This window comes from Mustela lutreola, chromosome 7, assembly GCF_030435805.1.
Source record: "Mustela lutreola isolate mMusLut2 chromosome 7, mMusLut2.pri, whole genome shotgun sequence".
In the NCBI taxonomy this organism is placed as follows: domain Eukaryota; kingdom Metazoa; phylum Chordata; class Mammalia; order Carnivora; family Mustelidae; genus Mustela; species Mustela lutreola.
In genome coordinates, this window is record NC_081296.1 from 153,138,358 (window position 1) to 153,210,446 (window position 72,089).

General features: G+C 41.5%; 2 gene segments (V, D, J or C); both read right to left on the reverse strand.

Annotated features, from left to right (window-relative positions):
- Window positions 1–21,274: 21,274 nt before the first annotated feature.
- Window positions 21,275–56,535, reverse strand: LOC131835184 (immunoglobulin heavy variable 3-74-like). The segment is given in 2 exon segments: window positions 21,275–21,593; window positions 56,393–56,535. Coding segments are annotated over 2 exon segments (360 nt in total).
- On the reverse strand, window positions 25,690–41,553 carry LOC131835176 (immunoglobulin heavy variable 3-11-like). The segment is given in 2 exon segments: window positions 25,690–26,111; window positions 41,427–41,553. Coding segments are annotated over 2 exon segments (453 nt in total).
- Window positions 56,536–72,089: the final 15,554 nt, after the last annotated feature.

Below are 72,089 nucleotides of genomic sequence, written 5' to 3' on the forward strand. Positions count from 1 at the left end.
CTACACCAGGACCACAGACGAAGGGGTTTTTGCGGAATGTGTTTGCCCAAATGAGTCAGTTAGTAAACCCAGGTTGCTGGGCCATCTCTAGCAAAGGGGACTCTGACTTTATTTCTCTCTGTTTCTCCTAATAGATGTGGGGGCTTCTCCCTCACTCACTTCCCGTGTTAATGGCTATAACTGGAGCCAACTGGGGTTAGTCTAACTCGAGACAGAGACCGTAAGGAATATTCCCGAGCAGCTGCCGAAACTCTCTTTGTTTCGGGGAAGTTTCCCTGTGTTCTCTGGCCTGGCTTGGACTGCTTAACCCCTCCCCCCTTGCTGGAGGGAAAGCATGGTGTCTGCTCCTCTGTTGGGGCTTATCAGCTCCAAAACCAGGAATCCTTTCTCTGCCTCCTGGCAGCACTTTGTTTCTTCTGTTTCCCCTTCTGTTTCTGCACCAAGGTGCATGCAGACTGCACGACTAGCCTCTAGATCATGCACTATGGCTCCTTCTCTCTTCACTGTCAAGGAGCAAGAAGATCAGCCCCTGGACCTAACACCCCCCACTCCAGATCTTCCCACCCATGTCTCAGGTAAACATTCAAAGTGGAGTGGGCCCAGGTGGAACGTAAATCAGTATTGGAACTAAGTTAAATTTGTCAGTTTAATTAAGATAGACATGTCTTTCAAGTTGTCAGCAGTAAATGTGAAACTTCGAAGTTTACTAAAGGTCAAATAAGCTCTTGTTATTTGTTAAAATTTGTTAGCAAAGAAATGACTAAACTGATGGTTAATTGTCTGTCTCAAAGTTTTAATGGTTAATTGCTGAAGTAACTTTCAAAGTCTTTGGTAACCTGAAAATTTAAAGTTTTGGTTATATGACAAATGGAATTAAATGATGGACATCTAGGTCTTACCCAAACAGGATAAAATGCTAAGTTGTTAATTACTGGATGTAGGTTTGTGCTTTTGACTTCTTAACTGCAAAGAAACTAAGAGTATTTAAATCTGTTGGTAAACATGTTTTGCACTTAACTGTTTCATAAATTTGTCATCTAAAGAATTCTGTTGTAACAGTTCACAATTGGTTAATACTTAGTCTTCACTAGAGATTAAGGTGTTCCTAAGAGTACAAAATTCTGCTTAGTGTAACTAAGACTGATGGAAATAAAGGAAGCAACTCTGTGGAAAAGTAGATGATATGTAAGAAAGATTTAAGGAATGGCAATACATTTTGTTGAGGGTAAGAGAAGGTAATTTTGTCCTAAATGAGATGGTTGTTTGGAAGGAAATGACTTGGGACAAAACCTGAATGCAAAGGAAAGTTGTAGAAGGTTTGTGAAGGGAAATCTTCAGAAAAGGAATTTTAGCTATGGTCAAGATGGACTAAGATTGAAATTAATGGGTTTTGGTATAAGACTGAAATTGTCTCTGTCAGAAAGGATCAAGCCTAAGTATATTTAGGCATGTGCTTCAAAACTTTAAGATTTTAGTAAATGTTGACAAGATTTAAGTTGTAAATCTCTTTAACTCAGGCTTTTCCTTGGTTTGCGAAGTTGCTCATGAAATACTACTGAACCAATGATAAACCTTGGGTTACATTTGGGAAAATGCTATAACTATTCTAGGGATTATGCATTTCTTAAGGATTTAATGTTTTGAGAGATCATTGCTTGATATTGTATTATGGAAATGTTATGTATCACAGAAATAACCTGATATCCTTGCCAGCTAAATTATAAACCATTATCCATTCTGAGTTTTTGTCATTTATAATTGTTTTAATTTTCTTGTAAAATGAGTTTTATCTTAAAGGAGATTTATATAAGGACTTTCAGGACAAATACAGATATTTGATATACTTGAAAATCCTAAAACTGAAATGGGTAAGAATTTCCAAAACTAACTAAAGCTGTATTCACCAGATTTAGTAACATGGGACTAAATGAACTAAAAGATTATAGTGTTGTGTCTCTTAATGTTTTGTCTTATTTTAGACATTGCTGTTTCTTTAATGTTTGCTCTTCCAGACTAGGGATACTTTTTCTTAAGTTATATGTAACTTACAGAGAGGTAAAAGTATTGATTTGTAAACAAATCAAGACATTCAACTTTTCTTTCTATCTGAACCTTCTGAAACCAAAAGGTCTCAGTAAGCATTCTTTCTTCCTTGGCAATCAGTCATTTGCATAAGTTCAATAAGAATCTGTTCTCCTTGTAACAGGACAGCATTGGAAACTGGTTATTTTACCAAGGCTTTGACTGGAATGTCATATTTGAGAAAGACATGCATAGACTCAGATATGACCAGACAGCTTTAAGGAACTAAGGTTGACTTTATGAAACCTGGAGCCATAAAGCCCCTTGGGACTATTGGCCTGATACCTTGCTTACAGAGTTCCCAGCAGCCTCACCAGGTGAGTAAAGAATGTCACTTCCTGACAGGATACTTTGGGAACCTCAGAGAGAAGAACTCGCCCAAATTGACAGGTATTTCAGGCATGCCTGATGGCAAATACGTGGCTTGGCTTCTGTCTCAGAGAGGCTACTGAAAGTTCAACCTAGAGATTCCTTATAAGAAGTTCCAGCAAAGCAGATTCTAAAAGATCTATAGGATCACACTCACTGTTCTTGCTGAGCTTATGTAAATAATAGGCCAAGTTTCTTAAAACTGGACTTGTTTCTCAAGTGAATTAGTCCTGGTTTGGCTACCTCTGGAAATGAGGGTTATTTTAGAGAGAAAAATTATGTTTTAATAACACACCTTTATGGATGTTAAATTCTAGATTTGATGGCCTTTAAATGTTTGTTTACCTAAGCTAAACAATTTGAGGTAAAATTCAGAGAAGTTGCACAATAGCTTCTCTAGTCAATCTTATTATTTTGTTAGGAATATTAGTAGAACTCTATGGCACATGGTTAAACAACTAGAAAATGGGATTTATTCCCCTACAATTGTATAACTTAACTATCACCTTGTGTGTGGCTGGAATAATGAAACTGCCTAAAAGCCAGCATACTGCACTCCATAGGATTCACTATGGACTTGTGGAAATAATGGATGACCCCACTTTCTTTATGATTGGATTGGATGATGCATGGGGAACTCCCCTTATCTCTTGACAAGTTTTCTCTCACTTGCCAGTGATCCTCCGTAATCAGGATATTGTTAAGGCTGGACCACTCAAAGGGCTTCTTAATGGTTTCATCCCTTAGTCATACTTATCCTAGAATCCAACTCTGTTGAGGTCCAATTGCAAACAGATGCTTTAGCTAAGCATAAAACAGTCCTCATAAAAGAGCCTCAAAGCTCACTATGGGACAGTCCCTGACTGTAATGACTTCATATCAAGTCCAGATTTGTCTTAGAAGCCAAAGGCCACCAATGGATGATGGAGGCCGACTTATTAAATACTGGGCCATACTTACAGATATGCCAGAAATAATACTTGAAACTTGTCAAACTTTAAACCTAGTTACCTGTATGCCTGAACCTGATCACTGTACTTTCTCTGTAGAGCAAAAGTGTTCAGAGGTTATTGATCTTGCCTACTCATTTGGCCAGATTTAAGATGCCCCTGTTAAGGGGAGCCTGGGTGGCTCAGTGAGTTAAAGCCTCTGCCTTTGGCTCAGGTCATGGTCCCAGGGTCCTGGGATCCAGCCACGGATCGGGCTCTCTGCTCTGCAGGGATCCTGCTTCCTCCCCCCCCCTCTCTCTCTGCTGCCTCTCTGCCTACTTGTGATTTCTCTCTCTCTGTCAAATAAATAAAATCTTAAAAAAAAAGATGCCCCTGTTAAAAATACAAATGACAGTTGGTTTACTGATAACCATGGTTTTCATAGAAAGAATAAGAAAAGCTAGGTATGACATAGTGCTCACTAGCACTTTGCAATTGCCAAAGCCTAAACATAAACATTAACACTGACTCCAAATATGCCTTCCTGGTACTACATGCCCATGGAGCTATTTGGAAGGAAAGGGGATTGCTGTCAAGCCATAACTCCGCAATCAAATATGGGCCTAAGTTACAAAACCCTCTTTAAAGGATGGTATATATCAAATCTGGGATACATATCTGTGGCTCACACCCACTATTGGACAACTCAGTCAAAAGGAAGTTTTATGCTGGGAACAAAAGAATCATACGTATGATACTTAGGAAAATAACACAGGAAATCTAGGATGGCTATCATTAGAAATGTGTTCCCAAGTAATAGTACTCCAGGCTACTGACTGGTTTGCTACTGACTGGGCAAGGCGACCTGGCATTAAATGGTTAGCTCCAAATGGAACCCACTGGATATGTGGAACTAACCTGTGGCCCTGTCTTCCACCAGGGTGGATAGGTCACTGTACTTCAGGATTTGCCTGGATTCATGGGCGCATTACTAAAACCATCACCACCCCAACTAATCTCCCCAATTTAAAGCAAAGATGGACACGATCTGTTTTTAAATGGTATGATCACTTAACATCCATTTTTGTTCCATCTGCGGGACTAGAGGATGTCATGTGGCATGTAGAAGCCCTTAATAAATATACTACAAAGGCACTCAATGATTCACTAAATAGCGTCTCCCAACTTAATACCGAAGTCTCACAGATACACAAGGCAGTCCTACAAAATAGGATGGCCTTAGATGTCCTGACAGCAGCACAGGGTGGCACATGCGCAATTATCAAAGCAGAATGTTGTGTGTACATCCCAGGCTATCACAAGAATGTCACAGAACTAATGTTCTACAATATCCTTCTCTCTCTCTCAGTTAATGGTTAAGTTCCTGGTTTGAAGGAGGACTATGGCCAACAATTGGAAATATCCTTTTTGGGCTTCTCATTTTTATTGCCTTATTAATCTTAATATGTTGCTTTGTTCAATGTTTCTTTACTTGGTGCCGAGACTCCATTGCTGCAATGACTTCACAGTGACAAATGATCCTGACCAAGCACAGAGACACTTCTTCACTGTCAGCGCTGGATTCAGCTGCCTCCACCTTTAGTAACTCCCCTATATGTTCCTCTACTGATCAATGTTGACTCAAGTAGGTAGAGACAGCTCTATGCCCCAATTCAGCAGGAAGAAGTTACTGAAGATGAGACCTTCCACTTTCAACCACCTTAAATATTTAAGGGTCAAAATTTTTCAGGGGGGAATGATGAGGGAGCAGGAGGCTGGCTGAGGACAAAACAAAAGCTGGCACCTTGCACCCCTACTCCATCAGCTCCCCTAGGTAATATGTGTAAAATTCCTCAGGCACCCCTGACTGCCATAAATGAGAAACAAATAGTTAACTTGCAGAGATCACAATTCTGCAAGACAGGAATCTCCCAACTATCTTGATGTTAATGGCTTGCTAAAAGACAACTTAGGTCACCCAGAACCTCCTAGGCCCACTTTAGCATATGAAACTCCCTTGAAACTTGAAAGCTTCCTTTCCCTCACCTTCCCCCAATCTCAGGGTACATAACCTGCCATCCCTCACAACCCAGAACAGTAGCTCTTCCTGCCCACAGGGCCTGCCCCCTTGCTTTAATAAACCACCATTATGCACAAAAAACAAACAAACAAACAAACAAAAAAAAAACACCTCCCCAAAAACAAGAGCCCAGAACCTGATGGATTCCCTGGGGAATTCTACCAAACTTTCAAAGAAGAAATAACACCTATTCTCCTGAAGCTGTTTCAAAAAATTGAAGCAGAAGGAAAACTTCCTGACTCTTTTTATAAAGCCAGCATTACCCTGATCCCCAAACCAGGCAAAGACCACACCAAAAAGGAGAATTTCAGACGAATATCCTTGATGAATATGGATGCTAAGATTCTCAACAAGATCCTAGCAAACAGGATCCAACAGCACATTAAAAAGATTATCCACCATGATCAGGTGGGATTCATCCCTGGGCTACAAGGATGGTTCAACATTTGCAAATCAATCAATCAAAGTGATACAACAAATTAATATAAGAAGAGAGAAGAACCACATGGTCCTCTCAATTAATGCAGAAAAAGCATTTGACAAAATCAAGCATCCGTTCCTGATTAAAAGGCTTCAAAGTATAAGGATAGAGGGAACATTCCTGAACTTCATTAAATCTATCTATGAAAGACACACAGCAAATATCATCCTCAATGGGAAAAAGCTTGCAGCCTTCCCGTTGAGATCAGAAACACAACAAGGATGCCCACTCTCACCTCTCTTGTTCAACATAGTATTAGAAGTCCTAGCAACAATGGATAAGGAAAATGTGGTCCATATACACTATGGAGTATTATGCCCCCATCAGAAAGGATAAATATGCAACTTTTGTAGCAACATGGAAGGGGCTGGAAGAGATTATGCTGAGTGAAATAAGTCAAGCAGAGAAAGTCAATTATCATATAGTTTCACTTATTTGTGGAGCATAACAAATAGCATGGAGGACATGGGGAGTTAGAGAGGAGAAGGGAGTTGAGGGAAATTGGAAGGGGAGGTGAACCATGAGAGACTATGGACTCTGAACAACAATCTAAGGGGTTTGAAGTGGCGGGGGGGTGGGAGGTTGGGGTACCAGGTGGTGGTTATTATAGAAGGCACGGATGGCATGGAGCACTGGGTGTGGTGCAAAAATAATGAATACTGTTTATCTGAAAATAAATAAATTAATTTAATAAAGAAAAAAGAAGTTAGAACAGTGTCTGGCACATACTCAACACCCAATGAATAAAAAAAAAAAAAAAAAAAAAAAAAAAAGGACTCCTAGCAACAGCAATCAGACAACAAAGAGAAATAAAAGGTATCCAAATTGGTAATAAAGAAGTCAAACTCTCTCTCTTCACAGATGACATGATCCTTTATATGGAAAACTTAAAAGACTCCACACCCAAACTACTAGAACTCATACAACAATTCAACAACGTGGCAGGATATAAAGTCAATATACAGAAATCAGTTTCTTTTTTATACACTAATAAGGAAAATACAGAAAAAGAAATTAGAGAATCGATTCCATTTACTATAGCACCAAGAACCATAAGATACCGGGGAATAAACCTAACCAAAGAGGTAAAGGGTCTGTACTCAAGGAACTACAGAACACTCATGAAAGAAATTGAAGAAGACACAAAAAGGTGGAAGACATTCCATGCTCTTGGATCAGAAGAATAAACATTGTTAAAATGACTATATTGCCTAGAGCAATCTATACTTTTAATGCCATTCCGATAAAAATTCCACTGTTATTCTTCAGAGAGCTGAGCAAATAATCCAAAAATTTGTATGGAATTAGAAGAGACCCCAAATCGCTAAGGAAATGTTGAAAAATAAAAATAAAGCTGGGGGCATCACGTTACCTGATTTCAAGCTTTACTACAAAGCTGTGATCACCAAGACAGCATGGTACTGGCATAAAAACAGACACATAGACCAGTGGAACAGAGTAGAGACCCAAGATATGGACCCTCAACTCTATGGTCAATTAATCTTTGACAAAACAGGAAAAAAATATACAGTGGAAAAACGACAGTCTCTTCAATAAATGGTGCTGGGAAAACTGGGCCGCTATACATAGAAGAAGGAAACTCGACCATTCTCTTACACTGTACAAAAAGATCAACTGAAAATGGATAAAAGACCTCAGTGTGAGACAGGAATCCATCAGAATCCTACAGGAGAACATAGGCAGTAATCTCTTCAATATCAGTCATAGCAACTTCTTTCAAGATATGTCTCCAAAGACAAAGGAAACAAAAGCAAAAATAAACTTTTGGGACTTCATCAAAATCAAAAGTTTCTGCACAGCCAAGGAAACAGTCAAGAAAACAAAGAGCAACCCACAGAATGGGAGAAGATATTTTCAAATGACAGTACAGACAAAAGGTTGATATCCAGGATCTATACAGAACTCCTCAAACTCAACACACACAAAACAGACAATCCTATCAAAAATTGGGCAGAAGATATGAACAGACACGTCTTCAATGAAGACATACAAATGGCTATCAGACATATGAAAAAATGTTCATCATCACTAGCCATCAGGGAGATTCAAATTAAAAACACATTGAGATATCACCTTACACCAGTTAGAATGGCAAAAATTAGCAAGACAGGAAACAACATGTGTTGAGGGGATGTGGAGAAAGGGGAACCCTCTTCCACTGTTGGTGGGAATGAAGGTTGGTGCAGCCTCTTTGTAGAACAGTGTGGAGATTCCTCAAGAAATTAAAAATAGAACTTCCTTATGACCCTGTAATTGCACTCCTGGGTATTTACCCCAAAGATACAGATGTAGTGAAAATAAGGGCCATCTGTACCCCAATTTTTATAGCAGCAATGGCCACAGTCACCAAACTGTGGAAAGAACCAAGGTGCCCTTCAACGGACGAATGGATAAGGAAGATGTGGTCCATATACACTATGGAGTATTATGCCTCCACCAGAAAGGACGAATACCCAACTTTGTAGCAACATGGACGGGACTTGAAGAGATGATGCTGAGTGAAATAAGTCAAGCAGAGAGAGTCAATTATCATATGGTTTTACTTATTTGTGGAGCATAACAAAATAGCATGGAGGACATGGGGAGTTAGAGAGGAGAAGGGAGTTGGGGCAAATTGGAAGGGGAGGTGAACCATGAGAGACTAAGGACTCTGAAAAAGAATCTGAGGGTTTTGAAGGGGTAGGAGTTGGGAGGTCGGGGTACCAGGTTATGGGTATTATGGAGGGCACGGATTGCTTTGGGCACTGGGTGTGGTGCAAAAATAATTAATTGTTATGCTGAAAATAAATAAAAAATGAATTAAAATTTTTTTATAAATATTTCATTTTTTTTTTATTTAACAGAGAGAGTGAGAGACAGAGGAGAGAGAGAGAGATATCACAAGTAGGCAGAGAGGAAGGCAGAGAGAGAGGGGGAAGCAGGCCCCCAGCTGAGCAGAGAGTCCAATGCAGGGCCTGATCCCAGGAACCCCATGACCATGACCAGAGGCAAAGGCAGAGGCCCAACCCACCAAGCCACCCAGACAGAGAGGGAGGACAATGTTCAGTAATACAGCGTCAATGCACAACTCATTTTCATAGACTGTGTAAACAGACATGTTCTTGAGCTATGTGCAATGAGTCTACATTCCCTGAGCAATAGTCTATGGATATGGCACCTTGATATGGACAGCTGGCCCTGTGAGACACAGCAAACCACAAGTCTAACCCTCCCTCCTCATCAGCCCATGACTGAATAGGGGTGCTCTTTAGGTGTTGTGGAGGGTGCCCTGAGGAGTCGCTGGCTGGCTTCATGTTCACCCCCAACCTCACCCCACACCTACACTGGAGATGGTCCCCTTTCTTGTCAAGTCCTCGAGAATTACTCCAATCATATTGTTATTATCACTAGGCAAAATGACATGCAGACACTGGACATTTCTGGAATAGTATCAGTGATACATATGAACATCCACACTGGACAATCTAAGCTCCACAAATTTGTGAAAATTAGGAAATCTGAATTTCAATAAACGTGATTACTATCAGTTTTGTAGTGTTGCTGTGGCATGATTTTATCCACCTGCAGTGATTCCCTCATGCAACAGAGTCCCACACAGTTTTGACAAAGTTGGAGAGGTATGGTCATTCCCACCTAGGGCTGAATGGGAAGAGAGGGCAAGGTGAAAAGTGGCCAATGGCTCCCCAGATTCTCTTAGCAGGGAGCATTCCAGTGAAAGCAGGCATATACTCTCATTGGCACAGATACTGAAAAAGGAAAATTGACCCACGATGCAGAGCCATAGACCCAGTGTAGAGTTCTCTACTACAGAGAATCTCAGGCCTCAGAAACTAATTGTTTCCCAGTTGTTCATAGAAACAACGGTTAATTCCTTTAGTCCCTCTATGTGATCCGTGCAATGGGAGTGTCTCCAACTGATGTTCCTTGTAGGCTGAACCAGACATTTTGGAAAGATATAATGTATTTTTGAGTATCTTGGGTCCCCAGGTTAAGAGGAGAATTTCCCAGGATGGATTTCCACTCAGAGTGCTGCCTGTATGTGTTTTAGATGATGAGATGTGGGGATTTGGGGTGATGAAACTTAGAAGATGTTGGACTGGAGTTTATGCATTTCTAGAGTGAGGATTTGGGGGCTGTAGGGATGTGTTAAATGTATGGGTATTGGGATGGATGTGGAGCTTGGAGTCCTGATGGTCGACTGTGGTGGCTTGATAATGACTAGAAATTGTGAGGGTTCTCTTATAAGATGAATGAGACTTTGCCTTATTTCATTAACATAGACACCTTTAGATTCAAATATTTCCCTGATAATAGATACCCCTGTGATGAGCAGAGCACACTATATAATCTTGTCCAATCACTGTGTCGTCCTCCAGAAACATGTAACACTGTCTGTCAACTATACTTAAGTAAAATAGCAGAACCTCTTTTCAGGAGAATCTGGGTGGTTCCTAATGTCATGTCAAGTGCTCTTTTGAAAGGCAACAGAGGAAGGCTAGGCCCCAGTAGAATAGTTGAGTCATGTGACCATAGATAATCAATGGTCTTCTTGCTGGTAGGTTGGAGTAAGGAGTCACGAGTCTGAAAATACAAGGGGTGAAACTTTGCAAACCCAGAGGAATAGACTCAACCCCAGAGCTCCTGCAGGGGTGTATCCCTCCCAGCACTGAGTGTAGCCTAGTGGATTTGATTTCTTGTAGATCTCCAGGTAGTAGGTCATCAAACGTGTGTAGTCCTGAGCCCTGTGTGTGGTACCAGGATCCAGTGATCACAGTAAATACTGCAGGGCAGGTAGCGAGTCTTACAAACATCTCCCCCTGCAGCTCCTGTTCTGCATAACTACCCCAGGGACAGGGACTCTTTCAGGCAGCAGTCCTTGGGGAGGAGCCTCTGCACTCAGCACTGAAAGGTGGACTGCAAGGATGAGGAGCTGCTGTAGAGTGAGCTTGAACTTGGCACATCTGTCAGACCGTGACTTGTGGCCACGAGTTCATGAGTCTCCTACCAGAATGTACTGTGTGTGATGCTCAATGGAGTTGGGGTATAGACATTCATCCATAGAAACCCTCCATTTCATATCATTTCTTTTCACCAAGCACATGACCATATTTCAAAATAGAGGAAGAAGTTCAGAACTTGTTAAGGACTGAGCTACATTCCTGTACTCTGCAGCCTGCCTCCTTCCAAACTTCCCAAATGATGCTTTGACAGACATTCCCTCCATCCACATAGAGGTTGCAAATATCCCTCCGAAAAAACTAATAAAGAAAAAATTTAGATGCAAAATATTAAGCCTTATCTTTCTACAGCGTTTCTGGCCTCTTCCAATCTTTATACAGAGATTGGTGTGCACATGAAAGCAGTATTTTTATCCCAAACTTCTGACTCATTTGTATGAAGAAGTCAGGCATACTCTGTCCCCTTCCTCCTCAACCCACCAACAAAGCCGTCCCTTCTCATGGTTTCTGACACATGCAGGATGTGGGTTCTCACACTGTGTCTTGCACAGTAATACACAGCCGTGTCCTCAGACCTCAGACCTCTCAGTTCCATGTAGGCCGTGCTTGTGGATGTGTCTGCCGTAAGCGTGACTCTAGCCTGGAATTTCTGTGCAATATTTGTGGCACCATCTTCAGGGTCAATTCGTCCCATCCACTCAAGCCCTCGTTCTGGGGCCTGTCGCACCCAGTGCATATAGTAGTCAGTGAATGTGTATCCAGATGCCTTGCAGGAGACCTTCACGGATGCTCCAGGATTCCTCACCTCAGCCCCAGACTGTAACAGATGGACCTGGGTGTACACACCTGTGGAGAGAGAGCAGGTGGGGATGAATTCATCTTTGATTGGCCTTTTTCTCCTCCTTGGCCCAGAGACTGGGAGTCACTTACCTGTAGCCAGGGCAACCAAGAAGAGGATTCTCCAGCTCCAGGTCATGGTGACTGGCTGTGCTCTCAGAGGATTCTGTAGTGGAGGGTGCAGTTGTTGGGTGATGCTCTCAGTGCACAGATATTCCCCTACTTACCAAGATGCAGCTTGGACTATTTGCATATTCATAAGGAATAGTATTTCATACTCAAGACCAGACCCATCAAAAGAAGAAGCAGATAGACATCACAGGGACTGATTTCAGTCATATGGTGAGGACATATGTCCTAATCCTTGTTGAGAGCATGGGTACCCTGCAGCTCCCTGAACTGTGTTTAGACAGAGCTTCTCCACTGAATGAAAAAAAACCCAGGAAATGCTCCTCATGCAACCCCACCTTGGAATGACAGAGAGACACCCTGAATCTGTTCTTGGCTCTGCTGTCTGAATAACTTACTTGTGGATTGGTGTGTCTCCAAAATACTGCACCCATGAGCTTATAAGTGCATTCATTCCTCCATCTCTTTAAAATTAAGACATCTAAAGTCCTGGGATATTATCCTCTTCAAATATGCTTCTCATTGCCTTGAGTTTGGTAAATACAATAGAACAGGTTATCTGCACACCCTGTAGCTTTCCCTCTTACTTATATGTTACATTGTTTTCTGCAGAAGAAAACCCTGAATTCTGAGAGGAAAGATGTCCCCAGAGCCATGGGTACCTGTTCTTGGGTCAGCAGCTCTGTGCTGGTTGGTCCTGAGCACCCCATGCCTTCCAAACCCTGTCCTGCAGGGAGGATGCTGTCCTGGCTCATGGAGTATTTACTGCAGTGTTTCTACTCCAATATTACATGGCAAAGGGAAGCAGGACATGTCACCCCACATGTGCCTCTGGAATTAAATTACTTGAGATGGCCCATGCACCCTTTCAGGTTCCCATCACCCTGAACCTGAAGATAAGTGTCAAATGGGAAAGGCTCCCTCTCTGTACCAGAAAGAGAGAGATGTCCTTAGCACCAGATTAGGACTTTAAGAGCCCGCATACTTTACAAACAAACCTTATATCTTTACTAATTTATTTCCACAAACCCATGCTTCTTTTTATTATCATTCTTCACAAATTTACTGTTGATCTTTCCAAAGGTTTCAGAGTTTTCTGCTTTGCTCACATCTTTGTGTCTTACATTTTTATGACTCTTATTGTACTGCTAGGTATTTACACCAAAGATACAGATGTAGTGAAAAGAAGGGGCATATGCACCCCAATGTTCATAACAGCAATGTCCACAGTGGAGAGTCGAGATGTTTGGATAAAGAAGATGTGGTCCATGTATACAATGGGATATTACTTAACCATCGGAAAGTATGAATACCCAACTTTTGTATCAATGTGGATGGGACTGGAGGAGATTATACTGTGCGAAATAAGTCAAGCAGAGAAAGTCAATTATTGTGGAACATCATGAATGTCATGGTGTACATTAGGAGAAAGAATGTACAAGTGAAGGGGTGCAGATTGGAAAGGGTGATGAACCATGAGAGGTTGTGGACTTCGGGAAACATTCTGAGGGTTTTAGACAGGAGCGGGTTAAGGGGATGGCTCAGCCTGATGATGGGCATGAAGGAGGTCATGTATTGCATGGAACCCTGGGTGTTCTATATAAACAATGAGTGTTGGAACACTGAATCAAAACTAATGACGTACTGCATAGTGACTAACATAACATAATAAAAAACTGAAAAGAAATTTAAAAAATAAAAAATAAATAAAAATTTAATAAACCAAGTCTGCTTTTGAAAGAAAAAATAATAAAAAATAAAAATAAGAATGAAAATAAAATAAATGCAAAATTAAGTTCATTTTCACTGTTTTTCTTATGTCAATTTAATGGTTAAAACAGCAGAAGGTCCTAGAAAGGCAAGTGGTAAAACTTTCTGTCCCTAAACTTGTGTGATGTGCCTTCAGGGAGCTCTTCCAATGACACCATGTGCTCTGATAACATCTCCTGTAAGACTGAGATAGCCTCACAAGACCTGCACACTCTACAGGGAGAACCCAAGCAAAGAATCTCTGAATCCACCCAGGAGCCCCTTCCCTGGAGCCCCCAGCTGCACTGACACAGTCTGTAGTCATTAAGAGTCCATAAATGCTGGGGGATATTGGGGTGGGGCCTCTAATCTCCTTTAGGTTCCTGGGATTGAAGGTTACATCTGATTGTATGTGCTCATGTACATGCATGTAGCTCACAGTCTGCTCCACACCCACTATCCAATAACATGCACTGATGCTGTTGCTGGGACCAGGTGTGTGCCTCCATTCATCACGACACAACAAAAGCAAAGAATTCAAGCAGAGCCTGGGAAGTGCATGCACGTTGGGGTTTTGTGTTCTTCCAGCACCTGGGACCCTGCAGATGCTGTGGACAGAAGAGCCCATGCTTGCTCCTCAGAGGGTCATTCCTGGGTTGACCCACCCTGTCATTGCTGCCATCACTGAGTCCTTGGCATGTGGGGAAAGCCCCAGTAGACCTGAAGCCCCAGGTGGTCCCCTTTCCCAGTGGGCACAGCCAGGACACTAAGGACAGGACTCTGGAGGTCACTAGACAGGGCAGTCTTTCCAAAACTAAGCTGGTGCTGATGCAGGGACAGGTGATCTGGAATGCTGTCTTGTTGGGTCAGGGTCCCCTGCTTGAGTGACAATGAAAGGTCTCTGAGATAGGGGTGTCCTCCCAGAATTCAGTCTCCTTCTCACCTATGCAGATGGGCTACATGAAGAACTGGCCTGTCTTTCTAACATTTCCAGAACAGCTGGTAATTCACATAAAAAGGCACAGTGGAGGAGATGCATCTGCTTCTGGTTCGGATAAACTATCTCATCATAAGAGCTTGATGTTGTATGTAGAAAGTCCTTGTGGTTCTTCTTCAGAGACAGCTGTGCTTCTGGGTATGGGGAGGATTGTGGTGACTGCAAGAGTGTCCCATCCTCCAGCCTGTACTCTGGGCTTGTACAGTTGGGCTGCACACACCACACAGCAGGATCAGTGGTGGGTGTGCCTCAGACCTGGCTGGATACTGGCTTCATGCCCACAAAACATGAGGTTGTATTAGTGAATGTACTCTGGAATATGCATGGTCCTGCTGGACAGTGTGGACACCGACACCAGCAGATATGAGGCTGGTTCTGGGATTGAGGACAGACATGAGAAGACATTCCCTGACTATTTTGTACCTGAAACTGTGAGTCATGGTGACCCCATGCCTATGGGAGAGATAATCCTGAGAACTGGGGTGGAAGAGAAGCAGCGCCAAGTTATTGACTCATCTGATGCTGCTCCACATCTCCTGGTGGGCAGGGAAGTAGAGTGACAGGTTAGTGGGGTCAGTGCTTGAATATCTTCCCCAGATTCCAGACAATCACTCCTCACCAGACAGCTTTCTTTCTGTCCATTCATGGGGCTGCATTCTGCTGGTCATCCCCTCTCCTGACACCTTCCCCTTTTACCTCAAGCAACACTTTCTCCTGTGATGCTCCCAGAAGCCTTACAGATGTTCCTGGAAAATCTAATGAAGAATAGAGAGAGGTACTGGTCAAGACCACAAGGCCACAGGGAGGCCACAGTGTGAGGCCCAGGATGGAGGATCCAGGAAAGTGTTGGAAAGTGTTGTAGAGTCTTTGTCCTCAACGTGGTATCACCATTGTCCCTGAGTGTCTCTTTCTTGTCCTCAGAAAGATCTGCATTCTGTAGCCCCTCAGTTTTAATCCCTTCCTGTGTCTGTGGTGTGAGTTTTCTTCTGTGAGGAGGGGCACTATTCCCAGAATGAGGCCTTACCCTCCTGTGCACCCTTCCCAAAGTCTCCACGTCCTCGTCCCATCACATGTTGGGTTTCACATGGGGAAATTATGTCACGTGGATATTATATCAGCAACTGAAGGATCGGGTAGTTATGATGGAAGGCTTCTCCCATCCAGCACCTCAATCTAAGCACTCTCATGGACACACTGGAATCTTCAAACACAAGACCTTCAAAACCAGCTGGTGATCTTGGGGACTGGAGAAATTTCACCTGAGATCTTCGGTAAGCTCTCTTCCTACTTCTAATAGTTTTATTAACATCATGTTCTTAGGTATTTCCATTCTCATTGTCCCGGGACACTATTTATCCCTTATACCTATTGGTCACTTATTTTTTCTTTCACTAATTTTTATGGGTCTTGAAAGAATTGGTCATCAGTCTTTATAGATACAATGATTCATTACTTACAACCATAAGGCTCATTCCTTCATCTTCTACTATACAAATGGGAAGCCTTATTAGAAAGACTAATTCTTTGCCTTTGACTTGGCAGAGCCATCACAAATTTTCAACTGACCCACAATAAAATCCCCGATTTACTGTATTTTCTTGGGATTATTAAAGCATTTTTAATAAAATTATTTATTTTTTAAAATTTCTTTTAAGTGTTCCAGAGTTCATCGTTTATGCACCACACCCAGTGCTCCATGCAATATGTGCCCTCCATAATACCCACCACCTGGTTCCCCCAATCTCCCCAACCCTGCCCCTTCAAAACCCTCAGATAGTTTTTCAGAGTCCATAGTCTTTCATGGTTCACCTCCACTTCCAATTTCCCTCAAGTCCCTTCTCCTCTCCATCTCTCCTTGCCCTCCATGCTATTTGTTATGCTCCACGGGTGAATGGATAAGGAAGATGTGGTCCATATACACTACGGAGTATTATGCCTCCATCAGAAAGTATGACTACCCAACTTTTGTAGCAATATGGACGGGACTGGAAGAGTTTATGCTGAGTGAAATAAGTCAAGCAGAGAGAGTCAATTATCCTATGGTTTCACTTATTTGTGGAGCAACCAGGTCTTTCTGTCACAAAACTTGGAGACACTGAGAAGCCTTGACAGAAACTCACAGAGCTTGTGGAGATGCTGTGGGCTATCAACAACCACAAGGGACATTTATACCTGTTCTCTCTGTACACATCCATGGAAAACTTTAAATAAAGATAAAAGAATGGAATTATTATTTAAACAATTAACATCAGAACACTTGAGATCAGAACGCATGCTGTTAGTTAAAGACAGTTCTTCATTTCTGAAATGGGGATCATTGTACTTCTATGTTCATATTTATTGTCATGATGATATCAATTATATTTATCCCAGTGCTTCACTCTTGGCAATTTTGGTTTTTGTCATTTTGATGGTTTATTCCAAAAATGGAGGACTCTTTTGTATTTCCACAGATTTACAAACTGTTTACTGTGTTTCTGTGTGGGAGAAGTTAACAGAGCATTTAGCTGGAAACCATCGAGAGGAGACCAGCCATCAACCAACCTCTTGTCCTGGATCATGAACTTCATGGTTCTTGAGTCAGAGGGATTGTGAGTGCACCCTGTTGGTCCCAGTGCACCAGCAGGTGTCACAGACCCTTGCAGAGATACAGGGACTCCTCTTTTGCCTTCCCCATTTATCCAACATGCAAAGAGTTACCCTCTCAGCATAACCACTATGGATTGTCCTATTGATAGGATATGTCCTCATACTTACTTCCTTTACTTGAGCTCCACACTCTGCTCATAGGCAACACTATCCAATATTTATTTTATTCAGACATGAGCAGGAATGTTGGATTAAGTCCCTATGATCTATCAGGTGCTCTTAAGCCGCTGAAGTTTTTCCCTCCTGAGGGTATAAATTCATAGGTTCTATTGTATGGGAAATGTCTCCTCTATCAGTAAGGTGAGGGTCAGCTGCTTTTCTTGGGAGGAATAGTCCTAGAAACCACTTCTCTATATGCTTCCGTTTATATTTGATGTGAATCACTAATGAGATTTCCATTGGTCTGAGAATTGTCTTCAGCAGGTATTGGATTTTAGTCATTCTGTCAGGTATGAGGTGACATCTTTCCATGGTTTTGATTTGTGCTTCCCCGATGATGGCTAATGTTCAGCATCTTTTCATGTACCTGATAACCATCTGGATGTCTTATTTCAATAAGTGTTTATTACTTCCTTTCTTCTGACCATTTTTAACTGTATTATTTGCATGTTGAGTGTGGGAAAGTCTTTATAGATTATGGATATTAAACTTTATCATATAAGTTTTTTTCAGATATCTTCTCCCATTTAAGATTCATATGTGGAATTTATGAAGAAAAACAAATGAACATAAGTGAAGTAGGAAAAGAAAAAAAATGAAGGAGGGAAACAACCATAAGTGACTCTTAGTAATAGAGAACAAACCGCAGGTTGCTAGAGGGAGATGAGTGAGGATTGGGGAGATGGATGATGAGCATGAAAGAGGGCACCAGTTTTGATGACACTAGGTGTTGTATGTAATGATGAATCACTGAATTATACTCCAGAAGCCAATATTACACTGTGTGGTAACTATTAAAATTTAAATTAAATATAAAATAAGAAAAATGCAGCAAGTACTGGAATACATGTGTGGTGTCAGACAGTGAGGACCTGGGAACAACACATCGTAAACATGCATTCTCAAGCTTGGGCTTGTTCCTGCGGAGGAATGGGAGGTGCAAGGAAAGGCCAGCTGTCACTTGTCCATGCTTCATGAGTTCTCAGATGCACTGCTGTGAACCAGCCTGGCCCAGGAGCTCAGGACGAACACACTTGGGCAGGATGTGGGATGCAAGGTGTTTTGACAGCTGCCAGTGAGGTGTGGGCACAGACGAGTTAGGAAATGCCAACCCATATGGCACCACACAGAGAGTCATGACTGTTTTTGTTAATTATGTCCACAACCAGTCAGGGAGAAAATGGATAAATTCAAAAAGTTGAGTCTCTTTACTCTAGATCCCAATGAATATCCCTTTGGGACATAATTTCTCTATTTCTACCTAAATTAGAGAAAACGTTGAAATTCTTATGAAACTATAAAACCATTCACTAAACATATGAGCATAAATTTTCTGTTAGTTGTTAAATATGCCTGCCTTTAATTTTTTATTTTAGAAAAAAAAACCCACATAATATGTAGAATCTTAAATATTTGAAATGCAATGGTGACAAGCCTATACACCACATGATTTCACACTGAAGCATCTCCAACAGAGTCTCATTTCTTCCACCACACCTGACGTGTGGACCAGCCCTGCAATGATCAGGGCCTCAGGACTGGACCTTAGTTTTGCCCCTCATAAGATGTCATCTGCATCTTTCCAAGAGCTTCCTGGTGTTACTGGTTTAACCGAGTAGAGTTGAGATACATAGAGTATGTTAATGTTTACTGGTTGTGTTGTTCTATTCTTCTGTCACATACAAAGGACATAAACAGAAGGCAACTATACAAAAGTTAAAATAAAGCAAATGAATAGTCAAGAAGCAAAATTTAAAAAAAGGCAAGTAACTCCCTAACCCTACAAGCTATAAAACTTTGAACAGTGTGGAGATTCCTCAAGAAATTAAAAATAGAACTTCCCTATGACCCTGCCATTGCATTCCTGGGTATTTACCCCAAAGATACAGATGTAGTGAAAATAAGGGTCATCTGTACCCCAATGTTTATAGCAGCAATGGTCACCATCGCCAAACTGTGGAAAGAAACAAGATGCCCTAAAACAGATGAATGGATAAGGAAGATGTGGTCCATATACACTATGGAGTATGATGCCTCCATCAGAAAGGATGAATACCCAACTTTTGTAGCAACATGGACGGGACTGGAAGAGATTATGCTGAGTGAAATAAGTCAATCAGAGAGAGTCAATTATCATATGGTTTCACTTATTTGTGGAGCATAACAAATAGCATGGAGGACATGGGGAGTTAGAGAGGAGAAGGGAGTTGGGGGAAATTGGAAGGGGAGGTGAGTCATGAGAGACTATGGACTTTAAAACACAATCTGAGGGGTTTGAAGTGGTGGGAGTGTGGGGGGTTGGGGTACCAGTTTGGTGGGTATTATAGAGGGCATGGATTGCATGGAGCACTGGGTGTGGTGAAAAAATAATGAATACTTTTTTCTGAAAATAAATAAATTAATTAAAAAATGGAAAACACAGGTGTATGTATCAAAATGTTCAGGTTAGAAGGTTATTATGGAATTTGATGTACTGGACATCTCACTGTGATGGTAAATAGGTTAAAAAATTATCTATATTAAAAAAATGAGCCCCGTCCATGTTGCTACAAAATTTGGATATTCATCCTTTCTGATGGAGGCATAATACCCCATAGTGTATATGGACCACATTTTCCATCCATTCGTCCATTGAAGGGCATCTTGGTTCTCTCCATAGTTTGGCGACCGTGGCCATTGCTGCTATAAACATTGGGATACAGATGGCCCTTCTTTTCACGACATCTGTATCCTTGGGTTAAATACCCAGGAGTGCAATCGCAGGGTCATAGGGAAGTTCTATTTTTAATTTCTTGAGGAATCTTCACACTGTTCTCCAAAGAAGCTGCATCAACTTGCATTCCCACCAACTTTTGTAGCAATATGGAGGGGACTCGAAGAGATTATGCTGAGTGAAATAAGTCAAGCAGAGAAAGTCAATTATCATGTGGTTTCACTTACTTGTGAAGCATGAGGAATAACACAGATGACATTAGGAGAAGGAAAGAAAAAGTGAAATGGGGTGAATCAGAGGGGGAGATGAACCACGAGAGACTGTGGCCTCTGAGAAACAAACTGAGTGTTTTGCAAGCAAGGGGGTGTGGGGATGGATGAGCCTGGTGTTCGGTATTAAGGAGGGCATCTAGTGTATGGAGCATAAGGTGTGGTGCATAAACGATGATTCTTGGAACTCTGAGAAAATAAAATTATATTTAAAAATTTTATATTCACTTGGGTGTGTATGTGTGTCTCTGTGATTGTTTGTGACCTTCAAACTCTATCCACACAACATCCTGGTGCAGGTTTCCTCTTCTATTCCATGTTGTCATTAATATTGATACTGTGAGTACAGTTCAAGTTTGACACTGTACCAGGGCTGTTAATTCTCTTCCTTTTCATTTTTGATGCCTCTGTAGGCTCATATCCAGCACGCACTTTACACTGGTTTTGACAAGCTTGCACACTGAGCTTGGTGATCTTCTAATGAACAGAGAGTGTAGCTGGGAATCCTGTAAGGTTCAGATGACACATATGGAGATATTTGTAATTCATCGGTATTTTGAGACAGGAACAAGCAAGTATAATTGACACTGTCTTTTGTGCTGTTCATAAAGTTGTTGTCCCAAATTTCTAAATCAGAGACTGAAGAGGAATCCCAGAATCATGTGTCCAGAGAGGCTCCCTTGGGGAAAAAGCTTGAAGGCACGAATGGCAAATGCCCTGACAGGAAACCTGCCCATATCATCAGCTGTGCCTGCTCCTGGGGCTTAAAGACAGAACTGGTGAGTGGTGTGCACCCCCTGGTGGTCCAGATCCCGTCCTACAGTGAGGATTGTGTCTGGGCTCACACTGATGTCCCCTCACTGTGTCTGTTGCAAGTAATACATGGCCGTGTCCTTGGCTCTCAGGCTGTTCATCTGCAGATACAGCGTGTTCTTGCCGTTGTCTCTGGAGATGGTGAATTGGCCCTTCACAGAGTCTGCATAGCTTGTGCTGCTTCCATCATAGCTAATATATGCGACCCACTGCAGCCCCTTCCCTGGAGGCTTGCGAAACCAGTTCATGTAGTAGCTGCTGAAGGTGAAACCAGAGGCTGCACAGGAGAGTCTCAGGGACCCACTAGGCTTCACTAGGTCTCCCCCAGATTCCACCAACTGCATCTCACACTGGACACCTGCAGACACAAGACATCCTTGTCAGGAAACTGTCACACACCCACTCTTTGTCTCACTCATATCCACTCTCACACTCACGGTCTCTTATTCTGTGTAAATTACCTTATAAATTATAGAGCAACAAGGAAAACCCAGCCCAGCACAAACTCCATGGTGAGTTTTCTCTGTCCTCTCCTAATTACTGAGTGGGAACAGCTGGAAATCCCGTGGCTGGGTTTCCTCTCCAAGCTGCAGGGTCCAGACTGGGCTGTTTTAATCTGCAGAGGGAGGTCCATATTTGCATGCCCTCTAACTATATATCCAGCTTGAGATCTAAGCTGATGGAGAGGGCAGTGACCAGAGCAGGTGTGACTGCTGTGACTTTGTGGCATTGACAGGATTTGGGAAAAATTATTTTTTTATTATATGATTTTCCAGAGTACACACTTGGCCTCCTGTGCTCTTTCTACACATTTACCCACATCTTGGGGTGTTTGTTTCATGTTACACCATAAAGAGTTTTGAACATACACCCATAATTATAGAGGTTGTGTAAGGTGTCCAAGAGCATGTGTGGGGTGTGAGCCCCAGGAATTGGCCTGGGGTCCTCCCCCCACAGACCTCATGTCCTCTGAATCGCCTTTAGGACAGAGTGGGCAGGTTCATGAGGAAGGTGGAATCTCTGCTGTTGATGGGGACAAGATGATTTTGCTTCTTTTAGATTTTCTCTAAAAAGTAGAGAGAATTAGTGTTTGTGCAGTTCTATTTTCAAGTCTCTAACATTTCAGTATCTCTACGTTCCTCCCAAGTCATCTCCGGCATTATCTGCAATAGCTGTGATGAGTGTACTTCACACAGGATGAAATGCACAAGTGTAGATTGTGTGATATGGTAAACCCTTTTGTCAGAATCAGCATTATCCAGAGCAAGCAAATCAATTTCCCACAAAATTTCATGTATTTTCTTTGAAATTCTTCCTTCCTCATTCCTTCTTCACTCTGTCCCCACATTACTAATGATCTCATGTTACCTTACACAAGCTTTAATTTTCTAGCATATATAATTTTGTAATTGTATTAAGTTTAACTTTATTTCTACTTCTATTGCTCAAATACTTGACAAGACCATGATATTTATTACTTTTTTAAACGTTTTTATTTACTTTTTTTTTTTTTTGATAGGCAACATTCCAAAGATGACAAAGAGCACAATATGTTCAGTTTAAAAAAAAATTTCTTTTCAGTATTCCAGAATTCATTCTTTATGCATTACACCCAGTGCTGTGGAAAGAACCAAGATGCCCTTCAACGGATGAATGGATAAGGAAGATGTGGTCCATATACACTATGGGGTATGATGCCTCCATACCCAACTTTTGTAGCAACATGGATGGGACTGGAAGAGATTATGCTGAGTGAAATCAGTCAAGCAGAGAGAGTCAATTATCATATGGTTTCACTTATTTGTGGAGCATAACAAATAGCATGGAGGACAAGGGGAGTTAGAGAGGAGAAGGGAGTTGGGGGAAATTGGAAGGGAAGGTGAGTTATGAGAGACTATGGACTCTAAAACACAATCTGAGGGGTTTGAAGTGGTGGGGGTGAGGGGGGTTGGGGTACCAGGTCGTGGGTATTATAGAGGGCACGGATTGCATGGAGCACTGGGTGTGGTGAAAAATAATGAATACTGTTTTTCTGAAAATAAATAAATTGAAAAAATTAAAAAAAAAGAAATAAGTCAAGCAGAGAGTCAATTATCATATGGTTTCACTTATTTGTGGAGCAAAACAAATAACATGGAGGACATAGGGAGATGGAGAGGAGAAGGGAATTGAGGGAAATTGGTGGTGAAGATGAAGCAGGAGAGACTGTGGACTCTGAAAAAACAATATGAGGCTTTTGAAGGGGCGGGGGTTTGGAGGTTGGGTGAGCCCGGTGGTGGGTATTATGGAGGGCACATATTTCATGGAACACTGGGCATGGTACATAAACAATGAATTCTGGTACACTGGAAAGAAATTTAAAAAATTTAAAAAGCTAAAATCACTTGACAGGTTCTACAGTAAGAATGCAATAAAGTTTGGAATGTTGTGATTAAAAAATACAATGATATATTACCTTATACGATTTAGAGAGACTAAAATTAACAAGATAGGGAACAACAAATGTTGAAGAGGTTGTGGAGAAAGGGGAACCCTCTTATGCTGTTGATGGATATGAAAGTTGTTACAGTCACTTTGGAAAACAGTGTCTAGGTTCTTCAAAAAGTTAAAAATAGAACTACCCTTTGACTCAGCCACTGCACTACTATTTACCCCAAAGAAACATGTGCAGTGAAAAAAGGGGTACATGAGCCCCAATATTTAAAGGAGTAATGTTCACTATAGCAAACTGTGGAAGGAACTGAGGTGTTCTTCCATATATAAATGGTATGAAAATGACGATGTGGTCCATATATACAATTGAATATTACTCAGCCATCAGAAAGGATGAATACATACCATTTCATTGACTTGGATGGAACCGGAGGGTGTTATGTGAAGTAGAATAAGTCAAGCAAAGAATGATAATTATGCTGTGGTTTCACTTCTACGTGGAGCATAAGGAATAGTGAGGAGGACCACAGAGAATTCAATTATCATATGGTTTTTCTTACTTGTGGAGCATAAGGAATAACATGAAGGACATTAGGAGAGGGAAAGGGAAACTGAATTGCAGTAATTTGGAGAGGGATATGAAACATGAGAGACCGTGGACTCTGAGAAACAAACTAAGGGTTTTAGAGTGGAGGGGGGTGGAGGCAAGGGTGAGCCTGATGGTGGGTGTTAAGGAGGGCACGTATTGCATGGAGCAGTGGGTGCGGTGCATAAGCAGTGAATCTTGGAACACTGAAAAATAAAATAAAATAAAATAAAATAAAATAAAATAAAATAAAATAAAAGAAATCAGAGAGTGAGACAAACCATGAGAGACTCTGGATTCTGGGAAACAAACAAGAGTTATAGAAGTGAGGGTGGTGGGGAATGGGGCAGCCAGGTGATGGGGATTAAGGAGGGCAGGTGACGTGATGAGTGTTATACACAACTAATGAATCTTTGAACATTTCACCAAAAACTAATAATGTACTATATGCTGGCTAAGTAAATATTAAAAAATAATATAGACTTTTTTCAAGTTTTTAAATTTTTTTTTTCAGTTCCAGAATTCATTGTTTATGCACCAAGGAAATACGTGCTTTGAATGACACACTGGACCACTTAGAGTCCTTTATTATTTATTTGGGCCCTTTCTCTTTTATTTTGGTAAATTTAAGTGGAGGATTCTGAGATGTATTGTGTTGTTTTTTTTTTTTCCCACAAAGGATCATGTGACATGATGAGCACATGGTTTTATACTGAACAGATGGAGTGTTGAATATTATATCATATCTAATTGAGTTAGAAAAAAAATATGCAGACCCTGGTTTCTTTGATCTGTTCTGTGTTTCTTAGTTTTTATATAATTTCTTCCTGCTCTAATCTTGCTATTTCCTTCCTTCTGCTATATTTAAGATTCAGCTGCTCTTTCTCTAGCACCTTTAATGTTAGGTTGTTTATTTGAGAATTTTCTTGCTTCTTGAGGTCTTCCTGTATGCTGTGTATTTCTGTCTTAGGAACGCCTTTGCTGCAGAGAAGTTACAGGATGGTGATAGAGTTTTTCTACTATTTTCTGAAATTTAATTTTATTTTTTTAGTGGAGGTTTTATACTCCTGTGTGTATGTGTGTGTGTGTGTGTGTGTGTGAGTGTGTGTGTGTGTGTGTGTGTGTGTGTGTGTGTGCGTGTGATCTTCTGGCTCCGATGGAGGTTCTTGTGATCCACAGTGATTGCCACTGAGATTCTTATGAAGGTTCTGTTGACCTGCATCAGGATATTTGTAATTTATTGGTATTTAAGGACAAGAGGAAACTAATGTAACTGACATCTTTTTGTATATTTGTCTTCCTGCTACAACTAAGTTTCTAAGTCAGAGAGTGAATAGGTAAGCACAGAATGATGTCAAGAAGGCTCCTTGGGGAAACTGCTCTATGGAGAGGAAACCTCAGACCCTGGCAGGAAATATGTCATAGACTCCATCTGCACCTGCTCCTGGGATTAAAGACAGAACTGGTGAGGAGTGTGCACCCTCTGCTGGTCTGATACCCTTGTAGTTTGAGGTTTGTGTCTGGGCTCACACTGATTTCCCCTCACTGTGTCTCTCGCACAGTAATACATGGCCGTGTCCTCAGCTCTCAGGCTGCTCATCTGCAGATACAGCGTGTTCTTCCCATTGTCTCTGGAGACGGTGAATTGGCCCTTCACAGAGTCTGCATAGTATGTGTAACTACTACTACTGCTAATATATGCGACCCACTGCAGCCCCTTCCCTGGAGTCTGCCGGACCCAGCTCATGCCATAGTTACTGAAGGTGAATCCAGAGGCTGCACAGGAGAGTCTCAGGGACCCCCCAGGCTTCGCCAGGTCTCCCCCAGACTCCACCAGCTGCACCTCACACTGGACACCTGCAGACACAAGACATCCTGGTCAGGAAACTGTCACACACCCATGGTTTCTCTCACTCATATTCACTCACATCCTCAATGTCTGTTGTTCACCATGAATTACCTTTTAAAAGAGTAACAAGGGAAATCCAGCCAAGCACAAACTTCATGGTGAGTTCTTGGTGTTCTGCCCTGATCAGTGAATGTGGACACCTGGAAATCCCAGGGCTGGGGCTCCTCTCCCAGCTGCATGGTCCAGGCTGGGCTGTTTTATTCAGTGGAGGGAAGACCCTATTTGCATGTCCTCTGAGTATATATTTAGCTCCAGACTTAGGTTCAGTTCTTTACAAGTTAAAAACAACGATTGCTTTGTTTGTAGATCACTGATCTACAAAGATCACTGAGAGCACTTAGACAGTATGTGGTATTCTTTTTGTTGTTGTTGTTGTTGTTTGTTTGTTTGTTTAAGTAATGCATTTATCGAGCTTCTGGGCACCTCAGTGGGTTAAAACTTCTGCCTGTGGCTCAAGTCATGATCCTGTGGTCCTGGGATCCAGCCCTCCATCAGGCTCTCTGCCTAGCCAGGAGCCTGCTTCACCCACTCCGCCTGCCTCTCTGCCTACTTGTGATCTCTTTTTGTCAAATAAATAAATATATATTTTTCAATGCATTTATTGGTAGGGAATGTTGATACGGGACATCAAGATTATAAATTCCCATTCAGAGTTAATAATTCTATCAAAGTCAAGTTGAAATATATCTTTAATATATGAATGAATAAATTTTGCCAAACATACTAGGATTATCAGTTTCCAAGCTTTCTTTTGTGTTCCATTGTCCTGTGTGTCTGTTTTTAATGCCAGTACCATACTGTTTTCATGAAAATGGTTTTGTAATCTAGTTTGAAATTGGAGTGTGCTGACTTCGTGTGGATTAGTCACCTGTTTGCTTCCTTTCTTTCTTTAAAAAAATTATTTATTTTTAAATTTCTTTTCAGCGTTACTGAATTCATTGTTTATGTACCACACCCAGTGCTCCATGCAATACTTGCCCTCCATAATGCCCACCACCAGGCTCACCCAAACTCCTATCCCCCTCCCTTCCAAAACCGTCAGTTAGTTCCTTCTAGTCCACAGACTCTCATGGTTCATCTCCTCCTCCAATTTCTCCCAACTCCCTTCTCCTCTCCATCTCCCCCTGTCCTCTGTGTTCTTCTTTATGGTTCACAAATAAGCAAAACCATATGATATTTGACTCTCTCTGCTTGACTGATTTCACTCAGCAGTATTCTAATGTGTGAAGAGAATGTTTTTCTTTTTTTTTTCTATTTCTAGCATTTTAAAAATTATTGTGTTATGCTAGTGAGCATGCAGTACATCATTAGTTTTTTTTTCCCCCACTGTGTAATTTTTCCTGCTTTGTCAGAGATTATTTGACCATAAAGTTGAGGGTCCAAACTGGGCTCTCTCCTCTGTTCCACTGGTGTATATGTCTGTTTATGTGCCAGTACCATGATGTCTTGGTGATCACAGCTTTGTAGTAAAGCTTGAAATCACGTAATGTGATGTCCCAGTTTTTTTTTTCTTTTTCTTTTTCAACATTTCCTTAGCAGTTCAATGTCTTTTCTGGTTCCATACAAATTTTAGGAGTGCTTGTTCCAGCACAAAATGATGAAAAAGCATTCCATGCTCATGGATTGGAAGAATAAACATTGTTAAAATATCTATACTGTCCAGAGCAATCTATACTTCCAGCCATCTCTATCAAAATTCCAGTGGCATTTTTCAAAACAAGAACTTTGAATGACACACTAGATTAGACTGATTTCTTTTTTATTTAATTTTTATTAACATATAATGTATTATTAGTCCCAGTGATACAGGTCTGTGAATCCTCAGACTTAAACACTTCTCAGCACTCACTATAGCACATACTCTCTCAATGTAACCCAACCACCCCTGATTTCTTATTTTATGTTTTAAATTTTTTAATTTAAATTCAGTTCAGTTAAAACACACTGCATTACCGGTTTCAGGGGTAGATTTAGTGATTTATCAGTTGCGTATAACACCTCTGCTCATTCCATCACGTGCCCTCCTTAATGCCCATCAGCCAGTTATCCCATCCCCCCCCCCAACCACCCCTGGTTTGAACACAAAATTTTGAGTATAATTTCAGGATTTGGACTGGGGAATATTCTTCCTAGAATTCTATATTTATTTATTTATTTATATATTCTCACAATATTATCTGCTTAAATTCCTTTTAAAATTATTTTCAGTTAGCCACCATTACTTTTGGCTGCTGTATTCAACAATTCTTTATTTGTGTATAACAGCCAGTGCTCATCCAACACGTGTCCTTATTGCCTATTACCAAATTAACCCATCCCCTGACCTCCACCTCTCCAAAACACTGTTTGTTCCCCAGAGAAATATATTGATTTCTTTTTTTTTAATTTTATTTATTTATTTGACAGACAGAGATCACAAGTAGGCAGAGAAGCAGGCAGAGAGAGAGGAAGGGAAGCAGGCTCCCTGCTGAGCAGAGAGCCAGATGCGGGGCTTGAACCCAGGAACTTGGGATCATGACCTGAGCCGAAGGCAGAGGCCTTAACCCACTGAGCCACCCAGGCACCCCAATATATTGATTTCTGATGTTATTTATTTGGGGATTTCTCTTTTATTTTTGATAAATCTAGGCAGAGGTTTCTCAATTTTATTTTTTTTTCAGAGAAACAAACTTTTTTTTTTAAACTTGTTCTCTCTTTTTTTAGAATTTTATATCATTTATTTCTGCTCTAGTCTCTAGTATTTCCTTCCTTTTGCTGTATTTAGGCTTTAGTCATTGTACTTTCTCCAGATCCTTCAGATGTAACATTAGCTGGACTCTTTTTCATTTTTTAGAGGTTTTTTTTTTTTTTTTTTTTTTTGTATTTATTTGACAGAGAGAGAAATCACAAGTAGGCAGATGCTGGCAGAGAGAAAGAGAGGGGAAAGCAGACTCTCCACTGGGCAGAGAGCCTGATGTGGGGCCCAATTCCAGGACGCTGAGATCATGACCTGAGACAAAGGAAGAAGCTTAACCCACTGAGCCACCCAGGTGCAACACGTTAGTGTGCCTTTCAAATTTTTCTTGCTTCTTGATGTCTTCCTATATGCTGTATATTTCTCTCTTAGGACCACCTTTGCTGCAGAAAAATTAGGGGAAAGTGATGAAGGTTTTACTCTCTTGTGTGAGTGAATAAGTGTGTGTGTGAGAGAGAGAGAGAGAGAGAGAGAAAGAAAGAGAGAGTGAGTGCGTGTGTGTAATGTTCATACTCCACATCCGAAACACACGTGTTGTAGGTTTCACTGCTTTACCTTGTTGTCGCTAATATTGATGCTGTGAACTTTGTTTAAGATAGTGACACCACCCACCCCCACCAAGCACCTTTCTTCTTTTGCTTTAGACTGTTGATGCCTCTGTGGCCTCATGTCCAGCATACACTTTATGCTCCTTCTATCAAGTGTACAGGTTAATCTGGGTGACTGTGCTGCATACTGTGTGCCTCTGGGATTCCTGTAAAGTTGATAACCATCAGGATATTTGTGATTGATTGGTATTTTAGGACAGGAATAAACAATGTTAGTGGCTCTGTATTTTGTGCATTTTTTTGTGATTTTTTAAAATTTATTTTTTATTTATTTTCAGCATAACAGTATTCATTATTTTTGCACCACACCCAGTGCTCCATGCAATCCATGCCCTCTATAATACCCACCACCTGGTACCCCGACCTCCCACCCGTGCCCCTTCAAAACCCTCAGATTGTTTTTCAGAGTCCATAGTCTCTCATGGTTCACCTCCCCTTCCAAATTCCCCCAACTTCCTTCTCCTCTCTATCTCCCCATGTCCTCTATGCTATTTGTTATGCTCCACCTCAGTGTTTGAAAGGAATCCATCAGAATCCTAGAGGAGAACATAGGAACTAATCTCTTCAATATCAGCCACAGCAACTTCTTTCAAAAAATGAAAGAAAATGGGATTGGGAGGGAGACAAACCATAAGTGACTCTTAATCTCACAAAAGAAACTGAGGTTTGCTGGGGGGAGGGGGTTTGGGAGAAGGGGGTGGGATTATGGACATTGGGGAGGGTATGTGCTTTGGTGAGTGCTGTGAAGTGTGTAAACCTGGTGATTCACAGACCTGTACCCCTGGGGATAAAAATATATGTTTATAAAAAATAAAAATATTATACAAATTTAAAAAAAAAAGGAAACAGTAAAGAAAACAAAGAGGCAACCCACGGAATGGGAGAAGCTATTTGTAAATGACAGTACAGACAAAAGGTTGATATCCAGGATCTATAATGAACTCCTCAAACTCAACACACACAAAACAGACAATCATATCAAAAAACTGGGCAGAAGATATGGACAGAGACTTCTTCAATAAAGACATACAAATGGCTATCAGACACATGAAAAAATGTTCATCATCACTTGCCATCAGGGAGATTCAAATTAAAACGACATTGAGATATCACCTTACACCAGTTAGAATGGCCAAAATTAGCAACACAGGAAACAACATGTGTTGTAGGGGATGTGGAGAAAGGGAAACCCTCTTCCACTGTTGCTGGGAATGCAAGTTGGTGCAGCCTCTTTGGAGAACAGTGTGGAGATTCCTCAAGAAATTAAAAATAGAACTTCCCTATGAACCTGCCATTGCACTCCTGGGTATTTACCCCAAAGATACAGATGTCTTGAAAAGAAGGGCCATCTATACCCTAATGCTTATAGCTGCAATGGCCACGATCGCCAAACTATGGAAAGAACCAAGATGCCCTTCAACGGACGAATGGATAAGGAAGATATGGTCCATATACTCTATGGAGTATTATGCCTCCATCAGAAAAGATGAATACCCAACATTTGTAACAACATGGACGGGACTGGAAGAGAGTATGCTGAGTGAAATAAGCCAAGCAGAGAGAGTCAATTATCATATGGTTTCACTTATTTGTGGAGCATAACAAATAGCATGGAGGACATGGGGAGATGGAGAGGAGAAGGAAGTTGGGGTAAATTGGAAGGGGAGGTGAATCATGAGAGACAATGGACTCTGAAAAACATTCTGAGGGTTTTGAAAGGGGGGTTGGGAGGTTGGGGTACCAGTTGGTGGGTATTATAGAGGGCACGGATTGCATGGAGCACTGGGTGTGATGCAAAAATAATGAATACTGTTATGCTGAAAATAAAAAAAAAAATTAAAAAAAAAGATATGTCTCCAAAGGCAAAGGAAACAAAAGCGAAAATGAACTTTTGGGACTTCATCAAAATCAAAAGCTTCTGCACAGCAAAGGAAACAGTCAAGAAAACAAATAGGCAACCCACGGAATGGGCGAAGATATTTTGTGCATTTTAGTATAATTATTTCCCTTAGAATAAACTTTTGAAGTCAGAGAGTGAAGAGGTAAGCACTGAATCATGTGTGCAGAGAGGGTCCCTGATGAAAACTGTTCTATGGAGAGTAATCCCCAGAGCCTTACAGGAAACCTGCCCATAACCTCCATCTGCATCTACTCCTGTGCTTAAAGACAGAACTGGTGGTTATTGTACACCCGTGGTGGTCCAGATCCCTCTTAGAGTGAGATTTGTGTCTGGACTCAAGCTGATGTCCTCCCACGCTGTCTCTTGCACAGTAATACAGGGCTGTGTCCAGGGCTCTGAGCCTGTTCATCTGCAGATACAGCATGTTTTTGTCATTGTCTCTGGAGATGGTGAACTCACCCTTCACAGAGTCTGCATAGTTTGTGCTACTTCCATCATAGCTAATATATGCGACCCACTGCAGCCCCTTCCTTGGAGCCTGGCTGACCCAGCTCATGCCGTAGCTACTGAAGGTAAATCCAGAGGCTGCGCAGGAGAGTCTCAGGGACCCCCAGGCTTTACTAGGTCTCCCTCAGACTCCACCAGCTGCACCTCACATTGGACATCTGCAGACATAGACGTCCGTGTGAGGAAACTGTCACACATCCATGGTTTCTCTAAGTCATATCCACTCACATCCTTAACGTCTCTTGCTCACCATGAATTACCTTTTAAAAGAGCAACAAGGAATAACCAACCAAGCTCAAACTCCATGGTGAATTGTCAATGTTCTGTCTTGATTACTGAATGGACCACCTGGAAATACTGTGCTGGGGTTCCTCTCCCAGCTGCAGAGTCAGGGCTAAGCTGTTTTAATCTGCAGAGGGAAGGCCATATTTACATATTCTCTGCGTATATAACACATTTGCCAGGTAGCATCCTCAAGATGGCAGTGACCTAGAGCATTCGTGAGGTTCCTGGTGGAGTTTGTTCACCAAGATATCTTTGAGGAAACCATGCTCTTTTATTTTGTCACTTTCCTAGAGAAACTACTTAGCACCCATTATCTTCATTTTTTCACATAGGCACCCCATTATTGTGATGTAGGTACTAATTTTACCACTGTTTTGCAGGTGGATATGTACACACTGCAGCACAGAATTGTAGTTTGAACGTCCAGGGGTACACATCAGGTGAAATTAAGCCCCAGAGTGTGAGTCTGTGCTCCTCACCATGGGATCTATTTGCTCCCTTTAACCTTCTGCATAACAGAGTTGGACATGAGATTTGCAGGCTTCCTAAATTTGCAGAAGTCCCAGTAGACTGATGTGTGGAGACCAGGTCTTTCTGTCACAGAAACTTGGAGACACTGAGAACCATTGACAGAGAATCACAGAGCTGCTGAAGACACTGTGGGTTATCAACAAACACAAGGGGCGTATACACCTGATCTCTTGGAAGACATCAATGGTAAACTTCAATAAAGATAAATGAATGGAATTATTAGTTAAGCAGTTAACCTCAGAACACCTGAAATCAGAAAGCATGCTGTTAAAGACAATTCTTCATCTTTGAAATGGGGGTCACTGTACTTCTACATTCATATTTATTTCGATGATGATATCAATTATGTTCATCCCAATGCTTTGCCCTTGGCAAATGTGGTTATGACCATTTTGATGATTTATTCTGAAAAAATGGAGGACTCTTCTGTATTTTGACAGATTTACAAAATGTTTACTGTGTCCTTTATGGGAGAACTGAACAGAGAATTTAGCTAGAAGCCCTTGAGAGGAGACCATGCCCAATCCAACTCTTGTCCTGGATCATGCGCTTCATGGTTTTTGATTCAGAAGGATTGTGAGAGCACCCTGATGATCCCAGTGCACCAGTAGGTGTCACATACCCTTGCAGAGATACAAGGACTCCTCTTCGCTCTTCCCAACTTATCCAGCATATGAGGAGTTACCACTCAGCATAACCATTACAGATTGTCCTCATACTTACTTCCTTTACTTGAGATACTCACTCTGCTCCTTGACTACAATATCCTGCTCTATTTATTATATTCAGAGATGAGCAGGAATCTTGAATTAAGTCCCTACGATGTATCAGGTGCCCTCAAACTGCTGAAGTCTTTCCCTCCCGAGGGTATATTTTCATAGGTTCTATTATATGGGAAATGTCTCTGAGTAAGGTGAGGGTCAACTACTTGTCTTGGAGTGGTAGACCTAGAAGCCATGTCTCTATATGTTTCCAACTATATTTGATGTCAATCACTAATGAAATTGCCATAGATCTGAGAATTGTGTTCAGCAGTTATTGGATTTTAGTCATTCTGACAGGTATGAGGTAACATCTTTCCATGGTTTTGATTTGTGCTTTCCCGATGTTTGGGGCCTCATGCCTAGAAGGGGTTAACCCAATAGAGCAACAGTTCTTGGGAACCTCTTCAACCGAGGACCTTCACAGGTGGCAAGCTAGAGTGCCACAGTGTCTCTCTGGTGATTGTTATGAGAACATTGTGAGGTTTGGCTTGTTGCCATTGCAGCTGCTCTCTCAAGACTAAGCTAATAAGGCTCCTGTGTTTTGTGAATATTGAGTTATGGCCTAAGTGTCCAAACCATGAAGGTCAAGGCTATCTGATATCTCTGCATGGCCAGCAACTCTCAGGCCAAAATAGAAACTAACACCAGATGTACAGGAGGTGATTCCCTTACTGTGTGGTATAAATCAGAACTCTGCAAAATAAACTTTGGCACTATTGGACATCCTCCTTGGTGGTCCTCCTGTCTCCATTTCTTTGTCTCTTAATTTATTTTCACATCCTCTTACCCTCACGTTCCTGGTCGGTTTGTCGCACAGGCTGTGACACCCTATGATGACTGAGGTTGAGTGCCTTTTCATGTATCTGATATCCTTCTGGAGTCTTCCTTCAATAAATGTTTATTCCTTTCTTCTTCCCATTTCTTAACTGAATTATTTGCATGTTGAGTGTGGTAAAGTCTTTATAGATTATGGACATTATCAGATATGTCTTTGCAATTATCTTCTCCCATTTATGACTCATATGTGGAATTTGTGAAGGAAAAGAGGTGTATATAAGGGACGTGGCAAAAGAAAAAAGAGGAGGGAGGGAAACAACCACAAGTGACTCTTAGTAATAGAGAACAGACCGCAGGTTGATGGAGGGAGATGAGTGAGGACTGGGGAGATGGATGATGAGCATGAAAGAAAGCTATAGTTTTGATGAACACTAGGTGTTGTATGTAAGTGATGAATCACTGAGTTAGTCCCAGGGGTCACAGTTTTAGGGGTCACAGGAGCTTCTGCTTTTACCCCAGTACTGCTAAAACTGCAAGTAGTATTAGTCCAGAGAGCTGGCTTCCAAGGCTACCTTTGCCATGGCTATATGGGCAGGATCCACATTCTATGGCTACAGCTTTCCAAATCTAGTGTTAAATACACTCAATATCAACAGTCATCCCAGACATCTTTGCTAGAAAAATTTTATATTGATGCCAACTCTGCTGTAAACACAATGATAATTAAAGGGTCCTGGGTCCCAAGATTCCATTTCTTTTAGTTTCTGCACTGAGTTACTTGACTTCACATGAGCAACTACTGGCACGACAGAGGCACTCCTGCAGACCTTTGATCCTGATGGTCTCTGGTGAAGGGCTTTGTCTGCCAAGACGTCTGCAAAGCTTGTAAGTGCAGTGCAGGTCCTCAAGTGCACAGACACCAACACAAGGCACCTGCTCTGTTGTCTGCAGGTACAACTCCAGTGCTTGGAGGGACCTTCCTTCTCCTGAGAAATCCACATCACACAGGAGCCTGTTAACTCTGAGAGGAAGGGATTTCTTTCAAGTAAATTGCAATACAGAGATGGTCACTAATTCATGCATAGAGTTAATGATTCTCAAATACTTTGAAGGAAATGGAGTGAATGACCTGGAGATTATTAGGATCTAAACATTACAGGTCTAATAAGAGGTTTCAGGTACTATGTACATATTCCCAAAAGTCTTACAACAATAAGATAAGTATTAATTTACATGAATAGACATCAAATAGTGGTCAGATGACTAGAGAACAGATAGATGATAGATGGAGATTAGATAAGTTTATTTCATTTTAAAAGTCATTAGAGAGGAATTGATCATTATGAACAAACAGGATGCAAATGTCTATAATTGGTAATATTTTAAACACCATATGTTCCTACATAAAATATATTTTAATGCCACCTATGGCATATTCCAAGTAATCAAATATATCTTCAGTTATTTTCTGATTAAGTATAGACTCTGCATAGGTTAGCGATACCTCCTTGTAGATATTGGTTGATTTAATTTTCCTAAAGGTCTGGGCAGATCTGTCCTTCTAACAGCTAATAGATCATGCCTTTCAAACCTAAGTGATTACACAGATAAAATCAATGCACAAAATTCAGTTAGTTTGTTACACACTAAGAATGTAACTGTAGAAAGAGAATTTGGAAATCAATTCCATTTACAATAGCACCAAAAAACACAAGGTACCATGAAATAAACTTAACCAAAGAGGTAAATGATCTATACTTGATAAACTACAGAACACTCATGAAAGAAATTGAAGACCACACAAAAAGATGGAAAAACATTTCATGCTCAGGGATCTGAAGAATAAACATTGTTAAAGCGTCTCTGCTGCCCACAGGAATCAATACTTTCAATGCCATCCCAACCAAAATAAGATCAACATTTTTCAAAGTGCTGGAACAAAGAATCTTAAAAGTGGTATGGAACCAGAAGAGACCCCAAATTGCCAAGGAAATGTTGAAAAAGAAAAACAAAGTTAAGGATATCATGTTGCCTGATTTCAATCTATATTAAAAAGCTGTAATCACCAAGAGAGCCTGGTACTGGCACAAAAACGGACACATAGACCAGTAGAACAGAGTAGAGAGCCCAGATATGGACCCTCAACTCTATGGTCAAACAATCTTCGACAAAGTAGCAAAAAATATCCAATGGCAAAAAGAAAGCCATGCTGGGAAAATTGAACAGCTAAGAACAGAAGAATGAAACTCGACCATTCTTTTAATCCATACACAAAGATTAACTTGAAATGGATAAAAGACCTCAACACGAGGCAGGAATCCATCAGAATCATAGAAGAGAACATAGGCAGTAATCTATTCAATATCAGCCACAGCAACTTCTTTCAAGATATGTCTCCAAACACAAAGGAAACAAAAGCAAAAATGAATTTTTCAGACTTCATCATGATCAAAAGTTTCTGCACAGTAGAGGAAACAAACAAAGAGGCAACCCACGGAATGGGAGAAGGTATTTGCAAATGACCGTATAGACAAAAGGCTGATATGCAGGGTCTATAAAGAACTATTCAAATTCAACACACACAAAACAGATAATAATGTCAAAAAATGGGCAGAAGACATGAACAAACACTTCTCCAATGAAGCCATTTGAATAGCCAATTTTTGTATCAGCATGGATGTGACTGGAAGAGATTATGCTGAGTGAAATAAGTCAATCAGAGAGAGTCAATGATCATATGGTTTCACTTACTTGTGGAGCATAAGGAATAACATGGAGGACATGGGGGGAGATGGAGAGGAGAAGGGTGTTGGGTTAAATCAGAGAGGGAGATGAACCATGAGAGACTATGTGCTTCTGAGAAACAATCTGAGGGTTTTGCAGGAGAGGGGGGTGGGTCGTTGGGTGAGCTTGGTGTTGGGTATTATGGAGGGCACATATTGCATGGAGCACTGGGTGTGGGACATAAACAATGAATTATGGAACACTGAAAAGAAATAATTAAAAAAAGAAAAGTGATAACTAAGGTTAAAGCAGATCATAAGAGTGAGATCCTAATCAGATAGGACTGATATCTTTAAACAAAGAGGAATAGACACTAGGGATCTCGCTCTCTATAGGAGCACACTGAAGAAAAGCCACATGAGGACAGCAGGAAGGTGGCTGTCTGCAAGTCAAGAGAGGTCTCATCAGAAACCAGCTATGAAAGCATCATAACCTTGGACTTTCTAGCTTCTAAAAGTGGGAGAAAATAAACCTGTGTTGGCTAAGCAAAAATAGTAATATTAGTCATAGTAATAATAATAGTAATTATTATTATTGTAGTGGTAAAAAAATTGAGAGTACGTAGAATAACATTATTGGTGTATTAGGCATCTTCTAATTATTTAATTGATGAAGGCACAGGAATAACTGAACCATTTCTGCATAGTGTGAAGTTGTTAGAAATATTGAGACTCAAAGGCATTAATGCATACATAGGGGCTTTAGCATGGATTTGTTCACAACAATAGAAACTGCAGAGCCCTACAGGAAACCCCTCTCTTCCCAGCCTACCTTTGCTTCTGCCGCTGGTGCGGGGACCTGTGGTCAGAGGTTCCTGAGGGTCCCACGTAACAAGGTTCTTCTTCCTCTTCAGGGCTTGCTGATTTCACTACATGGTGCTCCAAGTGTCTCACTCAGCCAGTGTTCTGAGCTCTGGGATGTGCTGGACAAGAGCTCTGTGCTGGAATGTGACCATTGTCCCTCTATCATAACACTCACAGCTCTTTCAACCTTTCCTCAAATAACCTCTGCCCGCCAGTCTTCATCCCTGCATCCACCTTCTGTATTCCTCCTTCTGGTCTCTTCCATTCATTTCATGAGGATTTACCAACAGTTCACTGTGCTTTTGTCCAATATCCTCATGATAATTGTCAGTGACCAAATAAATTACATAGATAAAGCCTCACGGACTGTCTCCACCATTGTCCTGTGTTCACTCCCTTGATGTCATTATGTTCTAACCCATCTCAGCTCCTGACCTTCCAGTCATGCATTAAACCCTGTGGGCTTCATGAGTAGAGCTGACTCTGCCCCCTGCAATATTCTACCTCTCTCATCTATCTACTTTTCATAGTCATTGGGCAACTACCCTGCTCAAAAGGACTCTAGCACAGGGTGTTGAGAAAAGTATTCTTGGACATAAATTTAATACAATTAATCTAATAATCATGGAAATTAGAAGTTTATAGAAGTAAAAAATATGGGAACCTGAAGCTTATTTAAGTGAGTTTATTTAGGTGAGTTTACTCTCTGCTATGCACTATAGCCATGTGACAAGACCAGAATCAAGTTATAGGACAACTCAGTAACCACAGCTGAAGGAAATGGTCATTCTTACGTCTGTCCAAACCTGTCCTTCCACACCAGTTAGTTTTCTATGCACTTGGCCTTGCAGATTGCATACTGTGCAGGTGGGACCATGTAGCATGTGGCCTCAGGCTTCTTCCATGTAGGGCCATGAAAGTGAAAGTCATTCTTGTTCAGGCTCATGCTTCTATTGTCTTCAACTAGTATTACAGTGTCCAACCATCCCCTATAAGAAGAAAGCTTAGTGGTGTCCATGATGTAGGACTTACAAAGACAGTGCCTATAAGCATCTGTGTGCATGTTTTGAGTGCACATGTGCTCTAACTTCACTTAGTTCTGTGGATACAGTTGGTGTCACTGGTCATAAGGTCAAGTGTTTGAAACACCTCACAAAGGAGTGGCCCATATTTTGTACAGGGTGCCATTTTGCATTCCCACCAGCAGCACCTAGCTCTGTTCCAGTGCCCTTTTTATCCTGGGGAAGTTGTGAAATGCCTTTCCCTGCACCTCTGAATCTTCTCTGTGGCTGGCATAGGGAAACACAGTCCGACCTGAAGGAAGGACCTTGATCCTTCCTGAGCTCCTGAACTGGCATGCTGGAATTCATATTCCAAATATCTTCTGTAGGGCCCATGGCTGGCTGCCCCAAATGTACGCCAGGAGCAGACTCATTATTTTTCGTGGAATGTAATTAGGAGACCCCTGCTGCAAGGCCCCTCAGACCCTCCTCTGTGCCCCTTAAGGCAGGAGTAATTCTGCTACATGAAGAGTAATTCCCGTCCAGTACTAACAAGTAAAAACACATCCTTCTCACTAGAGATAGAGACTTTCTGTCTGAGAAAGCTGGAGAAACAGACCTTGCTAATCTTTTACTAATTTCCTACCTCAGGAAAAATTATGCCTAGAATTCCTCATTAAGTAAAGCTTCCAATATGTGTTTTCATTTTCCTGTAAATTCCTCACAAATGTGTCATCTCTCTGTCAAAATGTGAAAAGAATAACTGCCTGCCTATTCATCTTTCCGGGTCTCAGTTTCACTACATGACTTCTGTGTACAGGTAATAAAATGTTGTTTTCTTTCTCCTGATAATCCATCTCATGTCAACTTACTTCTTTGTCCATCAGAACCTGTGACTGAGGGAAATTCTTCCTCTCCTTCCCCTCACTAGACTCTGTATTCTGCCACAGTGTGCTTTTCACGCAGACACCAGCACTACACATGAAACCCACAACCCTGTGTGCTGGTGTAAAGACTGCAGAAGTCTGTGTGTCTGGCATAAGGGTTCTTTTTTTTTAAACATTTTATTAAAATTTATTTTTTATTTTCAGCATAACAGTATTCATTATTTTTGCACCACACCCAGTGCTCCATGCAATCTGTGCCCTCTGTAATACCCACCACCTGGTACCCTGACCTCCCAACCCCCGCTCCTTCAAAACCCTCAGATTGTTTTTCAGAGTCCATAGTCTCTCATGGTTCACATCCCCTTCCAATTTCCCCTAACTCCCTTGATTTTCTATAAGAACCTCTCTTACATTTTCATGAAGATAATCTTGTATTTCCAGTGTGTGTTATGGGTTCACTGGGTCAGCCACTGTCTGTAACACTAAGGTCCAAATAGACAGAAGGGTTTTTCCACCACAGTTCTCTTCTTATTCTCCTGTGGTGTTCTGAGATGGCGACCAGACCAACAGGGAGCCCTCCCTCCAGGACCCAGCAGGACAGGGATAGGTTTCCCTCTCTGGATTGTCAGCCCACCGCTTTCTGGGGAAATCTGAGCATCTCTCATAGCAGGTGGACTCCTTTTCCATCCAGGAAATGCAGCAGTGCCTACAGAAGGGCAGTTCCTGATCACCTGTGTTCGCCCACATGTACAATGATCCAGAGGATACACTGGAGCCAGAAGAACAAGAACTGACTTGGGCAGTCATAAACATGTGGGGACAGTGTGTGCCCCTGAGGTCACAGAACAGGCATGCAGCATGCAGAGAGCCTGGGCTGTGCAGGTGCTTCTCAAGGATGATGGGAATCTGCAGCATGTGCTTCTGTGGAGAATGAAAATGAGACATAGAAGAGGTTGATGAAGGGAAGTTCCCCAGAGACTGGTGAGATCTCAACTATGTGGAGGCAAAGTTATATTCTTGTGGTTGGTTGTACGGAGAACATGAGGTATTAGCTATGGAAGAAAAAAAAATATCTTTGTGGACAGCTGAGATTCTGGAGAGGAAATCCCTGATCTCAAAAGGAAGTCCTATCCCACTGCACCTGCTCCTGGGTCTGATCTCTGCTGTGGATGCTGAGCACTCTCTGCTGCCCTGAGTGCCCCTGCAGCTCAGCACATCCTGTGTCAACAGGGAGGTTTCTGCCCTGGCTCACACTGAGGGCCCCTCACTGTGTCTCTCACACAGTAATACATGGCTGTGTCCTCAGCTCTCAGGCTGTTCATCTGAAGATAAAGTGTATTCTTGCCATTGTCTCTGGAGATGGTGAATCGGCCCTTCACAGAGTCTGTGTAGTATGTGCTACTACCAGTATTGCTAATTTCTGCGACCCACTGCAGCCCCTTCCCTGGAGCCTGGCGGATCCAGTACATGTAGTAGTTGCTGAAGGTGAATCCAGAGGCTGCACAGGAGAGTCTCAGGGACCCCCCAGGCTTCACCAGGTCTCCCCCAGCCTCCACCAGCTGCACCTCACACTGGACACCTGCAGATGGAAGACACCTTGGTCAGGAAACTATCACATATCCAGTGTTTCTCTCACTCATATCCACTCATATACTCAATTTCTTTTTTTCTTCATAAATTACCTTTTAAAAGAGCAAGAAGGAAAACCCAGCCCAGCACAAATTCCATGGTGAGTTGTCTGTATTCTGTCCTGATCACTGAGTGAACACCTGGGTATCCTGGGCCTGGGGCTCCTCTCCCAGCTGCAGGATCTTGTCTGTGCTGGTTAAATCAGAAGAGGGAAGGCCCTATTTGCATGTCCTCTGACTATATATTCAGCTTGGGGATCTATTCTGACAGAGAGGCAGTGACCCACGCAGTTGTGAATACCTTTAATTTAGTGCTAATGACCAATTTTGGAAAAAAAAATGTTTTTTATAATGTAACATTCCAGTGTGTATACTTGTGTTTGTAAGGTGTCCATGAACATATACGGGGTGAGATTGACCCAAGGATCTAGGTCAGTGCTCCCCCAATAGGATCTGCTACCCCCATCCCAAATCATCTACAGGACCGAATGTCAGGCTATGAGGAATGTGGATCCCTTCCTCTAATGGGGATGGATTTATTTTGCTTATATTATACTTTACCATAAATACAGAGAAAATCAGCATCGTGTAGGTGTATTTTAATGTCTTTAACATTTCACTTTCTCTGCGTTCTTATAGAATCATTTTTGTTATTACCTATAATAAGTTTGACATGTATATTCGACACAAGATCAACAGCCCACATATGGAGTGTGTGATATGACAAACATAGGTGTCACAGTCAACTTTATTGACAGTGAGTGCTTCAATTCTCCCTAAATTTCCAGCATTTCCCACCTTGAATTCCTTCTCTTTCCCTTATTTACCCTGTCCCCACGTAAATATTGTTCTTTCTCATGCCACTTTATACTAGCTTTAATTCTGTAGAATTCATAAATGGGTCATTTTACTCTATGTACTTTGTCTGTAAGGCTTCTTTGCCCCAAAGTCAATCCTTGTGGATACAGTCGTGTTGCTGTCTGTATCAGTAATCACTGGTTTTAATGACTGACAGCTTGTAAGGCAGCAGTTGGAAGCACCAGCTGGAGGAAGATCTGAAAGAGCAGAAAGAAGCCACTTGCTGCAAGCCTCATCTACTCACCCTCTTGACCCAGGAGTTCTTAGTTCCAAAAAAGAGAAGAACTCCCTTGTTGTTCAGGAACCATTTCTGCTGTCTGTGGGGAATAAAATCAAAGGCAGCCAGAGGTGGACCAGAGAAGATGAGTTAGAAGCTCAGAAAGATGGTGCAGCCACTTTGGAGAACAGTGTGGAGATTCCTTAAGAAATTAAAAATAGAGCTTCCCTATGACCCTGCCATTGCACTCTGGGTATTAACCCCAAAGATACAGATGTAGTGAAAAGAAGGGCCATATGTACCCTAATGTTTATAGCAGCAATGGCCATGGTTGCCACACTGTGGAAAGAACCAAGATGCCCTTCAATGGGTGAATGGATAAGGAAGATGTGGTCCATATACACTATGGAGTATTACGCCTCCATCAGAAAGGACAAATACCCAACTTTTGTAGCAACATGGACGGGAGTGGAAGAGATGATGCTGATTGAAATAAGTCAAGCAGAGAGAGTCAATTATCATATGGTTTCACTTATTTGTGGAGCATAACAAATAGCATGGAGGATATGGGAGTTAGAGAGGAGAAGGGAGTTGGGGGAAATGGAAGGGGAGGTGAACCATGAGAGACTATGGACTCTGAAAAACAATCTGAGGGTTTTGAAGGGGCTGGGGTGGTGGGAGGTTGGGGTACCAGGTGGTGTGTAATATAGAGGGCATGGATATTATATATTATATATTATATAGAGAGCAAGAATATTATATATTCTTTTTTATATTTTTTTCTTTAGAAGAATACACACACACATATATGTGTACATATATATTAATACTATATATATAAAAGAATATATACATATTCTTTTTATATTTTTTCTTTATTTTTTTTTCTTTGTTAGTTTTCTTTTCTGAACTTCTTTATCCCATTTCTTCCCCCCAATGATTTGGGGTCTCTTCTGATTTGGTATATATATATATATATATATATATATATATATATATATATTAGTCTGGTGAATAGAACAGGGTCATCCACTTAATTTGGGGATGGACTTGGACTTTTAGGTCAGTGAACTTTGCTCTCTTAGAAGAAAATAGCTCCCCAAATTTTAAAGAAGGAAAAACATATATAAGAGTAAACACGATGGGACACCTGGGTGGCTCAGTTGGTTAAGCAGCTGCCTTCGGCTCAGGTCATGATCCCAGCGTCCTGGGATTGAGTCCCACATCGGGCTCCTTGCTCAGTGGGGAGCCTGCTTCTCCCTCTGCCTCTGCCTGCCATTCTGTCTGCCTGTGCTCGCTCTCTCCCCTTCTCTCTCTCTGATAAATAAATAAAATCTTAAAAAAAAAGAGTAAACACGATGAAGGAATGGAATATGACTATAAAGATGAAAATTTTTTTAAAAAAAATTCTAAAAAAGGAGTTGCTAAGATAAGTTGGTTGGGAACATAAAGTAAAAGAAAGTGGAGAAAATTTGCTGAGGCTGAAGACTGGAACAAAGTCCTGTGCTAGATTTAGAGTATATTTTGATCTATTGGAAGAAGTTTTATCCCAAAATTTCTTATAAGATAAAACCCTATGGGTATACAAAAATAAGGTTATATACAATGAAGGATAAAATATGACTATAATAATGAAGGTTCAAAAAGATTTTTTAAGGAAAGGTATTGTTAAGATAAACTAGTTAAAAAATGTTAAAAGAGGTAAGAGTAAAATTAAAAATATTAGAATAAGAAAAAATAAAATTAAAAAAATTAATTAAGTTTGTAAGACTAATGAATCATGGGGAGAGAGCCATGAATTCCATGCTTTGCTTTCTCCTCCTCTGGAATTCTGCTGTACTTCTAGGTCAGTGAACTTGGTTCTTGGCTGGATTTCTTGCTGATCTTCTGGGGGAGGGGCCTGCTATAGTGATTTTCATGTGTTGTTGCCCCAGGCGGAATTGCACCGCCCTTACCAGGGGCCAGGCTAAGTTATCCGCTCAGGTTCGCTTTTGGGAGCTATTTTTCCCTGAGTGCTTTCTGTAGAGTTCCAGTGGATGGGAATGAAAATGGCAGCCTCCCAGTCTCTGGCCAGAGGAACTGAGAGCTCGGGGCCCCACTCCTTAGTGGGCCCTTGGAGAAAAGCGTTCAATCACTCCTGCCTCCCTGGCCTCTGGCTGCGCTCTGATCTCACCCGGCCTGTGACTGAGTGTCTCTGTCTCTGGTGCACAGTACCACCTGGAGTCTCCAAACCCCACAGATCCCTGGACTCTTCCAGGGGAGTCTTCCCAGATCTTGTGGGATCCCTGCTCACATAGCTTTGGTCGATGACATGGATCACGGTTTAAGGTAACCCAGGCTGAGAGCTCACTCCTCAGCTCTGTCTCTGCAGTCGGCTTCCCCACTCCAATACCGGCGAGCTCTGCTACACTCAGACACCCCTGATCCTCCTGTGACCCCATGGGACCTGAGACCATGCGCTCCCCATGTGGGCTTCACTCTGGCTTGGCTTAGCTAAGTCCCCAGTCCCAGGAAAGCCTCCCCTGTGCTAAGGCAGAGAGAGTGCAGCGGAGAAAACCAGGTCTTGGTCCCTAAGCTGCAGCGAGCCTGAGAATGCAGAGGTTCTGGCTGCTGTGAGGGGATGGGAGTCATGCTGGTTGGCAGAAGGCACGAGACCTACTACAAAGCCTGAGATACACGCGCATGTCCCTCATGCTCCCCTGAGAGAGTTTCAAAGGCCCGGCCAGGGCTCTTTGACCCGCGCCATTGTTTCAAAGACTAAGCTGCATGCCCCAAACTCTCCTCTGACAGAAGTGCACAAAAGGCCAGCCCGGTGCTCTTGGACCTGAGCCACGTTCTCAGTGCCTGAGACTCGCAGAACCCATAGCCACCCCTGAAAGAGGTGCAAGCAAGCCGGGCACTCTTAGACCTAGCAAGACCAGGCACTCCCAGCCTGGGCCAGCGGGAAAATCTCAGTGTGCGATTGCTGCTTGGAACGTCTCTGGCAGTCCAGAGCTCCCAGACAGCCACCACTGTCTTGGCTTTGGGTACAAGCAAAAGATCCTGCACTCTCCAGGGTCTGTAACTTGGAACCTGCTCTGCCAGCAGCCAAGGGGGAACTTTTTTAGGCTCTGCACCCAGACTGAGGCTTCTCTCTGAGAGGGAGATCAGGGTGCGGTTTGTTTTCCTTTAAAACTACAAAAACCATCAAAGGCAATCAAGGTGAGAGAAAAAAAAAGTGAACAAACATAAAAAGCACCAGAAAACAAAAGCATGAAAAAAACCAGTTTACTCAGAGCCCACCCCCTTGAGGGGGGCAGGAGGACTTAACTCAGGAAACATCATTGACTGACAATCCACATGGCAGGCCTCTCCCCCAGAAAACAAACCAAGAAAAAAAAAAAAAAAGGACTACAAGAGAACAACCACTACTTCATAGGAAAACTTGTATTGTTCACTCGTTCCCACTATTCCGGTTCATTTTTTTTTTACACATAGGTAATTTTTTTAACCTATTTACCATCACAGCGAGCTGTACAGTACATCAAATTCCATAATCCCCTTCTAAACTGAACTTTTTGATACATACACCAATCTTTTTCTTTTGCATTTTTAGTTTTTGAATTCCTTTTTTAAAAATTTTAGTTTAGTTTAGTCTAGTTTATTCCTTTTTATTTTTATCCTCTAATATTCATAGAGAGTTAAACTTCAAAGTAATCCCCTTTCCCCAATCAATACTACCCCTATAGGTAAACAAATTTTTAATCCACTTTATCTTAGGAAAGTTGAGTCCTTTAACAAAGATCTCAAGATACATCCAGGAAAAATCAAAACAACCTTCCTCACACACACTGAGAATTTATAAGAACTCTCCCATCTTCTTCTTCCACCAGTGTTTCTGTGTTTTTGTGTTTGTCCTGATAGCATATAAATCTTACACTTGGGGTTCTTTTTGACGAGGTTCTTCCTTTGTTTGCATATATATATTTTTTCTCATGTCATATACTTGTATCAGTCTTTTTGTCTCTTTTTGTTTATCTACTTCATAAACCTTACCTTGGGGCCCATCTGGGCTGAACCTTCTTTTTCATCTTCCCTTTCTTTCCTGTCTCTCTCTCTCTCTCTTTTTTTCTTTTCTTTTTCTTTTGCTTTTCTTTTGTATCTCGTTTGGGTGGGGAATCCTGATTGCTCAGAAGTGTTCCAGGGTGCACCTTGACTGCACCACAGTTGAGACATCCAGCTACATCTGTTCAGGCATCTCCCACCAAAATGAGTAGTAGGAGGAATGCCCAACAGAAGAAAAATACAGAGGATGGACCTTCTGCAACAGAGCTAATGGCTACCAACATAGACAATATGTCAGAAAGTGAATTCAGGCTAGCAATTATCTAGGCAATAGCTAGGTTGAAGAAAGCCATGGATGACCAAACGGAATTGATTAAGGCTAAACTGAAAGCGACCAAAGATGATGTTCACAATGTTAGGGCTGAGCTGAAAGCTACCAGGCAGGAGGTTCACAATGCTCTCAATGAGTTCCAATCTAACCAAAACTCTCTCAAAGCTAGGGTAACTGAGACAGAAGATAGAATTAGTGATCTGGAGAACAAACAGATAGAGAGAAAGGATCAGGAGGAAGCCTGGAACAAACAGCTTAGAAACCACGAAAACAGAATCAAGGAAATAAATGATGCCATGAAGCATTCCAACATCAGAATTATTGGAATCCAAGAAGGGGAGGAGAAAGAAAGAAGTCTAGAAGATATAGTGGAACAAGTCCTTCATGAAAATTTTCCCAATCTCACAAATGGAAACAGCGTTCATGTACTAGAGGCTGAAAGATCTCCACCCAAGATTATACATTCCAAAAAAACAATACGACACCTGATAGTCAAATTGAGGAATTATAATTGTAAGTATAATATCTTGAAAGCTGCCAGGGCAAAGAGGCTCCTTACTTAGAGAGGGAAGCCCATCAGAATAACATCAGACCTGTCCACAGAGACCTGGCAAGCCAGAAAAGGCTGGCAAGATATATTCAGGGCACTAAATGAGAGAACATGCAGCCAAGAATACTTTATCCAGCAAGACTGACATTCAATATGGATGGAGAGATAAAGAGTTTCCAAGACAGGCAAGGCTTAAAAGACTATGCAACCACCAAGCCGACACTACAGGAAATATTAAGGGGGGTTCTATAAAAGAGGAAAAGTCCTAAGAATAGCATTGAACAGAAATATAGAGACAGTCTACAGAAAGAAAGACTTCAAAGGTAACACGATGTCAATAAAAACGTATCTATCAATACTCACTCTCAATGTGAATGGCCTAAATGTGCCCATAAAATGGCACAGGGTTGCAGATTGGATAAAATGCCAGGACCCATCCATATGTTGTCTACAAAAGACCCATTTGAACCTAAAGATACACCCAGAATGAAAGTGAAGGGGTGGAGAAGTATCTTTCATGCCAATGGGCCTCAAAAGAAGGCTGGGGTAGTGATTCTCATATCAGACAAATTAGACTTTAAACTAAAGACTGTAGTCAGAGATACAGAAGGACACTACATAATCCTTAAAGGGACTATCCACCAAGATGATCTAACAATTTTAAAATCTATGCTCCCAATATGGGAGCAGCCGATTACTTAAGAAAACTGTTAATCAAGATAAAGAGTCATATTGATATGAATACACTAATCATAGGAGATCTTAACATGACTCTCTCAAGAATAGACAGATCATTGAAGCAGAAAATCAATAAAGAAAGAAGAACATTGAATGACACATTGGACCAGATGGACCTCATAGATATATACAGAATATTCCACCCTACAACAGCTGAATACTCATTCTCAACTGTACATGGAACCTTCTCCAGAATAGACCACATACTGGGTCACAAATCAGGACTCAACTGATACCAAAAGACTGAGATGATTCCCTGCATATTCTCAGATCACAATGCTTTGAAACTGGAGCTCAATGACAAGGAAAAGTTCAGAAGGAACTCAAACACCTGGAAGCTAAAGGCCACCTTGCTTAAGAATGCTTGTATCCACCAGGAGATCAAAGAAGAACTGAAACAATTCATGGAAACCAATGAGAATGAAGACACTTCTGTCCAAAACTTATGGGATACAGCAAAGGAGGTTTTAAGGGCGAAATACATAGCCATCCAGGCCTCCCCCAAAGAAATTGAAAAATCCAGAATACACCAGCTGTCTCTACACCTTAAAGAACTGGAGAATCAACAACAAATCAAACCAACCCCACACATAAGAAGCGAAATCATCAAGATTAGAGCTGAGATCAATTAGGTAGAAACCAGAGATAGAGTAGAACGTTATCAATGAAACTAGAAGCTGGCTTTTTTTTTTTTTTTTTTTTTTTTTTTTTTTTTTTTTTTTTAAGCAGGCTCCCTGCGGAGCAAGGAGCCCGATGCGGGACTCGATCCCAGGACGCTGGGATCATGACCTGAGCCGAAGGCAGCTGCCCAACCCACTGAGCCACCCAGGCGCCCCAAAGCTGGCTTTTTTTGAAAGAATCAATAAGATCAATAAACCATTGGCCACACTAATCCAAAAGAAAAGGGAGAAAGCCCAAATTCATAAAATTATGAATGAAAAGGGAGAGATCACAACGAACACCAAGGAAGTAGAAACAATCATCAGAAGTTATTATCAACAGTTATATGCCAATAAGCTAAGCAACATAGATGACATGGATTCATTCCTGGAAAATTATAAACTCCCAAAATTGAACCAGGAAGAAATCGACAACCTGAATAGACCGATATCTAGTAACTAGATTGAAGCAGTGATCAAACACTCCTAAAAAACAAGAGCCCAGAACCTGACGGATTCCCTGGGGAATTCTACCAAACTTTCAAAGAAGAAATAACACCTATTCTCCTGAAGCTGTTTCAAAAAATTGAAGCAGAAGGAAAACTTCCAGACTCTTTCTATGAAGCCAGCATTACCCTGATCCCCAAACCAGGCAATGACCCTACCAAAAAGGAGAACTTCAGACCAATATCACTGACGAATATGGATGGTAAGATTCTCAACAAGATGCTAGCCAACAGGATGTAACAGCACATTAAAAAAGATAAATCACCATGACCAGGTGGGATTCATCCCTGGGCTACAAGGATGTTTCAACATTCGCAAATCAATCAATGTGATACAAAAAATTAATAAGAGAAGAGAGGAGAACCACATGGTCCTCTCAATCAATGCAGAAAAATCATTTGACAAAATCCAGCATCTGTTCCTGATTAAAACGCTGCAAAGTATTGGGATAGAGGGAACATTCCTGAACCTTATCAAATCTATGTATGAAAGTCCCACAGCAAATATCATCTTCAATGGGAAAAAAATTGCAGCCTTCCCGTTGAGTTCAGGAACAAAACAAAAATGCCCACTTTCACCACTCTTGTTCAACATAGTATTAGAAGTCCTAGCAACAGCAATCAGACAACAAAGAGAAATAAAAGGTATCCAAATTGGCCATGAAGAGTCAAACTCTCTCTCTTCGCAGATGACATGATTCTTTATATGGAAAACACAAAGGACTCCATCCCCAAATTATTAGAACTCATACAGCAATTCAGCATCGTGGCAGGATATAAAGTCAATGTACAGAAATCAGTGGCTTTCCTATACACTAGCAATGAAAATACAGAAAGGGAAATTAGAGAATCAATTCCATTTACTATAGCATCAGAACCATAAGATACCTGGGAATAAACCTAACCAAAGAGGTAAAGGATCTGCACTCGAGGAACTACAGAACACTCATGAAAGAAATTGAAGAAGATACAAAAAGATGGAAGACCATTCCATGCTCCTGGATCAGAAGAATAAACACTTTTAAAATGTCTGTAATGCCTAGGGCAATCTATACTTTTAATGCCATTCTGATCAAAATTCCACCGGTATTCTTCAAAGAGCTGGAGCAAATAATCTTAAAATTTGTATGGAATCAAAAGAGACCCCGAATCGCTAAGAAAGTGTTGAAAAACAAAAATAAAGTTGGGGGCATCACGTTACCTGATTTCAAGCTTTATTACAAAGCTGTGATCACCAAGACAGCATGATACTGGCATAAAAACAGACACATAGATCAGTGGAACAGAGTAGAGTGCTCAGATATGGACCCTCACTCTATGGTCAATTAATCTTCGACAAAACAGGAAAAAAATATACAGTGGAAAAAAGACAGTCTCTTCAATAAATGGTTCTGGGAAATCTGGGCAGCTATATGTCGAAGAATGAAACTCGACCATTCTCTTACACGGTACACAGATATAAACTCAAAATGGATAAAAGACCTCAACGTGAGACAGGAATCCATCAGAATCCTAGAGGAGAACATAGGCATTATTCTCTTCGATATGAGCCACAGCAACTTCTTTCAAGATATGTCTCCAAAGGCAAAGGAACAAAAACGAAAGTAAACTTTTGGGACTTCTTCTAAATCAAAAGGTTCTGCACAACAAAGGAAACAGTCAAAAAAACAAAGAGCAACCCAAGGAATGGGAGAAGATATTTGCAAATGACAGTACAGACCAAAGTTTGATATCCAGGATCTATAATGAACTCCTCAAACTCAACACACACAAAACAGACAGTCATATCAAAAAATGGGCACACAATATGAACAGACACTTCTCCAATCAAGACATACAAATGGCTATCAGACACATGAAAAAACGTTCATCATCACTAGCCCTCAGGAAGATTAAAATTAAAACCACATTGAGATATCACCTTACACCAGTTAGAATGGCCAAAATTAACAAGACAGGAAACAACATGTGTTGGAGGGGATGTGGAGAAAGGGGAACCCTCTTCCACTGTTGGTGGGAATGCAAGTTGGTGCAGCCTCTTTGGAGAACAGTGTGGAGATTCGTCAAGAAATTAAAAATAGAACTTCCCCATGACCCTGCCATTGAACTCCTGGGTATTCATTCCAAAGATACAGATGTCATGAAATAAGTGCCATCTGTACCCCAATGTTTATAGCAGCAATGGCCACGGTCGCCAAACTATGGAAAGAACCAAGATGCCCTCCAATGGACAAATGGATAAGGAAGATGTGGCCCATATACACTATGGAGTATTAGGCCTCCATCAGAAAGGATGAATACCCAACATTTGTAGCAACATGGACGGGACTGGAAGAGACTATGCTGAGTGAAATCAGTCAAGCAGAGAGAGTTAATTATCATATGGTTTCACTTATTTGTGGAGCATAACAAATATCATGGAGGACAGGGGGTGTTGGAGAGGATAAGGGAGTTGAGGTAAATTGGAAGGGGAGGTGAATCATGAGAGACTATGGACTCTGAAAAACAATCTGAGGTATTTGAAGTGGTGGCGGGGTTGGAGGTTGGGGTACCAGGTAGTGGGTGTTATAGAGGGCACGGATTGCATGGAGCACTGGTTGTGGTGAAAAATAATAAATACTGGTTTTCTGAAAATAAATAAATTAATTAAAAAAAGAGAGAGAAGTCTAAGCCAAAATGGGCCCCAATGTAAGATTTATGAAGTATACAAACAAAAACAAACAGAAAGAGTGACAAAAGTATTTGACACGAGAAGTTCATCAAAAAGAACTCCAAGTATAAGATTTATATACTATTAGTAAAACTCAAATACACAGAAACACTGGTGGATGAAAAAGATGGGAGAGTAGTTATAAATTTTCAGTGTGTGCGAGGAAGGTTATTTTGATTTTTCTTCATGTATCTTGATATCTTTGTTAAAGGACTCAACTTTCCTAATAAAGGGGGATTAAAAATTGGCTTACCTATAGCGTTAGCATCCATTGGGGGAATGAGATTATCTTGAAGTTTAACTCTATATTAATATTAAAAAATAAAATTATAAAAGAATAAACTAAACTAAATAAAATTAAATTAAAAAATTAAAAAATAGAAAAGCAAAAGGAAAACGGGTATATGTATCAAAATGTTCAGGTTAAAATGTTTCTATGGAATTTGATGTACTGGACATCTCATTGAGTTCGTAAGTAGGTTAAAAAATTATCTATAAAAAAATGAACCAGAATATTGGGAATGATTTAAAAATAAAAATAAAGGTTGTATCTATGAAGTCTTGGTGGTTGTTCCCTTGTAGTCTTTTTTTTTTTTTTTTTTTTTTTTTTTTTTACCCTGGTTGGCTTCCTGGGGGAAGGGCCTGCCATGTGTTTTTTCAGGCAGTGTTCCCTGAATTAAGTCCTCCAGGCCCCCTCAAGAGGGTGGGCTCTGAGGAAACCTGTTTTTCAGGCCTTTGTTCTCTGGAAGTTTTTATGTTTGTTCATTTGTTTTCTCTTCCCTTGACAGCTTTTGATGGTCTTTGGAGGTTTAGAGGAAAGAGATTGCACCCAGACCTCCCTCTCAGAGAGAAACCTCAGTCTATTCCCCTCTGGGAGCTGCAGAACACATAAGTTCCCCCTTTGCCACAGGAAGAGCAGGTCCCATGTTGCCGGCCCTGGGGACACAGGAACTCCTGCTTGTATCCAAAACGACAACAGTGGTGGCTCTCTGGGCAGCTCCAGACTGCCAGAGAGGTTCCAAACAGTGATAGCACACTGATATTTTCCTGCTGGCCTGGACTGACAGTACTCAGGCCTTCCAGGAGGGAGAGCACTGGGATGGCACTTGCATGCACCTCTCTCATGGGAGAGTGTGGGGCACGACTCAGGCTTAAATAGCAGGACATGGTGTGCCTGTGGGTACTGCAAAAAAGTCTGTGCTTCTGCTGGCTGACATGGCTCCCAGATCCTCATGGGAGCTGGACCTCAAGTGCTCTCAGACCTGCTTGTGGCTCAGGGAACAATACATGGTTTCCTCACTGCACTCTCTCTGGCTCAGCACCAGGGGTGGCTGTCCTGGGTCCAGGTACTTAAGCCTCTGTCCCTAACCACCCTGATTCCCAGAACTTCCCCCTGCAATTCTTTGTTCTTTTTGAGTGCTTTCAACCAGACTCCAAGTTAATGCTGGTCCCCAGTGGCAGGGTGCTCTCCTATTTCCAATGGGTCTCTTCTGGTGGCTCCCTCCCCCTTTTGTTTATCTTCCCATATTAGTCCAATGTTACCACTCCACTGTACCTGCCCACTGGTGTCTTCTGCCCCCATAGAGATCCAGACGTGTATAATTCTAATCTCAGGCTGATTTCATGGGTGATCGGATTTCATTGGCAGGTAATCAGCTCACTTTAGGGTACAGGTTGAAAAGGGGCCTCCTCCTACTTCCCCGCCATCTTGTCTCCCCCTAACTATTATGTTTTATATTTTATACTAAATAACTCTACAAATAATAAAATAATGGGAAGTGGGCATTATAATATTTTGAATGAAAATCCCAAGCAGATTGTTATTTTAGGTTGTTTTTATAAGTTATATTGCACAGTAAATTCATCTGTTAAATATAATTATGTGAACTCTTTTTGGCTGTAAAATATGTTACCAGTTATGCAAGTAATTCCAATAGTACTTCCAGGAGTAGCAGAATCTAAAAATATACAGATTTATAGTGTAATAATTCATCAGAGGTTATCAGTAAATGAAACATACCAAGGTTATTATGAAAAGAAGGATATGACAATTAGGCAATGCATCAGACATTTTCTGCCAATGTTTGTATATTAGAACAGAAAGAAATGTATATATACCTCATAAGAAACACAGCTAGGGACAGCCTGCTGATTATGCAGAGAAAAAACTGAGAGATGAGATTTGGGGAACAATGGAGAATACTAAAAGTCCACAGTTGCTCAAGAGAACTTGGTGGTGATACAGGTAAGTGAGAGAGTCTGTGAGGTTCTGCACACCTGGGACTCCTTGTCCAGGTTCATCTGGATCAGTGAACACAACACAAGGAGACTCACAGGAGGCCGGTACACTAGATTGGTAACTATTCTTAGACATTCCTGTAATGTATTAAATACACACACAGGACAGCTGCCAACACACGGAAGACCCGCTAATTAGTTTCCTTCTTCTTGGGAATGACCACCCCAAGATGCTTCATGCTGAGGTGAGGAGTGGGCCTGACCCTCCTCCAGCTACAGGCAAACAGATTCACCTCAGACACAGAAGATGCATTCCATGCAGACCCCCCCCCCCCCGACGTTACAAGAGTAGAAGGACTCTGAGTGGAAGGGCCATTCCTGTGACTCCTCTGATGTGCGGAGATCAGTACTGGTTTCATAGGAAATCAAGAGAGCAAACATCCCAGAAGATATTTATGAATTCTCTAGGGGAAATCCTGGCCAGTTCAATGGGACAAAAGCAGGGATATGAGACAAAGTGACAGTATTGTCTCATATAGTACTTGCTATATTATTTTATTTCTGGGTCATGGTTTAAGCCATATATCCCCATTTCAGCCCCACTTCAGTGCCCTCCCATCATGGTAGACATTCATTATTGAACCTTTCTTTATCTGACACTTTCTGATCTGGACAGTGTAACAGGACACCAGTTCCATGGGGCTCAGGATACAGGACAGGTTGGGAGAAAAGTCAGAAGAAGGAGAGAATGAGGTTGGGGGGTGGTTTCTGATGGATATTCAATGGATAGCACAGGGTGGGCAGGGATCTGCCAGCTGGACCTCAGGATTCACATGGATTCCCTGTGTGGAAGCTGGGAAACATGTCTCAAACACAGTCACCAAGGACGCTCTCATGGACTCTCCCCACCAGAACAGGACCCAGCAGGAAAGGGATGGCTTTTCCTCTCTGGATTGTCATCCCACCAGTTTCATGGGGAAATCTGAGCGTCCCTCATAGCAGGTGGACTCCTTTTTCATCCAGGAAATGCAGCGGTGCCTACAGAAGGGCAGTTTCTGATCACCTGTGTCTGCCCACATGTATTATGAGCCAGAGGATACACTGGAGCCAGGAGGACAAGAACTGACTTGGGCAGTCATAAACATGTGGGGACTGTGTGTGCCCCACTGAGGGCAGAGAAGAGGCATGCAGCATGCAGAGAGCCTGGGCTGTGCAGGTGTTTCTCAAGGACGATGGGAATTTGCAGCATGTGCTTCTGTGGAGAACAAAAATGGGACATAGAAGAGGTTGATGAAGGGAAGATCCCCAGAGACTGGTGAGATCTCTGCTGTGTGGAAGCAAAGTTATATTCTTGTAGTTGGCTGCATGGAGAACATAAGCTATGAGAGATGAAAGAGAAAAAAAAATGTCCCTGTGGGATTATGGACATTGGGGAGGGTATGTGATTTGGTGAGTGCTGTGAAGTGTGTAAACCTGGTGATTCACAGACCTGTACCCCTGGGGATAAAAATATATGTTTATAAAAAATAAAAAATTAAAAATAATAATTAAAAAAAATGTCCCTGTGGACAGCTGAGAGTCTGGAGAGGAAATCCCTGATCTCAAATGGAAGTCCTACCCCACTGCACCTGCTCCTGGGTCTGGTCTCTGTTGTGGATGCTGAGTGCTCTCTGCTGCCCTGAATGCCCCTGCAGCTCAGCCCATCCTGTGTCAACAGGGAGGTTTCTGTCCTGGCTCACACTGAGGGCCTATCACTGTGTCTCTCGCACAGTAATACACGGCCGTGTCCTCAGTTCTCAGGCTGTTCATCTGCAGATATAGCGTGTTCTTGCCGTTGTCTCTGGAGATGGTGAATCGGCCCTTCACAGAGTCTGCGTAGTATGTGCTACTTCCACCATCGCTAATACCTGCGACCCACTGCAGCCCCTTCCCTGGTGCCTGGCGGACCCAGTACATGTAGTAGTTGCTGAAGGTGAATCCAGAGGCTGCACAGGAGAGTCTCAGGGACCCCCCAGGCTTCACCAGGTCTCCCCCAGCCTCCACCAGCTGCACCTCACACTGGACACCTGCAGATGGAAGACATCTTGGTCAGGAAATTATCACATATCCTGTTTTTTTCTCACTCATATCCACTCACATACTCAATTTCTTTTTTTCTCCATACGTTACCTTTTAAAAGAGCAAGAAGGAAAATCCAGCCCAGTACAAATTCCATGGTGAGTTGTCTGTGTTCTGTTCTGATCACTGAATGAACACTTGGGTATCCCGGGCCTGGGGCTCCTCTCCCAGCTGCAGGATCTGGCTGTGCTGGTTAAATAAGCAGAGGACAGGCCCTATTTGCATGTCCTCTGGCTATATATTCAGCTTAGGGATCTATTCTGACAGAAAGGCAGTGACCCAAGCCGTTGTGAATACCTTTAATTTAGTGCCAATGACAAATTTTGAAAAAAATTTTTTTTATTATATAACTTTCCAGTGTGTATACTTGTTTGTAGGGTGTCCATGAACATATATGGGGTGAGACTGACCCCAGGATCTAGGTCAGTGCTCCCCCTACAGGAATTGCTGCCCCCCACCCCGAATCATCTGCAGAACAGAGTGTCAGGATATGCGGCATATGGAACCCATCCTGTAATGGGGATGGATTGATTTTGCTTATTTTATACTTTACCATAAATTTAGAGAATATCAGCATCGTGTTGGTGTGTTTTCATATCTTCTGATCTCTCTATGTCCTTCCGGAATCACCTCTGCTATTACCTATAATTAAGTTTGATGTGTATACTCGACACAAGATCAACGGCCCACAAAAGGAGTGTGTGATATGATAACACAGGTGCTGCAATTTACATTATTGACAGTGAGCGCACCAATTCTCCCTAAAATGTCCAGATTTCCCCCTGGAATTCCTCCTTCCCTTTCCCTTGTCCTCCCTGTTCCCACATAACTATTGTTCTTCTTCATGTCACTTTATATTGGCTTTAATTCTGTAGAATTCATAAATGGGATATTGTACTCTGTGTACTTTCTCTGTAGGGCTTCTTCGCCCCAGAGTCAATCCGTGTGGATAAGTCGTGTTGTTGCCTGCATCAGGAATCACTAGTTTTAATGACTGACAGCTCTGAAGGCAGCATTTGGAAGCACCAGCTGGAGGAAGATCTGAAAGAGCAGAAAGAAGCCACTTGCTTCAGCCTCATTCACACACCCTCTTGACCCAGGAGTTCTTTGCTCCAAAAAGAGATGAACTCCCTTGTTGTTCAGGAATGGCTTCTGCTGACTGTGGAGAAAATAACTAAAGACAGCCAGAGGTGGACCAGAGAAGGTTGAGTTAGAAGCTCAGAAAGACCTGTCCATGGAAGATGCAAGGGACCATGAGGAAGAACAGCATTGGGGAGCTGTCCTGCTGCAGAAGAAACCTGTGCAGGAACAAATCCGACACTCAGTCACCAGCCTGTGGATGTCATGTCAAGTGGCCAGCCTCTGACTATGCACATAACTCCCACATTCTCCACTCAGCTCCACTGCTAACCTCAGCTGTGAGCTGCATGCACCACCTGGGAACAGCAGTTGCTCTTTGCCTCAAAACAGGAGACTTCATTCCTTCTCACTACTGCATGGAGAGTACCCATTTCTGCCGCTACACCTGCCCACACTCCCACAGAGTGTGGACAGAGTGGACATGTGTGGAATCTCCTTTTGTTGAGAATAGTTTCCCTGCATTACTGAGGCTCATTAGGAGGCTCAGCATATGTGTGTCTCCTACTGACTCCAAGAACTTACTTACATTGAGCCATTTTGGACCTTGACTGTGGTATTAACTGTGACTAGAATATAGTCTCTGTCAAAACAGTGCAAATGTATTGCTACTCTGCCACCCTCCTGGTTTTCTATTTTAATCAGAAAATAAGAACCATTATGCTTTCCTGAAAACATGGTCTCTGTTTGAGACTCTGTCCCTTTCTTCGTACAAAGTGTATTTAGAACAAAGGAGTGGAACTCCAATGGGAATGCCTCTGGAACTGCACAACCAGGAAGAAGACTGTGTTAGCCCACATGGAGCCTCCTGGCAGCTATGTCATGCTTTGGGACAGAACTGGTGAGAAGCCACATTGTTCCTTGTAGGTGCTGACAATAACAGGGAACACCGTGCTCTACAGACATGCATCAGTCTTCCCATAAGCTGGAGTGGAAGCCAGATAGTTGATTTCCTTCTCTGATTTTGTCTCCCAATGTTTTCCACTCTGTTAAGCCCCTTTATTGGTCACCTTCTTAGGGGGAAATGAGTAGTTTGAGAGGAATGTCCATGAGCGTTGGAAAGCACAGGTTCTGTCCTTAGAGGAATGTGTGCCATAAGGGTTTCCTGTCCTTCCCAGTTTTGTTAACTTCCTCCCAGGATCCACTCGGGAGGGTGACCATATGTGCTGGGCTTCACACAGTCTGTGCCTTCTTCCCTCATTTTGCTTTTTCTCATCTGCTAGACATAGTCCCGAGACATGGTTCAGCTCAGCTAAAAACTTCCTCAGAAGTCCTTCCTTGACCACATGGCCTCTTCAGGTAAGAAGATTACTTACTTTTCGTGGCTCCCAATGTTCCCCATGTGCATCTCCCTCAGAACATGTATACCACCATGGTACTTGTTCACAAGCAGGTAGAAGCAGAGATGCCTACAATTTTCTTAGACCTCAAAGACAAGAGGTATCTTCATCACCTCTGCACTGTGGTGGTGCAGAATTCATTCAGTGCATGTTTAATAGTGGTTTTCCTGCAGACTGGCCATTGCTTATGACCTCTAATCTTTATATGTACCTGCTCTTGTACGTGGGGACAGAACAGCATCCATATTCTGTCCAGGCAAGTTCTAGGCACCATGTAATGTAGTCAACCTATCGGACATTCTTTCCACTAGTTCATGCAGTGAACGTTATGAAGAGGCCATTGTAGTCTCAGTGATGATGACAAAAAAAAACAAAAAACAAAACAAAAAAAAAAACAAAAAAACATGATTTCCAGACCCTGATCATTCTGAAGACCCACAAATGAATACAAAATGCAGATCCTTTATTCTTTACTCAGAAGTCTAGTGTACAGTTCTATAACTGTTTGTGTAGATCATTAACTAATATTTATTTGGTTCTAACTGCACAAACTGTAGCCCTCCCTGGACTCTGTGAATACAGCAATGAACAGAAATAGAAGAACTTGCCTTTGTGGGGCTTACCTTTGATGAGGGAAGACAAACCACAAATCAGCAACAACCCACTCTTTCTCCACATGGTAAAGGGTTCTCTGACTGACTCTGGTGTGGGGAATAGTTAGGAGTGAGACAGGGACATGGGAGATTGGTATCTGCAAGGTGAGGAGATTCTTTCTTGTGTCCAACTGAAAACTGATAGGAGCTCTGTCCAGGGTGGCAGCAGTGAAGGGGTGAGAAATGGTTGAATTCTGAGTGCATCTTGAACTTGTCACTGGCAACAAAAGGGGGAGGGAGCCACCAGAGGCGACCCATTGGAAAGTAATATCCCAATACGAGAGTGCCCTGCGCCTGGGGACCAGCATTAACTGGGGAGTCTTGTAGAAAGCACTGAAATAGAGCAAAGGACCACGGGGGTGTGGGGGGATTGCGGGAATAGGGGTGTTAGGTTCCAGGCTTAAGTCTGCAGACCCAGGACAGCCACCCTTGGTGCAGAGCCAGAGAGAGTGGAGCAGAGAAACCAGGTCATGGTCCCTGAACCACCAGCTTGCCTGAGAGTGTGTGGCGCCTGGCTCCCATGAGGGGCTGGGAGCCTTGCCAGCCAACATAAGCAAAGCCTTTTTGCAGTCCCCACATGAGTACCCTGCCATGCCATCAGAGTTTGAGTCCTGTCCCGCGCCCTCCCTTGAGAGAGGTGCACAAAAACGCCAGCCAGGTGCTCTCAGACCTGAAAGACCAGGTACTCCCAGCCCTGGCCAGCGGGAAAATCTCAGTGTGTGATTGCTGCTTGGAACTTCTCTGGCAGTCTGGGCTGCCCAGACAGCCGCTGCTGCCATGGTTTTGGGAACAAGCAAAAAATCCTGAGTCCCCAGGGACCGCGACTGGGAACCTGCTCTGCCAACAGCCAAGGGTGGATTTATTTGGGCTCTGCAGCCAGACGGAGGCTTCTCTCTGAGAGGGAGGTCAGGGTGACATTTGCTTTCCTCTAAACCTACAAAATCCATCAAAAGCGGTCAAGGCGATACTCGAATGTTTATAGCAGCAATGTCCACAATAGCCAAACTATGGAAAGAACCTAGATGTCCATCAACAGATGAATGGATCAAGAAGATGTGGTATATATACACAATGGAATACTATGCAGCCATCAAAAGAAATGAAATCTTGCCATTTGCGACAACATGGATGGAACTAGAGCGTATCATGCTTAGCGAAATAAGTCAAGCGGAGAAAGACAACTATCATATGATCTCCCTGATATGAGGAAGTGGTGATGCAACATGGGGGCTTAAGTGGGTATGAGAAGAATAAATGAAAGAAGATGGGATTGGGAGGGAGACAAACCATAAGTGACTCTTAATCTCACAAAACAAACTGAGGGTTGCTGGGGGGAGGGGGTTTGGGAGAAGGGGGTGGTATTATGGACATTGGGGAGGGTATGTGTTTTGGTGAGTGCTGTGAAGTGTGTAAACCTAGTGATTCACAGACCTGTACCCCTGGGGATAAAAATATATGTTTATAAAAAATAAAAAAATTATATTAAAAAAAAAAAAGCGGTCAAGGCGAGAGAGAAATACAAAAGTGAACAATTACAAAAACCTCCAGAGAACAAAAGCCTGAAAAAACCAGTTTCCTCAGAGCCCGCCCCCTTGAGGGGGATGGGGGAACTTAACTGAGAGAACATTATTGACTGAAAACCCATGTGACAGGACCCTCCCCCAGAAAACCAATCAGGAGAGGAAAAAGGAAAAAATACAAGAGAACAACCACCACTACTTCATAGGACACTTTTTATTATTAATTCGATCCCACTATTCTGGCTCATTTTTTTATATAGTTAATTTTTATTATTACATAGATAATGTTTTAACCTATTTACCATCACATTGAGATATCCAGTACATCAAATTCCATAATAACCTTCTAACCTGAACTTTTTGATACTTAAACCTGTGTTTTCCTTTTGCATTTTTAATTTTTACATTTCTTTTTTTTTTAATTTTAGTTTTGTTTAGTCTAGTTTATTTCTTTTTTAAATTTTTTATTAAATTAATTTATTTTCAGAAAAACAGTATTCATTATTTTTTCACCACACCCAGTGCTCCATGCAATCCGTGACCTCTATAATACCCACCACCTGGTTCCCCCAACCTCCTATCCCCCCCACCACTTCAAAACCCTCAGATTGTTTTTCAGAGTCCATAGTCTCTCATGATTCACCTCCCCTTCCAATTTACCCCAACTCCCTTCTCCTCTCTAACAGCCCTTGTCCTCCATGATATTTGTTATGCTCCACGAATAAGTGAAACCATATAACACTTGACTCTCTCTGCTTGACATATTTCACTCAGCATAATCTCTTCCAGTCCCATCCATGTTGCTACAAAAGTTGGGTATTTGTCCTTTCTGGTGGAGGCATAATATCCCATAGTGTATACGGACCACATCTTCTTTATCCATTCATCCACTGAAGGGCATCTTGGTTCTTTCCATAGTTTGGCGACCGTGGCCATTGCTGCTATAAACATTGGGGTACAGATGGCTCTTCTTTTCACGACATCTGTATCTTTGGGGTAAATACCAAAAATTTGTATGGAATCAGATGAGACACCGAATCACTAAGGAAATGTTGAAAAACAAAAATAAAATGGGGGGCATCACGTTACCTGATTTCAAGCTTTATTACAAAGCTGTGATCACCAAGACAGCATGTTACTGGCATAAAAACAGATACATAGACCAGTGGAACAGAGTAGAGAGCCCAGATATGGACCCTCAACTCTATGGTCAATTAATCTTTGACAAAACAGGAAAAAAATATACAGTGGAAAAACGACAGTCTCTTCAATAAATGGTGCTGGGAAAACTGGGCAGCTATATGTAGAAGAATGAAACTCGACCATTCTCTTACACCGTACACAAAGATAAACTCAAAATGGATAAAAGACCTCAATGTGAGACAGGAATCCATCAGAATCCTAGAGGAGAACATAGGCAGTAATCTCTTTGATATCAGCCACAGCAACTTCTTTCAAGATATGTCTCCAAAGGCAAAGGAAACAAAAGCGAAGATGAACTTTTGGAACTTAATCAAAATCAAAAGCTTCTGCACAGCAAAGGAAACAGACAAAGAAACAAAGAGGCAACTCACTGAATGGGAGAAGATATTTGCAAATGACAGTACAGACAAAAGGTTGATATCCAGGATCTATAATGAACTCCTCAAACTCAACACACACGAAACAGGCAAACATATCAAAAAATGGGCATAAGATATGAACAGACACTTCTCCAATCAAGACATACAAATGGCTATCAGACACATGAAAAAATGTTCATCATCACTAGCCATCAAGGAGATTCAACTTAAAACCACATTGAGATATCACCTTAAACCAGTTAGAATGGCCAAAATTAACAAAACAGGAAACAACATGTGTTGGAGGGGATGTGGAGAAAGGGGAACCCTCTTCCACTGTTGGTGGGAATGCAAGTTGGTGCAGCCTCTTTGGAGAACAGTGTGGAGATTCGTCAAGAAATTAAAAATAGAACTTCCCTATGACCCTGAAATTGCACTCCTTTTTTTAATTTTTATTTTCTAATATTCATATAGAGTTAAACTTCAAGGTAATCCCCTTTCCCCAATCAATGCCATCCCTATAGGTAAACCAATTCCTAATTCCCCCTTATCTTAGGAAATTTGAGTCCTTTAACAAAGATATCAAGATACAACCAGGAAGAATCAAAACAACCTTCTTTATGGACATAGGGGAGGGTATGTGCTTTGGTGAGTGCTGTGAAGTGTGTAAACCTGGTAATTCACAGACCTGTACCACTGGGGATAAAAATACATGTTTATAAAAAATAAAAAATTATATTAAAAAAAAAAAACAACCTTCTTTGCCCACACTGAGAATTTACAACCACTCTCCCATCTTTTTCTTCCACCAGTGTTTCTGTGGTTTTGTGTTTGTCCTGATAGTATATAAATCTTACACTCAGGGTTCTTTTTGACGAGGTTCTTCCTTTATTTGCATATATATATGCAAATATATATATGTATATATATATATAATATGTATATATTTTTTCTCTTGTCATATACTTTTATCAGTCTTTTTGTTTGTCTGTGTCTGTTTGTATACCTCATAAATCTTAACTTGGGGCCCATTTGGGCTAAACCTTCTCTTTTATCTCACGTTTCATTCCTGTCTCCCTCCCTCTCTCTTCCTTTCTTTTCCTTTTCTTTTTCCTCTCATTTGGGTGGGGAACCCTGATTGCTCAGAAGCATTCCAGGGTGCACCTTGAATGCACCACAGTCGATACACCCAGCTACACCCATTCTGCCATCTCTCACCAAAATGACTAGGAGGAGGAACGCCCAACAGAAGAAGAATACAGAAGATGGACGTTCTACAACAGAGGTAATGGCTATCAACATAGACAATATGTCGGAAAGAGAATTCAGGCTAACAATTACCCAAGCAATAGGTAGGTTGGAGAAAGCTATGGGTGACCCTACAGAATTGATTAGGACCGAACTGAAAATGACCAGAGATCATTTTTTCAATATTAGAGAAGAGCTGAAATCTACCAGGGATGAGCATCTCAATGCTCTCAATGAGTTCCAATCTAATCTAAATTCTCTCAATGATAGAATAACCGAGACAGAAGATAGAATTAGTGATCTGGAGGACAAACAGATAGAGAAAAGTATCATGAGGAAGCCTGGAACAAATAGCTTAGAAGCCACGAAAACAGAATCAGGGAAATAAATGATGCTATGAAATATTCCAATGTGAGAATTATTGGAATCCCTGAAGGGGAGGAGAAAGAAAGAAGTCTAGAAAATAGAGTAGAACAAGTTCTTCATGAAAATTTTCCAAATCTTGTGAATGGAACCAGCGTTCATGTACTAGAGACCAAAGGTCTCCCCCGAAGATTACAGATTCTTGAAAGTCCTTGAGACACCTAATAGTAAGAATGAAGAACTATAATTGTAGGCAGAACCTCTTGAAAGCAGCTAGGACAAAGAAGATCCTTACATACAGAGGAAAGCCCATCAGAATAACGTCAGACCTGTCCACAGAGACCTGGCAAGCCAGAAAGGGCTGGCAAGATATATTCAGGGTAATGAATGAGAAGAACATGCAGCCAAGAATACTTTATCCAGCAAGACTGACATTCAAAATGGATGGAGAGATAAAGAGTTTCCAAGACCGGCAAGGCTTAAAAGACTATGCAACCACCAAGCCGACACTGCAGGAAATATTAAGGGGGCTTCTTTAAAGGAGGAAAAAGCCCAAGAATAGCATTGAAGAGAAATATAGAGACAATCTACAGAAAGAAAGACTTCAAAGGTAACTCGATGTCAATAAAAATGTACCTATCAATATTCACTCTCAATGTGAATGGCCTAAATGCACCCATAATATGGCACAGGGTTGCAGACTGGATAAAACGACAGGACCCATCCATATGTTGTCTACAAGAGACCCATTTTGATCTTAAAGATACACCCATACTGAAAGTGAAGGGATGGAGAAGCATCTTTCATGCCAATGGGCCTCAAAAAAAGGCTGGGGTAGCGATTCTCATATTAGATAAATTAGATTTTAAACTAAAGACTGTAGTCAGAGATACAGAAGGACACTACATCATTCTTAAAGGGACTATCCACCAAGATGATCTAACAATTGTAAATATCTATGCCCCCAATATGGGAGCAGCCAATTACATAAGAAAATAGTTAATCAAGATAAAGAGTCATATTGAGGAGTTCATTATAGATCCTGGATATCAACCTTTTGTCTGTACTGTCATTTGCAAATATCTTCTTCCCTTCCGTGGGTTACCTCTTTGTTTTTTTGACTGTTTCCTTTGCTGTGCAGAAGCTTTTGATTTTGATTAAGTTCCAAAAGTTTATTTTCGCGTTTGTTTCCTTTGCCTTTGGAGACATATCTTGAATGAAGTTGCTGTGGCTGATATCGAAGAGATTACTGCCTATGTTATCCTCTAGGATTCTGATGTATTCCTGTCTCACACTGAGGTCTTTTATCCATTTTGAGTCTATCTTTGTGTATGGTGTAAGAGAATGGTCGTGTTTCATTCTTCTATATATAGCTGCCCAGTTTTCCCAGCACCATTTATTGAAGAGACTGTCTTTTTTCCACTGTATATTTTTTCCTGTTTTGTCGAAGATTAATTGACCATAGAGTTGAGGGTCTATATCTGGGCTCTCTACTCTGTTCCACTGGTCTATGTGTCTGTTTTTATGCAAGTACCATGCTGTCTTGGTGATCACAGCGTTGTAATAAAGCTTGAAATTAGGTAACGTGATGCCCCAGCTTTATTTTTTTTTTTTCAACCTTTCCTTAGCGATTCTGGGTCTTTTCTGATTCCATACAAATTTTAGGACTATTTGATCCAGCTCTTTGAAGAATACCGGTGGAATTTTGATCAGAATGGCATTAAAAGTATATATTGCTCTAGGCAGTATAGACATTTTAACAATGTTTATTCTTCTGATCCAAGAGCATGGCTGATATCCAGGATCTATAATGAACTCCTCAAACTCAACACACACGAAACAGGCAAACATATCAAAAAATGGTCAGAAGATATGAACAGACACTTCTCTAATCAAGACATACAAATGACTATCAGACACATGAAAAAATGTTCATCATCACTAGGCATCAGGAAGATTCAAATTAAAACCACGTTGAGATATCGCCTTACACCAGTTAGAATGGCCAAAATTAGCAAGACAGGAAACAACATGTGTTGGAGGGGATATGGAGAAAGGGGGACCCTCTTCCACTGTTGGTGGGAATGCAAGTTGGTGCAGCCTCTTTGGAGAACAGTGTGGAGATTCCTCAAGAAATTAAAAATAGAGCTTCCCTATGACCCTGCCATTGAACTCCTGGGTATTTACTCCAAAGATGTCGTAAAAAGAAGGGCCATCTGTACCCCAATGTTTATAGCAGTAATGGACACGGTCGCCAAAGTGTGGAAAGAACCAAGATGCCCTTCAACGGACGAATGGATAAGGAAGATGTGGTCCATATACACTATGGAGTATTATTCCTCCAAAAGAAAGGATGAATACCCAACTTTTGTAGCAACCTGGACAGGACTGGAAGAGATTATGCTGAGTGAAATAAATCAAGCAGAGAGAGTCAATTATCATATGGTTTCACTTATTTGTGAAGCATAACAAATAGCATGGAGGACAAGGGGTGTTAGAGAGGAGAAGGGAATGGGGGTAAATTGGAAGGGGAGGTGAATCATGAGTGACTATGGACTCTGAAAAACAATCTGAGGAGTTTGAAGTGGTGGGGGGTGGGAGGTGGGGGTACCAGGTGGTGGGTCTTATAGAGGGCACGGATTGCATAGAGCACTGGGTGTGGTGAAAAAATAATGAATACTGTTTTTTAAAAATAAATATATCAATTTAATAATAATTAAAAAAGAATATATAATAATTAAAAACAAAAAAAAATATGTCATTTTCAAAAATTAAAAAAAATATATATGCACATGCCATGGGGGGTGGACATGGGATTAAGTCCATCTACTTGTGTTCTATGGGCCCCTGAAGACTGGTTTCTCGCAATGTCCCACCTCCCTGGTTCCCCAGGACTTTGTTGCTGATGATGACACATAGGAAGGAAATACTCTGACTTTCTTTCTGTATTTCTTACCAAGTACTGAATCAAGGTTGTAACTAATTTGTCTCTGCCATGCAGCATGCTACAACAGAACATTTAACTAAAGGCTTTGATATCACCTGGTGACACCAAAGAGGTGAGAGACTTCAGAAGATCTGTGGGAAGTGAAAGCCAGACTGCCTCCAGTACCTTGATGTAAAATCAATTTTACTGCATTTCCAGATGCCAGGTAACCCCCATCATGGGTGGACATGGTGACAGCATTCCCAAAGGTGACAGGCAGAACCAAAGGGACTGGGAGAAGGGAGACATTCTTTTGAAAGTAACTTTGGGAGAAGAAGATATGTCCCAACAGAACTTTTCCTGTCTTCTTGACCAGAATCTTTCATTGCCACAGAGACACAGATCCCACATCAGACATAAGATTGTGTCCACAGGCTGATACCATTGCCACATAAAATTACTCACCAACTCCCTTAGTGGACAGGGATTTGAATTATATGCTGATTCTTTAATCCATTGTTACAAATGATACCCTGGGTTTCTGCTCCATGGTTAGCCCCTAGTATAGTTTTCGGCATCAAGCTTTTCCAAAAATGTCTTAAACTTACGACATAAACATATTATACATGTCCTTTCAGCATCTTCACAGTACTTCCTAATTTTAGTTATGTTTTATCTATATTTCCATAATTGACAATGAGCTTTCAAAAACACCTATGTAAAGTAGAAACTGAACAGGGTAGAGAAACTTGCATATGATGCAAAATTATTCCTCTGCATCTTCTTCAGGTTTATGGTTTATGTGGAAAGCATATAAATAATACATTTTCTGAGCTCCTCAGCTACATATCTAGGGAGAGAAGCAAATTTATTGTAATATCAGGCACTGGAAACAATTCGACCCCCAAACAACTTCTTAGAAAAATAAAATCCTGCTATGTCCATTCTTTGGACAGGTGCTAATCATTAAAACCAGTGATTCTTTTTTAACATTTATATTATATTAATTGTTTCAAGCACACTGTATCTTGGTAGTTTTTACTTAGAAAAGAAAGAAACATCTTCAACAACTGAAATCTCACCTCCAACAGGAATCTCTGCACTCCCACAGTAATTTTCCTGTCTCACATTAATCAGTCACATCTTATCTTTTGCTCCAATGAGGTGTTCAGGTCTCCTCTCCATTAAACACTGGAGCAGCTCCCGTGGAGACCTGTTTATCAAGCAAGACACCACTTTGCAGGGACACACTGTGGAAAACCTCTGGATAGAACAAAACAGCAGTCAAGTTTGCAACAACAGAGGGTTCTTCCCAGAAATTGTGGGAATTCTGACAATCGATATATGTGCATGAACTAGGAGCTTTGCAAAATGGATAAGCTAGAGTAACAGATGTATTTCTTAGGAAAAGTCAGTAAATTTCTATCAGAGGATGTGCTCATTGTTCAGGAAATTTTCAGAATACCTCTGAGTGTGCGAGGACAAGCTCCTTCTAGAATATGGCCTAAAAGAAGAAGACTCTGACATTCTCTGGTAGATAAAAGTGCAGATTTTGAGCTTCAGAACGAAGGGGAGGCTGCACCATAAATGAATGCAATCAACATGCTCCTGAGAGAGAGAACCCAATTCTATGCAGACCATGATGAGGAGACAGAGATGGTCACTAAGAAGCAGAGGGTATCTGGGAAGCCGGAGGCAGTGGATACCCATGTCTCAATTCTAAGCTATTTGCACTGAAGTAATGTAAACCCTCTGCACTGTCTCACATGACCATTTCATCATGGTTGTGTCTGGCGGGGGTAGTTTGGAATGGAGAAAATGAGGTAGAAGTATCCTTCCCATCTGTACTTCTCAAGGACACTATTTCCAGAAACCTCAACATAAGGGCTGCATTTATTCTCCTACCTGAATGAAGCAAAATAAAAAGTGGGCAAATTATGTTGCAAAAATTAAGCCAGATGGAAATACATGAATGATAGTGACAAATCAGAGAACTGTTAATACAAGGTGCAGGGTGGGGACGAGAATGCTAGAGAAGATAGACAGACAGAAAGGACCATAACATGGACATAACCATAACCCATGATAGCTGGGTGCTCCCCTTAACTGTCTCTTTCTCTCACTCATGGCCAATTAGTCAGCAAGTCTTGCTGAGGTGTTCTTAACAGACAATGGATAAGGAAGATGTGGTCCATAAACACTATAGAGTATTATGCCTCCATCAGAAAGGATGAATACCCTTGCTTCCCTTGCCTTTGGCGTTGTTCCTAGGAAGATGTTGCTGCGGCTGAGGTGAAAGAGGTTGCTGCCTGTGTTCTCCTCAAGGATTTTGATGGATTACTTTCGCACATTGAGGTCCTTCATCCATTTTGAGTCTATTTTTGTGTGTGGTGTAAGGAAATGGTCCAATTTCATTTTTCTGCATGTGGCTGTCCAATTTTCCCAGCACCATTTATTGAAGAGGCTGTCTTTTTTCCATTGGACATTCTTTCCTGCTTTGTCGAAGATTAGTTGACCATAGAGTTGAGAGTCTATTTCTGGGCTCTCTATTCTGTTCCATTGATCTTTGGGTCTGTTTTTGTGCCAGTACCATTCTGTCTTGATGATGACAGCTTTGTAATAGAGCTTGAAGTCCGGGATTGTGATGCCACCAACGTTGGCTTTCTTTTTCAATATCCCTTTAGCTATTCGAGGTCTTTTCTGGTTCCATATAAATTTTAGAATTATTTGTTCCATTTCTTTGAAAAAGATGGATGGTACTTTGATAGGAATTGCATTAAATGTGTAGATTGCTTTAGGTAGCATAGACATTTTCACAATATTTATTCTTCCAATCCAGGAGCATGGAACATTTTTCCATTTCTTTGTGTCTTCCTCAATTTCTTTCATGAGTACTTTATAGTTTTCTGAGTATAGATTCTGTGTCTTTTGGTTAGGTTTATTCCTAGGTATCTTATGGTTTTGGGTGCAATTGTAAATGGGATTGACTCCTTAATTTCCCTTTCTTCTGTCTTGCTGTTGGTGTAGAGAAATGCAACTGATTTCTGTGCATTGATTTTATATCCTGACACTTTACTGAATTCCTGTATAAGTTCTAGCAGTTTTGGAGTGGAGTCTTTTGGGTTTTCCACATATAGTATCATATCATCTGCGAAGAGTGATAATTTGACTTCTTCTTTGCCGATTTGGATGCCTTTAATTTCCTTTTGTTGTCTGATTGCTGAGGCTAGGACCTCTAGTACTATGTTGAATAGCAGTGGTGATAATGGACATCCCTGCCGTGTTCCTGACCTTAGTGGAAAAGCTTTCAGTTTTTCTCCATTGAGAATGATATTTGCGGTGGGTTTTTCATAGATGGCTTTGATGATATTGAGGTATGTGCCCTCTATCCCTACACTTTGAAGAGTTTTGATCAGGAAGGGATGCTGTACTTTGTCAAAAGCTTTTTCAGCATCTATTGAGAGTATCATATGGTTCTTGTTCTTACTTTTATTGATGTGTTGTATCACATTGACTGATTTGCGGATGTTGAACCAACCTTGCATCCCTGGAATAAATCCCACTTGGTCGTGGTGAATAATCTTTTTAATGTACTGTTGAATCCTATTGGCTAGTATTTTGTTGAGTATTTTCGCATCTGTGTTCATCAAGGATATTGGTCTATAGCTCTCTTTTTTGGTGGGATCCTTGTCTGGTTTGGGGATCAAGGTGATGCTGGCCTCATAAAATGAGTTTGGAAGTTTTCCTTCCATTTCTATTTTTTGGAACAGTTTTAGGAGAATAGGAATTAGTTCTTCTTTAAATGTTTGGTAGAATTCCCCCGGGAAGCCGTCTGGCCCTGGGCTTTTGTTTGTTTGGAGATTTTTAATGACTGTTTCAATCTCCTTACTGGTTATGGGTCTGTTCAGGCTTTCTATTTCTTCCTGGTTCAGTGAACTATTGGGATTTCATCAAGATCAAAAGCTTTTGCACAGCAAAGGAAACAGTTAACAAAATCAAAAGGCAACTGACAGAATGGGAGAAGATATTTGCAAACGACATATCAGATAAAGGACTAGTGTCCAGAATCTATAAAGAACTTAGCAAACTCAACAACAAAGAACAAATAATCCAATCAAGAAATGGGCAGAGGACATGAGCAGACATTTCTGCAAAGAAGACATTCAGATGGCCAACAGACACATGAAAAAGTGCTCCATATCACTCGGCATCAGGGAAATACAAATCAAAACCACAATGAGATATCACCTCACACCAGTCAGAATGGCTAAAATCAGCAAGTCAGGAAATGACAGATGCTGGCGAGGATGCGGAGAAAGGGGAACCCTCCTACACTGTTGGTGGGAATGCAAGCTGGTGCAACCTCTCTGGAAAACAGCATGGGGGTTCCTCAATATGTTGATAATAGAACTGCCCTATGACCCAGCAATTACACTACTGGTTATTTACCCTAAAGATACAAACGTAGTGATCCAAAGGGGCACGTGCACCCTAATGTTTATAGCAGCAATGTCCACAATATCCAAACTATGGAAAGAACCTTGATGTCCATCAACAGATGAATGGATCAAGAAGATGTGGTATATATACACAATGGAATACTATGCAGCCATCAAAAGAAATGAAATCTTGCCATTTGCGACAACATGGATGGAACTAGAGAGTATCATGCTTAGCAAAATAAGTCGAGCGGAGAAAGACAGCTATCATATGATCTCCCTGATATGAGGAAGTGGTGATGCAACATGGGGGCTTAAGTGGGTACGAGAAGAATAAATGAAAGAAGATGGGATTGGGAGGGAGACAAACCATAAGTGACTCTTAATCTCACAAAACAAACTGAGGGTTGTTGGGGGGAGGGGGTTTGGGAGAAGGGGGTGGTATTATGGACAATGGGGAGGGTATGTGTTTTGGTGAGTGCTGTGAAGTGTGTAAACCTGGTGATTCACAGACCTGTACCCCTGGGGATAAAAATATATGTTTATAAAAAATAAAAAAA